The sequence below is a fragment of the Python bivittatus genome, unplaced genomic scaffold (genome assembly GCF_059951505.1).
Source record: "Python bivittatus isolate LINGU-HERP-01145 unplaced genomic scaffold, Pbiv_v1 ctg000020_np1212, whole genome shotgun sequence".
NCBI lineage: Eukaryota > Metazoa > Chordata > Lepidosauria > Squamata > Pythonidae > Python > Python bivittatus.
In genome coordinates, this window is record NW_028277030.1 from 10,393,272 (window position 1) to 10,462,801 (window position 69,530).

A 69,530-nucleotide genomic window follows, 5' to 3' on the forward strand; every position below is an offset into this window, starting at 1 on the left:
TGGCTATCCAAAAAAACAAAAACAAAAACAAAAAAACCCTCCTCTCACCCCTATGGGTGGTACTGTATGTCTTTCTCAATCTTGGGTCTTCTACCAGAGGCCTGGGAATTTGAGGGTTCTGCACAGTATCTTAGCTGTTCCTAGCCCTGCACTCTTCTGGATAGAGAGCTCTGATGTTGTTCCTGGGATCTGTTGGAACCACTCTCCCAGCTTAGTAGTCACAGCCCCGAGTGCTCCTATTATCACTGAGACCACTTTGGCCTTCACTGGTTCCTCCTTCAGGTCCTGGTACTTCTCCAGCTTCCAGCTTCTGGAAGCTTCCAGCTTTTCCACCACTAATTAACTAACTAAATATTATGTGTGTGCGCGTGCGCACCCAGGCACATATATGTACCTATTTTGTCACCCTCAAACTTGAATAAACTTCCTAGTCAAATGGTAAGTCTCAAACCACTGTGAATCATGTTTTTATGTATGAATGGTTTCAGTTGTATGTAAAAGTTCATAAGCAGCTTGCAACCACAAAATGGGAGCATATACATTTTTAAAATAAATAGAAGAAATAAATTTGCTCAGGCAACATACCAAGAAAGAAAGAGAGACAGGGAAGATTTAAATATTTGTAAGATCTTGATATTTTGGTGTCTACATATTAGTACTCAAAACACTTTAAAAGATGTTAAATTGCATGATTTAGAGAAGATTAAAGATTATTTTACAATAAAGGCTACAACTTAAGTTAGCACAGTTCTGAGTCCATTACAACCCAAAAGTTTCAATATATTTAGAACCATGTTAAATTGTAGCTACTGGACTGCATCTAGAGTTAAAATGTTCTTGCATGACAGCAGTCATTAATTTTTCTTCTTAATGTTATTTTAATGTTATTATATAGTTACTGTTTTTTCTTTCTTCTGTCTTAAAAAACAACTCCACTAAAATCATAACAGAACTTTTTTTTAAGGCTGGGTGTTCTTTCCCCATCATTCACATAAGTCAAGAGTTGGGTTTTTTGTTTTTTGTTTTCAAGCCAAGGGTCACATATGACTTTTGAAGAGTGTTCATTTGTTTGTTTGTTTTAAACAGCATCCCAGGCAAGTGAGAGCAATGTTTGAGTATATACAGTGTCCCAGAAATCTCAACATCTTGCTATTTTTTAAAATTTTATTTCCATGTCCCCTCATCTTTTATTTTTCAGTTTGATATTATGCTAATCTTGAAGTTAAATGCTGTCAGTTTTCCTTTCTCTGTGCTATGTCTTTCTGCTGTTGGCTAGAAACTGGAATAGACTCTGGTCCTTTCACAAGAATGTTTTCATGTTGCTGTGTTGCATAAATTACTTCTCTTGTCCAGTTTGTAAATCATTATCTTGAATGCTTGACTTCTGTTGTCTTTCTCAGTGACATGAGTTATTGATGATAATAATAAAAAAATCCTAAAAAGGGGGCTCAAAGGACATATTTACTAGTTGTAAACTACCCACCATTCTCTACTTTGCACTCACTATTGTGAAACTATACTTTGTGAAATAGTTCTTTGAAAATATGTTATTTTCAGCAGCAACGTATTTGATTATCCCCTAACCTGTTTGCACTAACAATCTTAACATTATTTCCCTTTGTTTGCCTCCTCTCTTGAAAAGGTTCCTGCTTGAGGCTGGGCCAGCAAAATGGATGTTCAAATATGTGTTTTTGTGTTGTCCTCTGCTTTGTATTTCTGGCTTTGAATTTACTTGCTTCTGAAAGATATTCTGCTTGTCTTCATCTCCAGCTTATTTCACTTGTCTATCTGTCAAATATATATTCTGTTCTTCCAAAAATACTGGTGAGAAAATAAAGAAATTGCTCCACTAAAATATTTTGCACAGTATACCATTGCATTGTGACCTTCTGAACATAGGGGAGCAAGGCCCATTGAATTCATGTATAAATGTTCTATGGGTTCTATGGCTAGCTAGAAATAAGTCCTGCTCCTGGCCTAGCCCAGCCAATATCAATATCATCCTTCTACTGAGAGAAATCCAAAACTCCACAGTCCAGAACTTCAGGCAAAATAAATTTCATACTCCAAATCAATCAAATGACTGTGATCCTATGCTGCAATATAATGTTCTCATTTAGCCATCTGACTTATACAAGCTAAAAATACTTGCTTATGCCCTAGATTACACAAAGATGCTCTTTGCCTCCAATGAATGGATGTGGTATAAAAGACAGCTTGTTAGAAATGTACAAAGTTTTTCACTAAACACGGTGTCAGGCTTTGGATGTTAATATAATGTCAGATGTTAATACACTCATAAGAATGCTAACTTGACCACAGTGCTTGTTATTCATACAATATTCTCTGGTTATAATTGTCAATAGAGCTCTATATTCATGTCACACCATTTTTTGTATATTTCACAAGGACTCAAATTCCTCAGCATTAAAAAGTTAAAAGCGAAGGAAGAATGGGAGGAAACAGATCATTGAAGGGACATAAAAAGAATACTTCAAGGAAAGATCATGCAAAAAATTCTTCCTGCCTACCTCTTTTTTCCAAAAATGCCTCTTGAACAAGAGGGAACTAAGCAGATAGGGAGAGCTATCTTACAGAGCCACAGTGGGAAAGGGCCAACAACAACAACAACTATAAATGAAAGGAGGAATTTGCAATGCTATTGCAGGCCTGCTAATTTCAATTACTCCCTCTCCTGCTGTAGCTCACTATTCCATTAATTTAGCAGATCCTCACTCCCTTAATGAGTATCTACCAACTTTTTGGAAGGGGGGGGGAGTAGATTCAAGACTCTGCAGGGGAAGAAATTGTTGGCTATCACAAAATATGGTTCTTGATTGCACCAATCTTTTCAGGCTTGAAATTCCCATGAAAATATCAGTTGTTTTTTGGGGGGGGTTGGATTTTTTTCCCCCTTAAGGCTGACATTATCAGTCTATTGAAATTAGAAGGAAATTTGTATAATTAATAGGCTGTGGGCCTAGTTCTCACTAAGGTTTTGACATTAATCATTTGTGGACCTAATTCTCAAGAATTCAGTTTGTGGTAAGGTAATAACAATTGTTTCTGCAGAACAGTGTTAGAATTATTCTGATTAATGTTCTAATTTTTTGATAAGTTTTTGGAAAAAAGAAGAATTCCATCTCTCTATCTAAGATGATGTAGCCTAAAGACATATTCAATGAGAATTAAGCTTTGTGGCTGAAAAACTGCATATATCACAATTTTGTGAGTAATGAATTTGGATTTTAATCCTAAGTATAAGAGTTAGTGCTTATACTCTTAAGAGGGTAGCCCTCTACATGGGGCTACCCTTGAAGCGTATCTGGAAGCTTCAGAGTGCAGCTCCGCGCAAGCAATTTTTAGGGTCCAAAGGACCCATATAACACCTTTGCTCCGTGAGCTGCATTGGGTACCAGTTTGCTTCCAGGTCCAATTCAAGGTGTTGGTTATCACCTTTAAAGCCCTACATGGCATGGGGCCAGGCTACCTGAGGGACTGCCTCGCCCCCACTATGTCAACCCGTCCCACCCGATCTCACAGAGAGGACATGCTCCGGACCCCCTCGGCAAAAGAACTCCGATTAGCGGGGTCCAGAAGGCAGGCCTTCTCTGCTGTAGCCCCTGCCCTTTGGAACATCTTGCCCCTGGAGGTGAGACAGGCCCCCTCACTCCCGGCCTTTCAGAGGGATTTGAAGACTTGGCTCTGCCATCTGGCCTGGGGCGGGGAGGGAGGTTGTCAGAAATGGGGTTGACTAGCCCCCTAGAGGCCTGGTGTGGCTTCCATCAGGCTCTTGGATTTTTTATCTTTTTTCTATCTGTGTAAGTGTGGTTCTCTTTTTATAACTTTTAATTATGTATTTATGGTTTTAATTTGATGTAAACTGCCCAGAGTCCCCCATTGTGGGGAGATGGGCGGGGACAAGTCTACTAAATAAATAAATAAATTAGCAATATATGTGCATGTATGTTTGTGTCTGTATATGTACGTGTGTGTGTGTGTATATATATATGTATGTATATACTGTATGTATGTATGCATATGCATATTTTAACATTCAAAAAATACAGTGGAATTTACTTTCAAATTAATACATTTATTTGTAAACTTGAAACTGAATGTTTATAAGCAGATAAATCGAATCAGTCAGTCAATCTTTATTTTGATCAATGACCAGCATGAAAATAAATCAAATGGTATGTTTAGTAAAGATCTTCTAAATCAATGTACCTTAAGGATAGGTAACCTATATACTGTACTTCAGAAGTTTTACATTACAATTTCTATCATTTCTGTCAATGGACTTGCAAGCTTACATTGAAAGGAATAGCAATTCTAATCATTTGGAAGGCCCACTAGTAGACAAAGCCACCAGGTTATAAAAATATTTGACATTATTTGTAAAGTGCTTTTTATGAGACTCAAAGAACCATTTTTGCATATAGTATTTCAAATTATATAATAAAAAAATTAAAATATTTGCTGTTTTGAAAGTGCAAAATTAAATAGACATGTATAAAACTGCCACAAACAAAAGCTACAGAATACGCACCCAGATATGAACTCATCTCTAATTTCCTCTGTATAAGACCCTTTCCAGTTCAGCTTCCAAGATTTCTCCCCAGGTATCCACATCCATAGGATACATACATTTTTCTGGTAAACCACTGCGTGACTGAATATTGCTATATTTTCCACTCAGCCATTCATACTTTATTTTGCTTTTCCAGTAGTTTCTATGCAGCGTGACCTGATAAAAGCAATTGGGAAAGAATAGGAAAAAGAGAGAGATTTTAATAAAGATGTAATACATAGATTTCTTATGTACAGAAAGTCCTATCTCGCAAGCAATTCCATAATTTAGAGGGAAAAACTCAACTCTCACCTACTTAAAAGCTGGCCTCAAGTCAGCTTATTCCTATTTTTCACATGTGAGATTAAAAATCATGCCAGTTATACTGTATGAAAACTCTGTAAACATACAATAGAAAGTACATATCTATTTCACACCATATAGTTTTCATGTTTGCATTGCAAGTCATTTGAAACTACTATTTTAACCAAGAAAAACTTTTCAGAACAAAAAATTGAATTTAGAATGGACTTCTAATGTATTGCTGCCCACTAGTGATTCGTGGAAATTATTACACTCTCATGGTACAAGATTAAGCACTTAAACTCTTATAACTAAAGTGCTTACTGAAAGTTTTTTTACAAAAAAAGAAAAGGTACTTTGAGAGGAAGTGGATTAGATTAGAGAAGTGGTGAGTGGGAAGAAGAGCTTCACTCTTTCTCTTCCTGATCAAATCACATCACCAGCCAAAATGTATTTTCACATTTTTAAATGTCATTATACATAATTGCTATAACATTTAATTACACCTGTGCAACTTGGACAGTGGACTTTGTTTGGCCTGCAGTCCCGTTTTTGTCACACACACATCCTGAGCCCCGTACAAATGTGCTGTTATATTTTGATGGTAAAATGACAATTTTAGACAATGTCATCTCTGTCACTGTCAATTTAAGATATAAAATAGATATGTTAAATAGGGCTGTATAGGTCTTTGATCTATAGTGGTTGCCAGTTGCTTATTAGACATAATTTAAGGTGTTGATATTCAGCATCATCTGCAACAAAGTATGATGATGCCAAAATGACATGCATGTGGTAATGTCATCATGCAAAGGATGCCATTAGGTACTTGCACCCCAACATCTGAGGCAAATCTGTAAGTTACAGCATTTGTGTGATGATGTCACTAAGCACATTTTATCACTTGTCCCCTCCTGTGGATGCCCATGATGGTATTGATCTTTAATCTATTGATCTCAGTGGCTTAGCACTTGACTGTGCTAAGCTTTATGTCTCTCATTATGAACCTGTCTAGTTGTTAAAACAGCAGAGAAAATCCTTTTGAAAAGCCCCCATAAGACTACTATCCTTCTGGTGGAGAGAAGAGGGCCTTCCATTGCTCCTAGGGTATGAGGAGTTCTCCCTTGGGAGTTGTGTTTAGCCCCCATTTTCTCTGTGATTAGAAAATATATAGAGATTCATGTCTCTTATTAGGCTTTGTATTATTAAGTGAATTTAGGATCTATTTTACTGCTAATTCTAATAAGTGTTTTTAATAAGTAGTACTATTTACTACTAAACACTAAAAATAAGTATTTTAATAAGTACTACTAATTCTAATAAGTAGTAAAGAGGGATTGCAGAGAATACTTCTTGCTAGTTTTTGCTCCAGAATGCAAGAGCAAAAGACTGAAAGCATATACAGTTTTTATTTTGCAACTTATTTCTTGTTGTTGTATGAGAAGAAATAGTATTGTTATCATGAGGCTTCCTCAACTACAAGATTGCTGCACGATAGAAGTTTCTTTAAAATAACCCCCCCTGTAATTGCTTGTTATCCCAGTAAGTAAAGCTTCTCATTAAGTAGAAACTATAATTGAAATTTCTGTTCCTTTCTGAGAAACTGCCGAGGAAAGCAGGCAGAGTACAACTAGATAATCGTACTGTTGAATCAATGCTAAAAGGAACAGCAGCTATGGCCCACTCCATGAACCTCAGGAAGGTACAGAACTTTGGTGGTATCCTTGTTGCCATCTACCTTACAGGATGGGCTCCCTGGACATGACCCAAGAAAGCAAGCTCTCTTGAACTGATCCTAGGTTTTGAGGCTACGGATGCACAATCTGCAGCTCCAAGCACTGGAGGTCAACCCCAGAATCTTATATTGCAGCTTTCCAAACTCTTATTCTGGACTCCCTCTGTCCCCCTGCTGCGAAAGTTTGGTGGCAGTGCAATTTCAAGAATGGAAACATGAAAACTGGTGTAAGCACTAAAAAAGTCTTGTACTTAAAACAAACAAAAAAGAATAATAGCTATCCCAAAACCAGAAAATCCCAGCCCCGTGTGTCCATTTGGAATCCTGCCTCACCCTCTATGGTTCTTGACCTCTCAGAAGTATAGCTCCTAACCAGCAAAAGGTTGCCCATTCCTTCAGCCTAACTTCATAGAATTGGAGTGAGGGGAAGGCAAGCTGATGATTCAGATATTCTGCACAAAAGTTCCTATCTTCTATTTTTAATAGCAATGATAGCTGAGACTTTCAGGAGATGTAGTCCAAAAACATCAGGTGTCTTGAAAGCAATTACTTTCAGGAATAGATTGTCTCCTGTCTTCTTTCTTTCTTTTGCCAAAGTAAGGCAAATAACACTGTCTTATCCTACAGAATATCCTTTCAAATAAATGCCCAAGAGGCTTGACAAATTTCAGCTGTGCCAAAAGGCTTGGTGATACTGTGCACGAGATAGTAGATCTGGATATAAGAGACTATACTGTAATCAAGACTCAGTTAAACTTACCTTCCATGAATAACCTTTTCCTCTGTCACCATCAACTTCTCGCTGACAGACAGTTCTTATATTTAAACAGTGGGGTTTCCATAAATCATCAAAATGCTCAATGGTTTGGTTCCAGCTCTTGCAGGTTATTGCAGCATTGCACAAACTCTGAATGTCAAGTTTGCTAAAAATCTTTAAGCTGACTTCTAGTGGAAACAGCTTCACAAAATCTCCTTGACTATTGTTTTTCTTCTGTTTGGAAGATTTAAAGAACAATTTCTTACAAGTAGTAGTTGCAACGGTCTGCTGTTTTTTTCTGGATGATTTCTGTTTAGACCCTTTCTTCATAGTTTAGACTTTGCTTAAATACCAGTCACCTTTTCTGAAAAAATAAAATTGTCAGAGATGGGAGTATAATCAACTCTGTTTAGAAATATTTGCTGATAGTGTTCTTAAAAAAATTCCTCTCTGGATAAGTATCAGTGCTATGTAAATGTACACAAAAATATATCCCTATATATAATGACTGTGAGCACAATCATTTTAGGAATTTTGTTTTTAATGCTACTTACTGTTTTCCGTGAATCATACCTTTCCTTCATAAGGAATATATTGCATAGATGTGTGTGTGTGTGTGTGTCTCCACACAGGCAAGCATAATTCTTTCCATACAGTTAAAGTGGAGCATCCTGAAATGATACACTAACAGAAAAGTAGCAATTATCCAAAGAGACAAGTTTTCCAATCTGAGCCACAGGAAACAGTTGCTCTCAGATTTTTGCACATACTGTACATGTATCTGCCATATGGAACAATTAAGTTGGCTGTTTTGCTCCAGTGTGAATATGAGCTGGAGAAAGGGCAGTATATAAATCTAATACACATTATTATTTTATTCAGTTCCAACTTGTTGCTTTGAGGGCTGAATAAACATTTCTATGACTGCAACAAAATTGTCATTTTGGCAGCTGGGCCTGAGAAGCTGTCTGCTTGGAGGGAAGCTTCTCCCATGTAGAAGGGAGCAGTCTCACTGGCAGTCAAGAAGGGCTATTTAGATGGTTGGTTTGCATGAGGGTAAAGATACATTCATGGGCTTTCCTAATTCATGTATCTTGATTGATTGGTTGGTTGGTTGGTTGGTTAGATTTATATCCTGTCTTTTCTTCCAGAACTCAAGATGGTTTACATGGTGATCTCCCTTTATTTCTTTCATCACAAGAACCTTGTGAGATAGGCTAGGATGAGACCAACTGGCCCCAAGTCACTGGCAGAGAGTGGATTTACACTTGGGTCTTGCAAGTCCTAGCTTAACATTTTCATCCATAACCACACTGACTCCATTGTAAATCATCTCTCAATGATCCTACAATTATAATGACTGCAGCCATGGCCTGTAAGAAGACAACACATCATGTTCTAGATCAGTGATTCTCAACCTTTTTGAAGCTGCCCCCCCCCCCAGGAGCGGAAAATTTTTCAACGCCCCCCTTTGTGAAAATCCTGTAATTTAGGGTATGGGAAGGGGGGGGAGTTACTGAATTATAAAAGGCAAAAATTTTAAGTAATTTTTTTCAGTAGACTTACACACCAAATTTGTTCGATTTAACTCGATACTTTTGCCCTGGAAGGTAATTGCATTCCTTTTATTAAAATTAAAATGACTAATGCAAAAGATAATGCTTAAAGATTGTGAAAGGTGGAAAACCTGCAGAAGTGTGGAATGTCTGGTGGGGCTGAGATACTGTGTTGTAACCTGGTGTTTCAAAACCAGAAAAAGAAAGCATGAGTACAGGAGCATGGGAAAAGAGGCTGAATTATTCAGTAATAAACTAAGAAATTGCAGGTCTTAGTAAATGTAAATACAGTTCACCAGGTAACACAAAGCTTTGGCAGTTGTTTTGCAGAGTCATCCAAACAAGCAGATCTTTAATATTAAATGCAGTGTGAGAAAGAAAATACTGAAGACGTTAAGGAAGCACTGGCCTACTAATTGCTTCCCTATGATCTAAAATTGGGTGGTTTTAAAACATTTTCTTTTGGGTTCAATGCAAAGCAATTGGGAATGCAAACCTTCCTGGTGGTAACCTTTGCTCAGAGAAAACCAAGCTCAGAGAACCCCAAGGACTCCAGTTCAACCCTGAGCTACACATATTCACCTCTATTGGAATTATGTGACCTTGAACAACATCTTGAGGATTCTTTCTAAATTTTTAAAGCACTGAACCTTACTTAATATTATTAGTCATCATTTTTACATACACTTCAGATAAAAATTCCATGCATTGAATTAGAATAAAAAACACAGTAAAATTAAACACACTGATTAGCTCCATCCTGATATATGTAAGCGCTTTTTTGTATGCACAGTTGGACCTAGAGGCTGAAACAGAATGGGCTATTTGTGGGTGGAAATGCGACAGTTATGGTGAAGCTTAGATGTTATGACAGGGCACCTGTGTGTTTTCCACAGGAGCTCTATATAATTCTACAAAACTGAAAAGAATTCGCCCGATTTGCGCCCGGGAATGTACTTTATCACGTTTCCACAACCTTCTCGAGACGCCTCTGTCCCGAAAGAGTCTGAAAGCAACACCTCGCGCCCCCTATCGCCGCTATTTAGCTGCCCGGCTCCCCAGCTCCGCCCTATTCAGTGATTGGATGAATACGCAATTGCAACGTCACCGAGTAACGCAGGAGGCTCGAGGCTGCTCACCTGGCTCCCGGCCCTTTGTTTCCGCTAACGGTTTTAACGGCTTATCCATTCGAATTTGTTTATTTACTTTTTTCCTTCCCTGTTGCACAGTTACGTAATCAGAGGCTCTCGAAACACCCGCCTTTGCCGACAAGCATTTTGGGAGCTGTAGTTTGATAGCGAGGCAGGAATTTCCGTCCTGGGTTTGTGGCGCAGTTACGTGTGCGTTTCTTTTAAAAGGCGGCGAGCTATTGGCTACATCGGAACGATATATCTCAGTTCAGCAGATAGGAGGGGTACATACAAGAAGAGACAGTACGTTCCTGCTTTTTCTTCCCCCTTGTGGAATCTTGCTACGGGGGGAAGCGCGAGAGGCTTGTTACCATGTCTAGGTTTCAGTTAGTGCCGGTGGACGGGGGGTGCCCTCTGCCGCTGCCGCTCGGGGAGATAGTGATAGGAAGAGGCGCTTTTGTGGGAGTAAGTGCCATGGCGGTGCGCCAAAGGAGTGCCAGTTTGTACAGTATGTGTCTGTAGTTGGCTGAGAGGACGAACGGAGCTGGCCGTGTGTTCGTCCCTTCCGGACAAATGCAGGGGACACAGACTTCCTTTACATTGAATGAGACCGTCCACTCGCGAAATAAGGAAGTTTCCGGTTCCTTCCAGATGACACTATAGCCCAACGCATTTGGAAAGGCGGTATCTTTTGACTGATGGAGGCTTTCCAAGATTTTTTGCCATGCTTTTAAAGTGTCTGTTATCTATCTCCCTTTACCTGGTTGTGCATTCAAAGCAATCTGCTTGACCAATGAGACCCGCCCCACCAGTCTATTAGGGGACTTGTCTTTTGGAAAAGTTTGGTGAAATTAAATCGAGATTTATTACTCTTTTCGCAAGCTAACAAAGGAAAATAACACAAACAGATGAAAAGGCTAAGAGTAGCAATATTGCTTATCTGAGCATCTTAAAAGTATAGTTAGGAAAGCTCTAGATTATTGCATCAGATCTTACATGCATATTGTCATTACATTGTTGATACTAAGCATGCATGTTTTATACCATTGGGTAGGACAATGCTTTTTGAGTTTGTTGTTGTTGTTCAGTCGTTAAGTCGTGTCCGACTCTTCGTGACCCCATGAACCATATTGCGCCAGGCCTTCCTGTCCTTCACTGCCTCCCTGAGTTTGCTCAGTTTCATGCTCATTGCTTCAGTGATGCTATCTAACCATCTCATCCTCTGCCGTCCTCTTCTCCTTTTGCCTTCAATCTTTCCCAGCATCAGGGTTTTTTCCAAAGAGTCCTCTCTTCGCATTAGGTGACCAAAGTATCTGAGCTTGAGCTTCATTATCAATCCTTCCAATGAGCAATCAGGGTTGATTTCCTTTAAGATTGACTGGTTTGACCTCCTAGCAGTCCAGGGGACTCTTAAGAGTCTTCTCCAGCACCACAGTTCAAAGGCATCAATTTTTCGGCGCTCAGCCTTCTTTATGGTCCAGCTCTCACAGCCATACATTACTACTGGAAAAACGATAGCTTTGACTATGCGGATCTTTGTCGGCAAGGTGACGTCTCTGCTTTTTAATAGGCTATCTAGGCTTGCCATAGCTTTCCTCCCAAGGAGCAAGGGTCTTTTAATTTCATGGCTGCAGTTTCCGTCTGCGGTGATCTTGGAGCCCAAATAAATGAAGTCTGTCACTGCTTCCATTTCTACCCCTTCTATTTGCCAGGAATTGATGGGTCCAGATGCCATGATCTTAGTTTTTTTAATGCTGAGTTTCAAGACAGCTTTTGCACTCTCCTTTTTCACCCTCATCAACAGGCTCTTTAGTTCTTCTTCACTTTCTGCCATTAGGGTGGTATCGTCTGCATATCTGAGGTTATTGATGTTTCTCCCTGCAATCTTAATTCCGGCTTGTGATTCTTCCAGCCTGGCATTTCTCATGATGTACTCTGCATATAGGTTAAATAAGCAGGGTGACAGTATACAGCCTTGTCGTACTCCTTTCCCTATTTTGAACCAATCGGTTGTTCCGTGACCGGTTCTAACTGTTGCTTCTTGGCCCGCATACAGATTTCTCAGGAGACAGGTAAGATGGTCTGATACCCCCATCTCTTTAAGAATTTGCCACAGTTTGTTGTGATCCACACAATCAAAGGCTTTTGCATAGTCAATGAAGCAGAAGTAGATGTTTTTCTGGAACTCTCGTGCTTTCTCCATGATCCAGCGAATGTTGGCAATTTGATCTCTAGTTCCTCTGCCTCTTCGAAACCCAGCTTGTACATCCGGTAGTTCTCGGTTCATGTACTGCTGAAGCCTAGCTTGTAGGATTTTGAGCATAACCTTGCTAGCATGTGAAATGAGTGCAATTGTGCGATAATTTGAGCATTCTTTGGCATTGCCCTTCTTTGGAATTGGAACGTAAACTGACCTTTTCCAATCCCGTGGCCACTGTTGCGTTTTCCAAACTTGCTGGCATATTGAGTGCAGCACTTTAACAGCATCATCTTTTAGTATTTTAAATACCTCAGCTGGAATACTGTCATCTCCACTAGCTTTGTTGTTAGTAATGCTTCCTAAGGCCAGCTTGACTTCGCTCTCTAGGATGTCCGGCTCAAGGTCAGTGATCACACCACCGTGGACATCAGGGACATTAAGATCTTTCTTGTATAGGTCTTCTGTGTATTCTTGCCACCTCTTTTTAATCTCTTCTGTTTCTGTTAGGTCCCTGCCTTTTTTGTCCTTTATCATGCCCATCTTTGCACTAAACGTTCCTTTGATATCTCCAATTTTCTTGAAGAGATCTCTAGTCTTCCCCATTCTATTGTTTTCCTCAATTTCTTTCCATTGTTCATTTAAGAAGGCCTTCTTATCTCTCCTTGCTATTCTCTGGAAATCTGCATTCAGTTGCTTATATCTTTCCCTTTCACCCTTGCTTTTCACATTCCTTCTTTCCACAGCTATTTGTAATGCCTCATCAGACAGCCATTTTGCTTTCTTGCATTTCTTTTTCCTTGGGATGGTTTTAGTTGCTGCCTCCTGTACAATGTTACAGACCTCCGTCCATAGTTCTTCAGGCACTGTCTACCAAATCTAATCCTCTAAATCTATTCATCACCTTCACTGTGTACTCACAAGGAATATGATCTAAGTCATACCTGAGTGGTCTAGTGGTTTTCCCTACATTCTTCAATTTAAGCCTAAATTTTGCAGTAAGAAGCTCATGATCTGAGCCACAGTCAGCTCCTGGTCTTGTTTTTGCTGTCTGTATAGAGCTTCTCCATCTTTGGCTGCAAAGTATGTAATCAATCTGGTTTCGGTATTGACCATCTGGTGATGTCCATGTGTAGAGTCGTCTCTTGTGTTGTTGGAAAAGAGTGTTTGCTATGACTAGCTTGTTCTCTTGACAGAACTCTATTAGCCTTTGCCCTGCTTCATTTTGTACTCCAAGGCCAAACTTGCCTGTTATTCCGATTACTCCTTGACTTCCTACTTTAGCATTCCAATCCCCTATGATGAAAAGGACATCTTTTTTTGGTGCTAGTTCTAGAAGGTGTTGTAGATCTTCATAGAACGGGTCAACTTCAGCTTCTTCGGCATCAGTGGTTGGGGCATAGACTTGGATTACTGTGATGTTGAATGGTTTGCCTTGGATACGCACTGAGATCATTCTGTCGTTTTTGAGGTTATACCCCATTACTGCCTTTCCCACTCTCTTATTGACTATGAGTGCAACTCCATTTCTTCTAAGGGTTTCTTGGCCACAGTAGTAGATATAATGGTCACCTGAATTAAATTCACCCATTCCCGTCCATTTCAATTCGCTGATTCCCAAGATGTCAACGTTCAATCTTGTCATCTCATGTTTGACCACATTCCAGGTACCTATACAATATTGTTCTTTACAGCATCGGACCTTCTTTTCACTTCCAGATACATCCACAGCTGTACGTCCTTTCGGCTTTGGCCCAGCCGCTTCACTCTTTCTGGAGCTACTTGGAATTGCCCTCCGCTCTTCCCCAGTAGCATATTGGACACCTTCCGACCTGAGAGGCTCATCTTCCGGCGTCATATCTTTTAGCCTTTTAACATTGTCCATGGGGTTTTCTTGGCAAGGATACTGGAGTGGGTTGCCATTTCCTTCTCCAGTGGACCACATTTTGTCAGAACTCTCTGTCATGACCTGTCCGTCTTGGGTGGCCCTGCACGGTATAGCTCATGGCTTCACTGAGTTACGCAAGCCCCTTTGCCACGACAAGGCAGTGATCCATGAAGGGGTTTTAGAGTTAGAATCTGATAATTTTAGTAACTGCTAGCTTGCACCCTGGCTGGGTAAAGTCTCAGAGCTTCAAGTGCTGTTTGTTTTCTATCTGTCACTCCTCCTTGTAACCTCTCCTACAAGGAATAATGATAGGAATAAATGTAGAACAATATACAGTTTAAGTTGGGTAAGTGTTCTTTTGATCCCAAGCTCCTTCAATCCTGCCACTAACGCAATCCTCTCATATAAATTTGTCATTGGGAAAAAACCAGCTACAGTATTCTACTGTAGATTTTCCCCTTCCAAGACTGGGAGAGGATCTCTCCCTTCTAAGAAGGAAAACTGATAAATTCTGTGGTTTCTGGGACATTGCATCAGATATCATGGGATTGCAGTCTTAACTGATTTTCTATAATGGTGATATGAGGAGCCAGTGTGACATAGCACTTAGTTGCAAAATGCAAAGCCCCACATCAAATCTCAGTTTAGCCATAAAGCTTGCTGGAGATTCACCGACTGGTAGCACCTCTTAGTCTAACTTACTTCACAAAGAAGGGGTGAACCATTTAACTTTAGAAATCCTATGCAAGTATCTTAATAAATGCAAAGAAAACAGATTTAGTCAGTGGGGTCCTGTATCTTTCCTAGCCCTCATTTTCACCATATAAGTAGGTATGTATAGATTTCTTAAATTATACTCATTCCTAACATGCATAATTCAGAACTAGTGCTGGTGTGTTGTTGAATATTCTTCAGTCGTTTGAGGAAAATGTAACAATAGTTTATATAAGAAATACCTTTTTGATAAAAGCAAAGATTTTCTAGCTGAATACAAAAATACTACATACCGGTTTTGTCTCCTTTCAGCCCTAATTTTCACATGTTCATTCTTCTGTTTAGTATAATTTGATCTACTTTCATTCTGGGTACTTTTGTTGGAAATGGATGACTTATGTTTATTTATTTATGCAATTTAGAGGCCATCCAACTCTACAAGACTCCTGGCAGTTTACAATATTTAAAACAGAAAATAGTAAAATGAAAAAGCATTAGCCAGGCAAGAAAGCAAGAACTTAATCAAAATTCCACAGGGGCTTGACACCCACCCTAACCCAAGGTCTGGGGGAACAGCCAAGTTTGCAGAAACTTTCTGAACATACATATTTGTGATATTTTTATTAGAATAAATGCTTGTGTGTGTGTGTGTGTTAACATACATATTGATTATGTGCCATTAAGTCAGTGTCAACCCTTAATAATCACATAGAATTAGGATTAATTTGTTTGATGATCCATTTGTTTGTTTTCTTGGTTGTCCATGGTATTCTTAGTACCAAAGTTTAAAAGCATCAATACTCTTTCTATTCTGGTTCTTCAAAGTCCAGTCTTTGCTTTTGTAGAGTGTTATAGGAAATGCCATTGCTTGCAGTATTTTGATCTTTGTGTATAGACATATCCTGGTATCCAAATATCTTTTCTAAGGCCTTCATGGCCACTCTACTAAGTGCTAGTCTGGGGCATATTTCTTGACTGCTTGTTGCTTTACTTGTGATGGTTGATCTTAAAAGGCAGAAGCTATCTGTCAGTTCAATATCTTCATTTTCAGTTTTAAGGCTGGTTGCTGTACCTGTTGTCATTAGCTTGGTCTTCTTTATATTTAACTGTAGTCCCATTTCTTCACTGTGTTCTTTGAGTTTTATTACTAGAGTTTGCAGAACCTTTGCATTTTCAACTATCAGAGTAGTGTCATCAGCATAGCACAGGCTATTGATGTTTCTTCCTCTAGTTTCAAAACTACACTCAACTTCCTCCAATCCAGTTTTCATTAATATATATTCATAATATTATTAAATATTCATTGATAATAAATAAGGTGAGAGTATACAGCCTTGTCTCATTCCTTTGCCAACTTGAGCTAGTCTGCTTTGCCATGTTCTATCTCTACTGTGGATTCCAGACCTGTATATTGGTTTCAAATGAGGACAATGAGAATTTCTGAAATTCTAAGCACATTCCACAGCATGACATGATCTAAACAATCAAAGGCTTTTCTATAATTAATAAAGCAACATACTGACTTTTTGATATTTTCTTTATTTGATCTTTGTTTTTTATACTAATTTAATTAAAGATTATAATTACAACAGTAAAAACTAATACAAACTAAAAAAAAAGAATAAAAAGTAGAAGGTACGGAAAAGAAAAAAAAGGAAAAATAGAGAAATAAAAAAGTAAGAATATAGTAAAGAAAAAACATATAAAATCTTTAGTTCCCTCTAGTGTCCAATTTTTAAAATCTTATTTTTTAAAAAAAATTAAAACCATTTTCCCATGGAATGGATTTTTCCAAAATCTTATTTCAAATTTATCTGGACCCTTTGTTTGTTTGTAACTTTCTAAAATCAAAGTTTTAATCAACCTTTTGCTGTTTATTCCAGATTTTTTTTTAAGCCCTTAAACTTGTAGTTAAAACTTTCTTTCCCTAAGGATTGAAGGAAACTCACCTGGTACTGTCAGACTTGTCAACCCAGAGGTTTCTAATAGCTGAAAAGCAGTTAACAAGCAATTTCCGAAAGTGATTAGAAAAGGAAGTATGTGAACTTATGTCCTTTCAATGGTGCTGACTGTGGCTTGAGCAAGATGTCTATTCCCTCATCTCCCAGATCTCTAAACCCACTAGAGACTGCTATCTTGCAGTCTCCTTGTGAGCAGCAGCTGTCTGGAGCACTTGTGGGTGATCTTAAGTCCTCTCCTCCGGAGAGGAATTATCAAAAAGCCAGTCTACTCACTGGCTCTTCATTCTGCCATAGTCATCAGCTCCACTTTTCATGGAGCCATCTTCAGTCCTCTGTTTCTTCCTCTGGAAACCTTTGATCTTTGAATCAGTTGCTAAGTGTCTACTGGCATCCTTTAGCATACCAATTCAAGGTTGGAACCTCCTTCTAACTTCAGAAACATACTCATTTATTATAATTGTAAGAAAAAAAGGAAATAAGTAATTCTGATATAAGTAAACATTTAAAAGCATATAAATATATTGTAAGAATGCAAAAAGAAGAACCAGTATAAGCAATAAGATACAGGTGGATAACCATAAAATAACCATCAGATTTTTTTTTTTTAACTACTGGAATAACATGGCAGTTTTCAAGTTGTTTCTGAAAGTTATATATCACATTTTCTTCTTTAAAAAGTTGCTTTGTTCTATTTTTTTATTTCATAAACTTCATTGTGATGGTGCTTTGTAATATGTAGATTGTTTACTTTCAGTAGTTCAAAGAAGACTATGTGTCAACACTACAGTAATAACTTCTTATGCTGTTATGTCTGATTGAGTACGGATACCTTATTGCCCACTAGAGGTCACAATATACAAGTACTGTGAAGGAACTCCTCTCCCACAATTAATTGTACTTCTTGAAGTATAAACAGTATATTACAAACTATAACATAATTTAGCTTTTAATTATGTTCACTTTTTAAAAAAGTTTTATAAGGGTTTTTCCAGCTATTTGGGACTTTTTAAAGCTTCCTAAGATGGAGACAGCAACAAAAGAAGCTACTGCAAGACAATTTATTGTATTTCTTTTGGTGTTCAAGTTTTATGGGTCACTGTTGAAAGCATTTAGCAAGCAGTGTCCTTTCAAGCTTGTATTTTGACCCACTATCCATACTGTCCATGGATGGTTACATACAAAAAAAGGACAAGGCTCCTGTACTTTAATAGGAGTGCAAAAAAGGAATTTTAGTAGATGTAGCTTGCATGATTATACGTTCCTTCTGAAGCTACATTCTATGCTGTTAAGGTGGAAGAGCTCTGTCTTTTGTTGCTTTTCACTGCCTATTTTTTACTGTTTTTTTTTATTTGAAAGCCTAACTTTGAAAGTACCCAGCTGCTAATATATAATTAGATTTCTATTGCAGTGGGATTATTACTAAAACAAAAGAAGAAAAACTAAAATCAGTATTTCTGCTTTAAGGTTGTATGCTAGTTTTATCTGATATTCTAAGCGTTCACCTAGAAATACAGTCAGTTATTGAAAATTGTAGATGTAAATATATGTGTGTGTGTGTTAGCCAAGAGAATAAACAAATAGATCATCAAACCAGTCAACCTAGAGTTCTCACTTGAGGCACAAATGGCCAGGCTCAAATTATCCTACTTTGGACTGCAGAGGCTCTAATGCTGGGAAAGGTGGAAGGAAAGAGAAGAAAAGAACAACAAGCAGCAAGGTGAATGGACTCAGTTATAGTGGCAGTGGGTGCATCATTGGAAGATTTGAAGGAGGAGACTAGGGATAGATCTTCATGGAGATGATCTGTGTGGTTGCTAAGTCAACACCAACTTGATGGCACATAATCAATGAGTTTGTTTAAATAGAGATGCTCTTTTCTTGTTATCCTTTCTCTCTGCCTTAATCTGAATATGTATTTAAATGTAGCCTTTTTAGTTCTTAATTGGGTATCTTAGTCTGTATTTTGTATGACTTGCCTTGCATGTTTTACTGTGTGTAAACAGAATGAACATATTTTCATTTTAAACCAGTTTCTCTTTGAAGAAGATTATAAATAATTTTTCGCATCACATTGACTGTTGAGAAATAATTGCATTGTCTACTTCCAGGTTACAGATAAAAAAGTTTCCAGGAAGCATGCTATTCAGAAAGTAGTTGGTGACCAGCTTAGCATCAAACCGGTGGGTACTGTTTCCTATTTCTCAGTGTAAAGCAAACTGAAAAATTCTAGTTTTGTATTGCTCATTCTAATGTTGAATGTCCCTTTCATTTTTAGCCCCAAGTAGAAATGGAGTTTAAGATGGTACAATTCAAAATTAAGAATTTTGAAGAGTGTTTGAAGAGTGTTTTTGATAATACATTGGATTTTCATTAGACTTCTTACCGTTCTAACTACATATAGATTTGCAGAATTAAGAAAAAAGTAGAGAAATATATTTTCAGAATATACTTTTAAGTCTGGCTTGTATTTAATAACTGAAATACAATCTGACTGTCAAGAGCCCTTGATTTGGTTCACACATTGTTGTAAGCCATAGGTTGTTCAAGACACATGAAACAGGCAGTGATAGGATGCAACCATGTGTTGCTATCCTGTAACTACATCATTTCTGCAAATGTATATTTTCTGAAGTCTGCATTGCAAGCCCTTACCTCCCCCAAAATAAGCTATATTGCTGTATTGCAATGGAATCAGCATCCATTTATAATTAAGCCTATTAATTCCTAGAAGGTCTTCACTGATATCTGTACTAAAAGTCTTCTTCTTAATTGGCAGGTCCATGTGAACCCCTGTTTTTATTGGCCTGTTGAAGATGACCAACTACTTCCTTTGGATAGAGATAAGTGGCATCAGTTGTGTCCAGGTGACAGTTTTTCTCTGTTAGTAGACAAATACATCTTCAAAGTTTTATGTACTCCACTGGAAAAGGAAAACCTGCTAAGGTAATGAGATTTGATCTTGAAAATGCAACAGTGAGTTTCAGTGTCAAATTGCCTCTTTATATATAGTCTGATATGCAGTATGCTAAATGAGGCAAATTATGTTTGAGCCATTATGATAAGTGGTAGCTGAGTAAATTATTTCTTCTATTAATTATCTCAAGTTGCTTTTAATTGCAAGCATTATTATTCCTTTCTCCTCCATAAAAAATTAAGATGAATCATGTAACAATTATATATATGCAGGATGTAATTTAGACATTTTGATACCAATATACAGATATACATATACTAATACTTTAAATATTTGATGCTCCTGTATTGTTAGTTGATTGAAACATCAGTCTTTTTTCAAAAATGACAGAAAGTAATAAAAGTTGTAATGACAATTCAGGGATATAAGAGAACAATGCAGCAAACCTCTGTGTAGGATTTCAAAGCAAAAGAAAATTGTTTTTGTCAAATGTTTAGATATAGAATGAAATAGGTATTAGCTATGCTAAAATAGCATGGAATAAATAATTTAAATGTATAGGGCATTAAATTCAGAGCATTTAATATAACATAAAATGCTTTTTTTTCCTCTTGTCTATGAACAGTGTTATGTTTTGTGCTAAAAAAATAGAAAATATATTGTTTAGACCTAGTGGTATGAGACTTGATGTATACTTGCTAAATAAGATTCAGAACAAGCTAAAGCATACTGTCATGGAGAAACTAACTTTAAACTACCAGGACTTTATATAGCACATTAGATTCTTTAATTTGATTGTACAAGTCCTTTAAAAAAGGTCCTTTGGAACAGGCAGGAGCAGTTATGAAGTATCCTTCAATTGTTATATTTTCCTGGCTTGCACAGCTGTTTTGGAAGCAGCTTTTAGCTGTCCCTCTGTATGTGTGCGTGCAGAACCACTTTGTTTAGCAGCAACAATGGAAGCACTTTCAAAGCAGCGAACAAGCCTGGAAAAAAACACAGCTCCTTTAACATTAAAAAAAAAGCTTCTTGTAGATGCTGCTGTGGGCTCCAAGACACTTATTTTGAAAGATTTGCACAACTCTATTATTTAAGGTATGTTTTTCCAAAATTCATATTAGGACATCACCATTTTTAGGCGACTTCAAAAGAACCAAAATAATAGTCAAGCTTTTAGGCACAAGAAAAAATATAGCCCCCCCCCAAAAAAATGGGAGGAGCATTATAGTGTTTAATGTTTAAGACATGGGTTTATATTCATCTATAATTTTAAGGTAGAATTTGGAATATGCTGCAGGTATTAAAATTAGGCTGTGTCAAGCATTGAAATGGTTTCAGGATGCATCCAGGACTATCCTGTTGTCTGGTGAAATGATTGAATTTATTTATTTCTTCAATGTATATGGGTGACTTTGGGCCAGTCACTTTTTCCCAGCCCTAGGAAGGAGGCAGTGGCAAACCACTTCTGAAATTTTGCTAAGAAAACTGCAGGGACTTGTCCAGGCAGTTGCCAGGAGTCAAAAACTGACTTAGAGGAACAACAATGAAAAAAAGAGGATTAAAAACAAATATAACAGCAGAAGCAACAACAACAAACAATAAAAATAATTCCACTGATATAATTTGGGGCCTAAATCATAATTTTGAGTAGAGTTTTATATTTTTAATTCTACATTTCTTCTACTAACTAATGAGTAGCAACCTGTGTTAATTCATTCCCATTAAGAAGTTTATTACATGCAATAGGGAAAATGGTAATCTTTGGGTAGAAGACATACCAGATCAAATGTCCACAACTCTGCAGTCAACCAAGATGTCTCACAGACAGCCTTCAGGACAATCAACAGTCCCTTCTAGCAAAGACCAACTTCCAGAAGTACATTCATTTATAGAAAAAGCAACCGAAATCCCAGAGAAGGTAACTTTCAGTGTTGGAGTGCTGCAGTTTTATTAATGGAAAAGTTAAGTATAATTTTATTATAGGGATGATTTTTACCTATATCAAGAAGTGTGAGGTTATAGAAAACCTATTTTCAGAGAGGCTGTAGTGGCAGGGCTGGGTAGTAGGCTAAAAGGTAAGTCTCAACCTACTGTCCAGGATGTCCTCAAGTACTACCTCCTTTCTTCTAAGAGATCAACTTCATTAAATAAGAAAATGTAAATATACTTTTAACATTAGGTAGTTACTACAGAAAAAAAATTAATGGTGTTGATGAAATAAGAGAAACAGCATTGATAAAATCACAGCGTCTTAAGGGAATCACCCATAAATAGCTATCAAAGAGAAGCAAATCATGAGACAGATCCAAGGTGAGTAGGATTCCCTGTTCAAAGAGCCCAAAGTATAACAAGCATATAATAACTGAGCTTGCATAAATACAATAAATTCAGATACTGTAGATTCCAGATACAAATAAAGTTTGTAATCAGCATGCACATTAAAGCAAAGTAATGGTCTGACTACAAATTCTTGGCTAAAAATGTTACCTATATCTGAGAGAGAAAGGATCTCTCCAGCAAACAATTCCCTATTTGTTTTTCTTAAATATTTTCCAAGCCTTGTAAATTGTAACCTTAAATCAGAGATTTAGAAGAGCAGTGATCTCTTCTTTCCTTTTCCCTGAAGTAATTGTTGTCTGAAACAGATTTTCCTGACTCAGTTATTTCTGGAACCCCCTGTCCTCCTTCCATTTCCCTGGAGAGATCTCTTTCTGAGGCTTGGATTTAAAATGATTGAAAACTTTTCTGTTTTTCAAAAAAGGGAAGGGGGAGTGTCTTTCAGTATATATATAGCAGAACATGCACTCCCTATGCCTCTGTACAATGTAGATTCAAATCCAGACAAGTGAATGTGAATTCTGTTTGGATTACTAGTGTAAATCTTGTGATTGTGGGTGGCATCCCAAGAGAGGTTGTTGTGAATGAAGTTATTTCTTCTGTCATATAATCTGAGTGTCATTATCCAGTGGAGAGAGGCTGAAAGTATATCCTTTTACTGTGAGTAGTCTTTGTTGAACTCACTGGAGTTAACTTCCCATTAGCAGAAGTCTTTATTTGTTGAGGCTGAAAAGCATGTAACCATAGTCATAGTCATAACACATTCACTCCAGATGCATAAGCTCCTCCACCAAACCATCATGTGTATTTATTTAGATCTAAATATTATGTACTTCACTGCTATGCCAAACAATTTCTAGGTTTGATAAATATGTATTCTCCCCTTGTCTCTAAGTTACATTTTAACAAGGTTATTGGGCTGTGATGTGTGCTGTTGAATACACAGCAGATACTTACATAATCTTTACATAGTTTAAGTATACTGGAATGCATTCATCAGCGTTTAGAGTATGCTGGGTGACATTTTGTTTTCTTCTTTTCTGTGTATGGCTGGAGAATGAAAGGAACATGGATAGAATCAGTATGGTGCTATGAGAGGGGAACTTTCTTCTTAGCTGGGTTATGATTTGCACTTATGAAATCATGCCTAACAAGGGATATTTTATCCATCCATCCATCCAGTTTAGAGGCTGTCTTATACATGACGCTAGGCAGCTTGACTGCTCTGAATCAAGGACAATACTGAAGCACAAACACTAAAAACTGAGAAATAGATCATAGTCATCTAGAATAGAACAGAAACCAAACCAAACCACCACCTGTAGAGGCTCAGCAACTACCCTACCCCAAGGCCTGGGAGAACAGCTAGGTTTCAGGGACTTTCAGGACATCCAACCATGAGTTGACTAGGGCATGATACAGTTGCATAAATATAGTAATATAAGATATTATGACAATTATGGAAAAGGATGATCATTGATCTCATGTGTATTATTGTTCTTATTTTCTAGCCCTTGTGGAACATATATACTAGTATATTAATTTACTTTTTTTCTTTTTTTTTTAGTTTACTCTTCCTAAAAAAGAAGAATCAAGCCCTGCTCAGCGAAAAAGACAGCTTCCAGAATGGATGCTGCCAGCAGATCTAATGGCTTCAACCCAGTTGACCTCAGCCTCTAAAAAAGGTAAGTACGGAGATAGATTTGCTATGGAAATCTTGGCTTTACTAAATTTTCCTTTTGGAGTATGGAATGATAGAATTTCATTTACTTTTGCATGAGATTCCACACTATATGTCAACAGCAGGATTGTGGTGCATAGTTAAGTTACTTACACAGCTTATGCACTAGGATCAGATAACATTAGCATAACCAGGATTTTGTACTACTATTGATTATAAAGTTTTGTTGTTGCTGTTGTTGCTTAATAATACAGGCCCAAATAACTATGTTTCTAATTAAGTAATGAGATGGTAAATTGGACATGAGATTAATGGTGACTCCTGTTAAAGACAATGCACTGTTGTTAGTTGATTTCCTTCATCTGAAAAAGTGTTAGAAAAAATAATGAGCAAAAATCCTTCAATAATTTGTGTTTTCTTTTGCTATACATAGAACAGGACAGATTATATCTAAATTCTAAATGTTAGGGTTATCTTAAGTGTAAAATGCTTTTAAGTATTTCAGAACATCAGAAATTAAAATAATAGTTATGTAAATAGAAGTTGTTTTAACATATTGTGTGCCCTTAAACATGCATATATCTATTAGATTGTACAAAGGGATAATTAATGTTAGTAGATTAACATTAGTCGATTTAGAGCTACAAGCAGACTTATCTTTCTCTTTGTACTTTGGTTTTTATAATCTTTTAATTATGTATTGCCGATTTTAGTTTGTTGTAAGCCGCCCAGAGTCCCCTGTTGTGGGGAGATGGGCGGGACAAGTCAAATTAATAATAATAATAATAATAATAATAATAATAATAATAATAACCCTGTCCTACTTAGAAACGTCTTTTTGAGCCACTCTGTACAACTTCTCCAACCAGCCAGATACCTTAGCCACATAACGATTCTGAAATTTAGAAGGGTTTTATCCTTGGCTAGATTCAGTGCCCTCCCAACAGTTGTTACTGAAGGGAGATACCAAAATATCCCTTTTGAACAGAGATTGTGTCCATGTGATAGAGGAATAATCAAAATGATGGAACATGTTATTTTGTATTGTCCCCTGTACACAGATGCTCGCCAGGAATTATTATCTCCATTATTTACTAAATATCCTGGTCATTCTGACTTGTTTTATCTTAAGTGGTTATTATCAGATCAATCTGATTTTATTTTGTTGACCATAGTTCAGTACTGTTCTACAGTTTGTACAGTATGCCGTAGTATCTCTTCTAATTTTTCTTAGATACTTTAGAATAATTAATTTTTTAATCCTAATTCATTGTGATTCTCTTGTTCTATTTGCTGGTCTATGACCAAATAAAAATTTGATTTGATTTGAATATTAGTAGATTGTTTATATGCAGTAAACCTTACAGAATCCAAACCTTTTGTTTGTCTGCCTAGGTAAAGACCTACTTAGTAATGACTGTCCATATAAATTACATTGAGTAGTTCCCTCTAAATCTTCAAATCTTTTATTTTCTCATTGATCTGATAATCCAAAACTAAAAATGGATATTTTTTTTACCTGCTTTGAATGTAGCCAATATACTTTCCATGTTTTGTAGCTTTATTATAAATTAAGGAGAATGGTTCTGGGGCATTGGTAATAAAAAGGACAGTTAAAATGTGTATGTACCAGTCAGTTTAAATTTTTTTAGAAATAAATCTCTGACTTTATGAAGAGGGCAGGGAGAATTTTGTCACTATGATACAATAAAGTATAATTTATTCATGCTGACATGCTATTTCAGTAACTGTAGACATATTGCTGAAAATGTTATCTATTATAAAGATGAATGCTTTTTTAATACCTGTAAATCGTCAAGGCTTTTGTGGAGTAACATAATCTATACAAAGGGTTTTCCTTTGGTAAAACATAGTTTTGTGCAGATTGAGAAGCATTACAAATTTTTATCACGGATTTAAGTAGAATCTCATTTTAGGAACATTATTCAGTTTTGCATTGTTTTTTGCAAACCAATAGAATTAGTCCTAAATAAGCAGAATTTTGATGCATTGTAGTTGAATTTTTGTTAAAATAAGACAGTGTGAAATCTTTCTAATCTGTGCAGTTATTTATAGCTTAGATGTTAAAATTGTTCTATTCAGTAAGGTTGTTTTTTTTTTTTCAGTGAAAATAGGTAATAATGAAGAAATAAAGCCAGGTCTAAGAAAAAAGCAGAAAATGCTTGAAAGTGAAGATTCTGCTCTTGTAACAGAGGTATTTTTTGCTTTTCTACTTTTTTCAATTAATATTTCATATTGTTAATATACAAGGACAGGATTGCAAAAGATATACTGTGTTTTGCTAATTTGTACATAGAAGTGCAGAATGCTTGTAAGGAAGAACCATGTCAGTAGAGAAGCAGGTATCAAATATCAGGGCTAAGAGGAAGATTTGGTGCACACCCCACATGGTTCATCCTGTTGTCTTCTGAAGCAGATAAGAACCATTCATTTATTTAAAACATGTTCCTACTTTCTTCCATCTGATGTTTTGTGTTAGTTTTTCTCCCATGAAAGGCACTGATTGCCTTTCATGCTATTAGAAAAGTCAAAATGGAGGTGTACATTCAGATACAGGCAGAATCCACTTTTCTGTCCTTAATACTAGTGACCTCAGTGGATAGGACTGGTGGACCGTTGCCCTGGTATCACTGAGAATAGCACCCCATTTTATTTCATATAACTGGCCACTGTATTCTTGCAAATACTGGTCCATAGTGAAGCTGTGAGTTATAGAATGCCATTGATTTCAGGAAGTCAGCTACTCACTGAATTATGTCCAGATTTTGTAGCTCACATGACCCTGTGATGCAGAATATATGTGAGTGGCCAGGTAATTTTTTATTGTTGTTCCTTTGATATCTGAAGGTTAAAATAGTGTCACAGAGTCTGCTTTTATAAAGTATATTACACTTAATAAGATTTATTTCCAAATGGTGCCATTTGTGGGGCAACATCTTTTTAATAACTGGAAACAAGAAAAGTATTTCATTTGAGAAGGGAATTTGGGAACCACAGTGCTCAAAGTGGCAAGTCCACATTAATCTTAATAGTTCTTCAGTGTAGCTAAGAGAGTTTTTATTTAAGGATTGACACATTTTCAATTCTTACTGCTAAACAGTCATGAGAGAGCACTTTGGGTTGTGTGTTTTTTCAGCACATATTACAGAGATGTATACCTAATGTTGGTAACTTTAAATGCCCACACTTTTTTTTGTTAACTAGTGGGAATTATTCTTGGAATTATTTGCATATTGCTAATTAGGCATTTTGCAAATAAGAGTGTAAAGGATAATGTGAAGGTCATCGGTAAGCATATGGTAGGAATCAATGTCATCCAGTCAGTATTTGAAGGATACTTTCTACAAATTCTTTTTTTTTTTAATAACATAAAGAATGTTGATCCAAAATTACTTTCTAATTTGGATCAGTTACAAATTGCACCTGAACACCTTCTCAGTCAGCAACCTGCATCATTGGCTTCCCTTTTCTGTTTGTTCCTTGAGCTAAATTCTATTTAGGACTATTCTCTTCTATCAAAATTCATTTTTTTAAAGTCAATTCAAGATCCTCCTGCCAAAATGACTCTCCTCTCTCAAAGATATCTTGTTTTCTAACATGACACTGCTAATTTCCACATTGCCCATTCTTTTAGCATTCCCCCCCGTATGGAATTGGTGCTAACTTTCATCTTTTAATTCCCACGTTTTTCCTTAATATTGTTATCCTTTATTTCCCATCATTCATTGTCTTCCTAATTGTTCTTCATTGTCTTCATAAGAACCATGAGGCAGAGACCTGTCTAATTTTGTGTTATGTATACTGATGAATTAATCCATCTTAATTAAGCTCTATTTTCACACAAACAGTAACTTAAAATCTGTTCATTGAACAATTTCCTACCAATTTCCACATTATATATAGGGAATGTTTACTAAAGATGTTGCAAAGAATATGCCAAAGAATGGAAGTAAAAAAATATTTCAGAAAGCTGAAAGTTCTATACAGCAATTTAACAATCAGCTGAATAATGAAGACCTGGATCTCAACTCAGATGGACAGGCATGTCAGCCTACTCAAGTAAATACAACAAATAGAGGAAACAAGTTGGAGAGTGTTAGCTCTAAAACTATGCAAGTTTATGAGAAGCCATCACAATTACTTCATCAGGGAGAGACTCAAGAGACTACTCTGAATCAGGCTATTGGAATAGATACTTCAAATTTAATGGAAAGTCAAGAAGCGCAACAGAGTTCTAACATAAACAAATCCCAGAGGACTGCTTGTCAGTATGGGAAAAGCTGCTACAGGTAAAATAAAGTTATTAAATTTCTAAATGGCAACTTGCTGATGCATAACCATATAATCTGTGGACATGGGAGCTCCCTTTGTCGTCTTTGTGCTTAAAAACTTCTTAAACAGTAGACAGACTGTATGTTGCTTATGTTAAATACCTTGCTAGGCTAATGGAAAAATAACTTTATAAGGCACTAACAGTCACATAACTTGGAACTTTGTGCGGTATGCTTCCATTTGTTTCCCTTTGAGTAGTAGAAATGCCGTTTTCCTTCTCACATTTTAAAAACAGAAATCTAAATTCTTTTAATATGTAATTCGAAGATCTGTTACTCAGAATATATCTAAGAGTTGAAATACAGTGAGACACAGCTTATTCATGTTGATGACTATTACAGTTACACAGCATATAGTAGGTGATTTTAGCTGCTGTTATAATTTATCTAAACTACAATAATATTGGAAAAGGATGTCAGTATTTATGAATAGGCAAAATAATATTCAGGAGTTTTGTAAGTATATCTATATTCTATAAGTAATAATGAATACAATCTGTTCAGTGTAGTATGCACAGAGTTTAAACTTGCCTCCACTCTAGAGGTTTAGAGTGGAAGTAAGAAGAAATGGCATGCCAAAAAAAAAAATATTGAAATATGATCGTTCTTTTCTTGGTTTTTTATAAATGGATTGAGTTTCTTTATAAACAAACATATGGGAAGGAGCTGTCTATATAATGAACGGATATTGAAAGGATATAAGAGGAATAGGATGCATCAAATTAATATTGTAGCCATTTTATTTGATTTAATGCACCTATCAAAATAATTTATACTATTGGAGTTATATTATTCTATTGCTAAGAAAGAGATCTCTGAACTGTTAAAATAACTTAAGGTAAATGTGTGTAGTTGTTACTAGTTTGTTTATGGGTACTATACTGTAGTTGCATGTGAAGTTTGTGTTGAGTTCTCTGTCAAAATAATTTGTCTCTTCATAACAATAACATCATTAAAAAGAGTATTTAGTCATACATGGTTGCATCTTAAGTGGTTTCTGTTTGTGAATACTATAGTTCTGTAAAAACACTTCTCTCAAGGTGAAGCTGGTTTTGATTTTTTTTAGAATAAATAGTAGTGAGGAGAAAAGGGCAGAATGCCTCTTAAGAGAATAACTGTTTCTCTTTGCACACTAAAATACATTGAAGCAATTAGAAGGTAGACATTTGACAATTAACTATTTACCCTTGAGCAGAATCAGGTGCTAGGGGAGTTGCATAATATCAAATTGTGTTTTCATTGTTCCTACTTTTAACTTTTTCCCATCACATAGGAGGCACACTGTTCACATACAGGTGAAACTCGAAAAATTAGAATATCGTGCAAATGTTCATTTATGTCAGTAACGCAACTCAAAAGGTGAAACCAATATATGAGATAGACGCATTACATGCAAAGCGAGATATGTCAAGCCTTATTTTGGTATAATTGTGACGATTATGGCGTACAGCTTACGAAAAACCCCAATTCACAATCTCAGAAAATTAGAATATTACATGACATCAATAACACAAGGATTGGAAATAGAACAATATCGGACCTCTGCAAAGTATAAGCATGCATATGTACTCAGTACTTGGTTTGGGCCCCTTTTGTAGCAATGACTGCCGCAATGCGGCGTGGCATGCATGCTATCAGCCTGTGGCATTGCTGAGGTGTTATGGAAGACCAGGATGCTTCAATAGTGGCCTTCAGCTCCGCTGCTTTGTTCAGTCTCATGTCCCTCATCTTTCTCTTGGCAATGCCCCATAGATTCTTTATGGGGTTCAGGTCAGGCGAGTTTGCTGGCCAATCAAGCACAGTAATCCCATGGTCATTGAACCAGGTTTTGGTACTTTTGGCAGTGTGGGCAGGTGCCAAGTCCTGCTGGAAAATGAAGTCAGCATCCCCATAAAGCTTGTCTGCGGAAGGAAGCATGAAGTGCTCCAAAATCTCCAGGTAGACGGCTGCGTTGACCCTGGACTTAATGAAGCACAGTGGATCAACACCAGCAGATGACATGGCTCCCCAAATCAACACAGACTGTGGAAACTTCACACTGGCCTTCAAGCATCATGCATTGTGTGCCTCTCCATTCTTCCTCCAGACTCGGTCCTTGGTTCCCAAATGAGATGCAAAAGTTGCTCTCATCAGAAAAGAGGACTTTGGACCACTGGGCAACAGACCAGTTCTTTTTTTCTGTAGCCCAGGTAAGACGCTTCTGACGTTGTTTGTTGTTCAGGGGCAGCTTGACAAGAGAAATATGACATTTGAAGCCCATGTCCAGGATCCGTCTGTGTGTGGTGCTCTTGATGCACTAACTCCAGCCTCAGTCCACTCCTTGTGAAAGTCCCCAACACTTTTGAATGGCCTTTTCCTGACAATCCTCTCCAGGCTGCGGTCATCCCTGCTGCTTGTGCACCTTTTTCTACCACACTTTTCCCTTCCACATAACCTTCTATTGATGTGCTTTGATACAGCACTTTGGGTACATCCAACTTCTTTTGCAATTACCTTTTGGGGCTTTCCCTCCTTATGGAGGGTGTCAGTGATGGTTTTCTGCACAACTGTCAGGTCAGCAGTCTTTCCCATGCTTGTGATTCCTACTGAACCAGCCTGAGAGACCATTTAAAGGCTCAGGAACCCTTTGCAGGTGTTATGGATTCATTAGCTGATTAGAGTGGGACACTTTGAGCCTAGAATATTGAACCTTTTCACACTATTCTAATTTTGTGAGATTGTGAATTTGGGGTTTTCATAAGCTGTACGCGATAATCATCACAATTATACCAAAGTAAGGCTTAACATATCTCGCTTTGCATGTAATGCGTCTATCTCATATATTGGTTTCACCTTTTGAGTTGCCGTACTGACATAAATGAACATTTGCACGATATTCTAATTTTTCGAGTTTCACCTGTATGTATCTATATGCATGCTTGTAAGAATAGAAGAACATAAACAATGCCCTGTTAGATTGGCAGTATAGTATGTTTGAGTTGTGTCTGAAATGTATAGTTTCATGGGGCATTTTGTTAATATAGTTAAGACAGTGCGGTTTTTAGAACAATTTTGGATGAACCACTTCAAAAACTGGCAGTAACACTAGCTGAAGTTTCTAAGTTATCTTCAAACAATCTCATATATAATATTCCAACTACAATTACCAAGCTTTCATAGTCACAAACTTATATTACATACTGTACTTTGTATAATATAATAGTTTATGTATTTCATAATCCTTTTGGGGCTATTTAGCAATGCCATATTGATTCCTAGGAATTTTGGAAAGTATTTTATGTTTCACTTTCACTTTGTCATATTATCATTACTATTGAATGGTCATTGTTCTTCCCCTCATAAAATAAGGAACTGAAATAGGACTAAATCACCTGCAGTCATCAACTAGTTATAGCTTGAAGCTAGAAAGACTGAAAATAGCAAAGCAAAGTAATAGTTATCCCTATTTTAAATAGATTTACAATAACTGAAGAATATGATTTTGCCCTGGATAACTGAAGAGTAACTGAAGATTCTTACTCCTAAAGTAATATCTTAATTTCAGCTTGTTCTTCTTTTGGAAAGGCTTGTCATTCACTTGAGTTAAAAGTCAGCAGACAGGTTCTCAGCTGGTAAAAGCAGTCTATCCTACCCTTTCAAAATAATGAAAGAGGGGAAGATGCCTGTGTGTTACCATAATCTGTAAGGGGCAGTAAAAAAATAGGGACTTCTTAATGGTGACCTCTGCTCTATGAAATTCTCTCATACTCCATTTAGCTATCCCCAATTGGGGTAGGATTAAAAAAAGAACTGCTTGCTTCCTTTAATTTTAATTGAAACGTTTTTATTATATATGCTCCTGGTTTTTATTGTTTATATTAGCTTGTTTTAACTGTTTCATCCACAATAGTTTAATTGAATTAGTTGTGTTGTATTTCCCCCAGCTGCATACGTTTGAAATACATCTTGATAGTTGATTTAGTATTTCTAAATTTCACAGAAAGAATCCTGTACATTTCCAGCAGTTTAGTCACCCTGGTGATAGCGATTATCATGACACAGAAGCTGTAACTCAGGTTGATGATGATAGGCCTGAATGTCCTTATGGAACTGCTTGTTACAGGTAAGAATTATCATTTGGTGTAATTCTGAAGTTTGGGTGATAAGTATTTCACTTGAAGAGTATGTCATTGTGATATGCCAAACGTACTTTCTACTGATTGACTCAAAAGTAGCATATAAATTTATGGAAATTGTATAGATCCAACTTTTAACCATGAGTAAACATTACATCTGATTATCTAAGTTATTATTAAAGGTTCACCACAACCCCCAAAATAAAATCTAAAATTATGAGATTTCAAACCACAGGAAACAATTATATGTATATCAAAGCAAAAAGCAGCTAAGACATTTCACCCAATCTGTTGCTGGTAGAGATTATAGGACTTGCAGTCAAATACTGCAGGAGTGAATTCAACCAGACACAAGTGAGAGCCTTTGTTAGAGCCTATGTTGTGGTGATAAGGGTGATAAGGATAAAAACAAGTCTTATTTTTATTGCATTCTTCAAGTGTCAGCCAGCGACCCTGTCAGGACAACCCAATTCCTTCTGGGTCAGGAAGGTGGAGCATCTGCAGGGTGGGACATCTGCAGGTTAACTGTGGAGCATTGGTGGAGCATCTGCAGGGTCACTGTGAAGACTGTTCTTGACACCTGGTGGATTAAATAACTTGAGTGAATTGTCGAAGAAGACTTTTGCTATATAGTTCAGTTCTTTTGGTTCCAAGTCCTGTCTTTATTTAGTTTGCAGCAGAAAATTATCTTTTACAAAGAGTCTTGGTGGGCCACACTTTAAAACATATGTTCTATGGAAAACATTTTTTAGCAGCTTGTATTGCAAATGCCAGTTATCCAATACTTTTTTTTTTTTTAAACAGCTTCTCAGGTCCCATTCAAAGCTTTTTAAAACTTTTGATTTTACATTGTGGCTTTGGTATATGACATATCTGGGATGATGCTCTTTTACAGGACAATGATGAAAATCTTTGGAATATTTTAGCTGGAAGCTCACCCTTTAAAGCATGTGCTACTGGGTATGGTTCTTGTCTGTCCCTTCAGTTTTCTTTTGATTGCCACATCAGCAATACCATCTGGATCCTTCACTTTGTTTGCCATTTTTGTCTTCAATATCATGGAGAATTTGTTGATTCTTTTTATCTCTGGAAGGTTAACTTTTTATTGACTTTTCTGCAGAGCAAATTTTGTTGCATTGAGGTGCCTATGGCAATAAGAATGCCTTTCAGAAAGGGGGTCTGCAAGTTGTCTACCACTAATAAGCATTCATTTTGCTTCATTGATTTAGCAGTAAGACTTTTGCTCATTACCGGTAGCTGACTAAACAGGTCAGAAGGAATTATTCCTCTTGTTTCTGAACACTTTTGTAGGCAGTAAAAATCTTATCATGAGTTCTACAACTTTGGATTCCATAATGGTAATTTCAGTACAAAAGCCACCTAACTGACCTTCTATAGTGATCACTCAGAGCAGAGTTGAGTTTAATGGTTCAAGCCTCAGTAGATGCCATTCAACCACCCACACTGGGCAAATCTATTGTTCTTCCTTCAAAGCTGAAGAACAGTATGGCATAACCCCCCCCCCACACACACACACACACGCAAATCCTGTCATATATCTTGCCAGCAAAGGAAAAAATCCCCACTCCTTTGTAAAGCCTCCATTGATGGCAAGAATCAAGGGAGAGCAGTTGCTTTCCTTGCATCTGGGCACACTTACTCTGATTGCACATGCCTAAGAAGACTAACATATTTCATTATTTTTTCCCAAAGTTACACTTCAAGGAGGAATCTTGAACATAGAAGCTTGTGACAGGTGGAGAAAGGCCTGGAACTTTCACTGGACAAGATGTGACAGGCTAAAGCTCCACTCCCCTTGGGACTGAAAATTTCACTTCTAGTTACTGGACTCCAGGAGTTAACCTGACTATTAAACCTGACTATTATTACTCCTGGCCATGTTTACCAAGAGTTTCAGCATACAAACCATTACTGTTCTTAGTCATCACAATACCCATACTCTCCCATGAAATTCCTGTATTCCATTTTCTGTTTTTTAAAAACAGCCAATATTTCTTTATATTGGTTGCTATCAATATTTTTCATTCTTGATAATGGGCTCATTTGCTTTGCCTTTCATTTTTCCTTTCATTCAAAGCTTCAGACTATTAGATGGAAAACTCAGGTTCATTTTCTCTGACTCTTTTTCCTTACAGGAAAAATCCACAGCACAAGTTGGAATACAAACACACAGCTCCTCCAGGTAAAGTGTTTTTATTCTAATGTATATGAAGAACAGATCTTTCTTAATGTAACTGATAAGGAGGCAAGGTGTTAAAGAATGTGCCCAGGTAATACTATGGAAGTGTTGCCTTATGTAGTATGGTGCAGTTCTGCTAGAATGGGAATTGATGTGATTTTGGGAGTTTTGAACATTTCTTGTTGTAGTCCAGGGTAGTTTGATTTTGGTTTTTGACTTTAAATCAATTAAACAATCAGAAACAATGTTACACATTATTAAAGACTATACACTAAAATAATGCATTAAAAACATTTTTAATAAATTAACAGATATTAAAGATTGAACAGAAGCGTAATTTGAACAGAATTTGGTGAGCATTCTGGAGATCTCAGATGACCTGCCAGCTAAGAAAAGAGTTCTCTTCTGAGCTACTGTACATTTGAATTAGTAAAAGCATTTTTAGGTCAGATGATCAAGCCAAACAAAAGGAATGCACAGAAATATTGTTAAATTTTCCATCCAGCAGAATATTAAATCAAGCAGATGTAAGGACTTTCCTATGAGTTGGGCAGAGGATATTAACTAGGTAATTGGCAAAGGAGAAGGGTCTTACAAGCTGGCCTGTTATGATAAAGGTGGAGAGTTGTATTTAAGACATATTGAATACTGTTGTCAAGAGCCTATTGCTTCAGGTCTAACCAAGTTTTCTCAGGGCCAAATGAGGTTAAGTATTGAGAAGATAAACTGTAACATTTTAAATCTACTGTAGATTAGTAACTCCCTTCCATAATGACATAAGCTTATAAGGTCAAAGAACCCAGGGAACTGGGAATGAAAACTAATCTGAGCCAAAATTTCAGGCAGCAAAGCTGCATGCAAGTCTCTACAGAAATTAGACCAGATTCTAATAGTGTAGGATTAGATATGCATCGGGGAATTTGCAACAGGGATTTTAAAAATTAGATTGGACAGCTTTGATATAATTAAATTATGATAGTAACACATTTGCATTCCATATAAAAGATGGCTGATATATTAGCTATATATATTTACACATACAGATTTTTTTTTCTTCAAGATCTCTCAGAACTGGAATAAAACTATCACAGTATCAATATATACAAAAAGGAGATAGGAAGATCGGACAAATGCTTGACCTATCAGCTTGCTGAATATAGTAAGCAAGATACAGGAGCAACTTTGGTAGGCGGGGAAAGGGTATAAAAAAATCAAGATGGTGGGCATGACTATGCGATTAAAGTCCTGCCCCTTTTTAATGTGAGTTGATACATGTAAAGAGGGGTGGGGCTTTGATCATCCAGTCATGGTTGCCATGTTGCCTCTTTTACTAGTCCCACCTGTGTGGATGTCCTTGGCAAGCTATATTCCAGCCATGTCCATAGATAATTAATAGATAGAATATGCTGGTGGAAGAGCAAGATGGATTTGGAGAATTGTGCTTAAAGCTTGATCAGTGTCTTGTTTTTCATGTTCTACTAAAAATTAATTATCTCTCAGTTATCATCCTTTTGCTTTCATTGGCTTAAAAACAGCTTTTGATTTGATCCCCAGAAGAAATCAAACTGGTTGCCTCCTCTTATTGACCAACATGTTTTGCTGCTGGTTGTGAAATAGCTTGAAAGTAATAAAGTATAGATCTGCCATGGCACAGTAGAGTATTTCACATCGTTAATCCCAATTAAAAAAAAACCACACACAGTGTGAAAGAATGATACATCTTGGCCTCTTTCCTTTTTGTTGCAAGTCTTGAGAAAATTTGAGTAACACAGTCCCCTAGTAGTAAGGGGCCAAAAGATCTGTTTTGGTTCTTTCATGCTAACAATACAGCAATCTTCTTTACAACCTAAGTTGGCCTGAGATGGAGTCTTCAAGCTCTTAACCTCTAATGTAGAGAGGAACAACTAGTGATAAAAGCAAAGCAATTGCTTTCTCCAAAAGACCTCTCATCTCCTGTGTCCTGTAAAAATCAGTGGTGTTAGTATCAAATTTAAGTATCTGCATATTTCTTTTCAAGTATGACCAATCAAGAGCTGTTGCCACCCAGGCCAAGAGCTGTCATTACCCCTCATGGTTTGAATGCCATCTTTCAGTGAGCCAATTGCAAAGCAATCACTACATCCCAGCTGCAACTTCTTATTATAGTTACATGTATTTCATATACTTGCATACCTGAAATTTGCCCTTAATGTCAGGAAGTAAAGTTATTACTTAATTTTTCAGGCTTGGTCAAATTAATACACTTTATACAACATAGTATAAATGTGATAGATTACATGTCCAACATATTCTTTCCATGAACAAAGAGTTTATTTTATTTACAGAGATATCAAGATCCAAGTAAAGACTGCTATTGGGAAGAATAGGAAGACTGTTTTCCTTTTTCCTTTAAGCTTCCAAAAATCTCCCACACTGCTTTGGAGAGTCCCCTCCCCTGAGCAGAAACCTTTCAGGTTATAAATGGAAGAAGTGGATGGTAATCCCATTCCCACCATTTGCAAGGTGCCCCAAGAGCAGATTCAACCCAATGCAATTAAAGTGAAAATTTAAACCAAAAGTAAAGATTTAAAAAATTAAATTTGCATCCATACTTCAATTTTAATTTTGTTTGGACTGATGATAAAGTAGCAGTTTTATTATTTACAGTGAAATCCTATGCATACTTACTCTGAAGTAAGTGCGACTGACTAGAAGGGGGTTTGCTTCTTTGTAAAGTGTTTAGAGTGCACACTTGGACCTGTCTGTCATAAGCAAGGGTTCTCCTTTACAATTAACTGCTTTTAAAATTCATGGAATGTCAAACTGACATGGCTATGGTATGAGTCAGGTATAACATTTTCAAGAATGACTGATAACATCTTTCATAAAGATTAAATATCACTGTGGATGTGTATGATGATTGGTTTGCTGGGTAAAAGAAATAAAACTGAAAGAGCCCTGATACAGAATGTGTTTGGTTGTTAAGTGAGGCAAAACAAATATGTAAAGAAGTTATTACTCTTTCTGGAGTTTGGTGGATCTATGAGAATGGATTGAGCTCCTTGCAGGGGGTGCAGATGGATAGGAGAATTGTAACAAGAGTTCCTTCTTCAGTTTTAATAAAATGTCATAGTTGTTTGGGTTGTTTTACTGGTAATAATTTCTTTTTCTTTCTCTAGAATCTGAAAGAAGGCAGATGAGATCAAAAGTTACAAGAAAAGGTGAGAATACTGTACACTTTCAAATAGTACTGTTCTGTAAAAGCATAAACCTCTCCTCTTCTACCAGTATTTCATGTTTTCTGTATACTTAGTCTTTTGAAGCAAAACTAAATATTTGTCTCCATTTTAATGTACAAGATACAGATCACTAGTAAACATAGGGAGATTCAATAATTAGATGACACTGTTCATATAAAGTTTAGAAAGGAAGTTTGTTTTTCTTAATTCATATCCTAACTTTATAGGGATGTGCTGTTTCTGTGTACAACCTTAAAGAAATTCTTTCATAAATGTATCCATTCCCCTCATATGAATAATGAAGTATTTTAATCTGCTTATGTAGATCAACATTTCTGTAAGTGTACTAGTTCCCCTAGAAAAAGAGATTAATTTATTTTAATGTAATGCTTGATTTGGCATGCGGTTTGTATTGCAAGTAGTTTGAGCAATAATAATGTGAAATAGTGGCCTTTTTAATATTTTTTTGTGGCTCTGTAGACTAAGCTGTGGAATCTCTTTTCTTTTTAATTATAGAAGTGATCTCTTGGAACGTATCCTAATATCCAGAATTCTATGTAATTTTTAAAGTAGCTTGCTATTTGGAAGCCAAATCTCCAATAGCATTTTTTATTGCATAAATTTATTGGGAAAGGAAGAAATGGAAATGTTATGAGTATTTCCCCCAAACATGCTTAACATTGATACCACACATGATACCAATTTATAAGATGTCTGTAAATTACTTAAATGGCTGTGGCTGAGGAGAGGGAGAATTAACTTAAAAGTTCTAGGGTAAGGATGAACAAAGTTTTCTAGAAGTGGGACAGACTTTTCAAAAATGTATGTACTCTGAGGGCTGAAAAAGGTGTTGCATTAACATAACCAGATAAATATGCTTTTTCTGCTTCCTAACTTTGTAAACCTGTACCCATCATGGAAAAATCACATAATTTACTTTCAGTGGTATAACTTTTAGAAAGAGAGCTACATACTGTTGTGCTAGAGAAATCATTACCCATAGCAACTTGAATTCTGCAATTTGAATTCAGGTTATGTCACGCCGTAGAACTGACCCCATAAGTAACATATTTTCTATATAAAAAGAACACAAAAAAGTAACTTCAGATCCCTTTGTCCAAAGAATGGAGTGTTCATATAATGTGTTAGGTCTGCAACAGAGATGAAATCAGAGCTTTTCCAGAAAATGAGTTTTATTTATTTATTTTTTTAAATATAATAGCAATTCAATAATTAACTGTTGAAGGTACTTCAAAGAAGGAACAATAAAATAGAGGTAGATAAGCAAAGAGGCAACATTGACTATACAAGATTATTTATTTCACTCTGCAGAGGGGAGGAAAGGGACAATTGCTCTTGAAACTGAAAAGCAAGCAAGTAGAGCAAAACAAATTATGTTTCTTTACATTCAGTTTAAATACTGGTAGAGGAAGCAGCAATCCAGTGGTGAAAAGAGAAGCAGCCAGTCTTATGGAAGGCTAGAGGGGGCAGAAAACTTAAAGTGACTGAAAGAGAAGTTGATTACATTAGAATGCAACGAAGAGGACCTTAAGTTTCATCATTGAGCACACAACATGTTCTCTTTTCCATGATAGTAGAAAATGACAACTGGTTATGTAATCACACTCTGTCCCTGATTGCCTGCTCTTGCCAACTATATCGTTTCAGGCAGAATGATGAATGAAAAATAAAATGGGATTATTGGAGCAAAATTGTGATCAACTCACTCACTTGTCTACTGCTTCCTAGTGCTTTTCTGAAGGTTAAAGCTTGTCAAAAGTTAGGATTGATGTTTTGCATTTCACATAGTCCATTCCAAATATGCTTGGAAGAACTATGTGACCTAGCTAAAATCTCTCTGCAATCCTGCTACAGTAGTTTTGCAATTATATATAGTTGTATAGGAAATTGAAAAGGCTATTCTTAGGAATGCTGCAAAGAGAGTTTTCATTCCAGGATAGCTGACTTTAATGTATCTTTAGAGAAAAAAGTAAGGACATTGGCATCTGGGGAAAATGGAATCATATCTGAATATACTAATTCTTTTTCTTCAGGAGTGCCTTGGGAAAGAAAAAGAAAGTAAACTGATAACAAAACTGAATACAGCTTTGGCTAACCCAAAATAGTATATACATATCTTGGGGCCACTCACCTAAATGAGAGTTTTCTAAATATGTTGGTAATTTGCCATCTGTAACATTGAATGTGTATGGTCCCAATAGCATCAATACAGTGCAAAATTATTCTATTTCAGTAGCTTGCAGGTTTCTGGTTTGTAAAATGGAGGTTGAAACTAAAGACGTTTAGGTTGAAATCGTTATTTAGACTGCCTTTGATACATCTATTTATACTAGCTATGGCTGTGTAGCCCTTTGGATTCAGTCTCTAAACTGTGCTTTGGAGTATGTAGGAATGTGAACACTTGTCTATAACACCTTAAAGCAGCTGTGCCACTTCTGGGAATCACATTGCAGCTGCTGTTCAATTCCCCCCCATATACAGCTGTTTTCAGGTGTTCCAAAGCCCCATTTGGAGATCAAACTTGAAGCACTCCAGAGGTTATAATGGTTTGTTAGTCTTTATACAGTAGTAGGATATAAAATACCAAATAAAATGATGGAGTATATTAAAACTACACTTTGAACCTAGGTAGGTTTTATACCATTTAACTGTCATAATTCTTCATAAGGAAGGTTCCTCCCAAATTCTAGCAAAAAAATTTTCTTACAATTTTAAATCTCTTTGCTGCATTTTTTGTTACTGAAAATCAATAATAGTTGAGAAGGAAGACATAGTGGCATAGATTTTGCCTTATTTGCTAAACTCAAGTGTTCCGAGCATCAATTTCTTTAATAATTAACACCAGATAATGTTGGATACTGATACTCATGCAAAGGTACACTATGAAATTTGCATACCAATAACTGATCTCAGTGCTGTCTGTCAGCTTATCACTGAGAAAAGTTACTCTTATATAAAGAGGCAAGCAGGAGTTTTGGATACTCAGCAGTGAAAGGCAAATTCCCTTTTGGCTTATCCTATAGTTTTGTGTGTGTGTGTGTGCCTTCAAATCAGTGTTGACTCCTAGCGACTGCCTGCACAAATCCCTGCAGTTTTCTTGGCAAGATTTCAGAAGTGGTTTGCCACTGCTTGTTTCTTAGGGCTAAGAGAGAATGATTGGCTCAAAGTCACCCAGCTGGCTTTGTACTTAAGGCAGGACTAGAACTCACAGTCTCCCAGTTTCTAGCCTGATACCTTAACCACTACACCAATCTGGCTGTAGTGACTTTACTTTTTAACTTCCTTTTTCCCAGACTTCCTTGAAAAATTATGTGGAAAAATTGTCTTTTGAGCATTTGCTGAATGTTGACTTCTTTCTTCTAAAAAAAAATATATATGCTAGTAAGATAGTGTACAAGTTTCTTCTTTAAAAATGAATGTTCCAGTTTAGACACATTGGATGTCCAGGACCATATGCTATTATAGGTAGTCCCCAGTTTAAGAACGAATTCCGTTCCCAAGGTCTGTCCTTAAGTCAAATTTGTATGTAAGCTGGAACCATATTTTTGTATAATACTGTATAAGTAGTATTGTGTAATGAACTCAAACCATTGTGTATTTAACTCAAATCATTATGTATCTAACTTGAATTTTGCTACAATAGGTGCTGTTCTTAACTATGTGTCATCTTTAAACCAGGCATTCTTAACCCAGGGACTACCTGTATTCAAGAGTCAAGACATAGGGTTTCCCAGTGGCTAGTGATTTCAGAATCTTTAACTGAATAGATACTAAAGATATCAATCTCCAGATTTTCCAGCATTAATATCTTTACCATGCAAGCTAAGTCTTTAAGACAGTACTACAAGCCCTCCCTACTACCAGATCACTAGTTCTCCGGAAGAGTAAAATTTGTCTATATGCTACTGGATATGCTAGTAAGAAATACTGGCTGGTAGGACTATGTGTGATGGAATGGAATTATGAAGGCCAGACTCGGGGAGAAAAACATTTTCTTTCATCTCCTGAGGCGAGAGGGAGAGATAAGAGGATGAGACTGGCACCTCCCTGAGGAATTCACAATGTTGTGGCTGGCATTACTTGGGAACTGGGGTTTCAGTCTGGGAAGATTCTTGCTAGAGGTTGTAGCTAATAAACATTGCTGGACTGAATTTACATGGTCTCTTGGAGTTCCTTGGGCTAGGCCTGACACTATGTGACTATTTGATTCAGAAAAAAAAAGTTCAGAGGGGTTTTAGTTGATCTAATGAAATCAGTTAAATATTTATTTATTACATTTTATAATACTAGACCACAAGAAATCAGAGAGCAAATTGGTTGCCATCAGTTTGGAATAATGACAATCAATTCAACTGCCTTTTGTGCATACAAAATGGATTTTCAAATTTATTTGGAAATCTGGATAAAATCAAATAAACCTTTTCCAAATCAGAATTTGGGTGATTTGCATTGAAGAGCACTGAGGCTGGAGTGAACCCATTATCAAATAAGATGAGATACCAGTGGAATTGTTTTCTTGTTTCACTAATTAGACTGAAGAGGCAAGGCTCCATCAGTTTATACGTTTTCATACAATTTCTAATAATAACTAGTATTTTGTCTTACTTTTTCAAGCTGTGTTTCTGTATTGTTAGCAAAACCACATTTATTTGGAGATCAAATATGAAATGATATAATTCAGTACATAAGGTGGGGTATATCACTATCATTTTGCATTGAAGCCCAAGATTTTAATTTTTTATTGTTGAAAATTATATAGTAAGAAGTGTTCTTGCGGAGGAGAGTGATGATGATGGTGAACCAAATGAATACAACTTGAGTGACAGTTTTATAGATGATGAAGAGGAGGAAGAATGTGATCCTACTGATGAAGATTCTGACTGGGAACCAGATTTTCAAGACAGTGACAATGAAGATATGGACATGCTTCTCAAAGAAGCACAGAATTTTGTTAAAACTAAGAAGTAACTGTTTCCAAATATTTTGATATAGTTTATGAAACGTCATTCAGCTACATGAAACTCCCTTGAAATTAAGCTAAGTATTGTTAGCTTAGAATTAATATCCGTTATATTTTTAACATTCTCTGGATGAAACCATTTGTGCTCTTTGAAGAAGATGCAGTTTGAAAGATAGTCATAATGGTTGCTGGAGAAAAATTTAGGCTGGTTGTTGTTTTGAAGACAAATTAAGGATTGATCAGTCCAGATGAAATTAAGCCATTTGAATTTCTGTTCAGTTTAATATGGTAAGCTAAAATACCAAACACTTTCCTCACTGAAGTGAGTGGCATAAAATGTGAAGAGATCTGGCTGCCAATATCCCATTAAGTGGTAATTTCACTTCTTGAATAGTGGCTTAAATTGGTTTTACTTCATAAAATTGGGTTATGTATGTACATTTTCAAAATTACAATTGTTCCATAGCTGATAATGTTTGCGAAAAAATCTTAAGTGTTAGGAAGTGCACTTAACATTGCTGGATTAATATCATCTAAGAACTAACTGTTCTAGATATGGCTTCGTGATTTAAAGTGATGAATGCTTTCCTAAACTTTGTATTAACTCAAGAGCATATTCCATTGCACACATGGATAAATAATAACTCCATATTGATAATAGCAGTAATTTGTATTTCAGTTCATTTTTTTATTCTGTCAAGCTGACAACAAAACTGTAAATAGTAACTTTTTTCTTGTAATATGCTGTTTAAGTACTATTATTTCTATTTGAGAAGAAAGTATATAAATTTATTTTGAAAGACAATTATGTTCCAAATCTCTTTCCAATATTTTAGTTCCTCTGAAGCTACATTTAAACTATTACATTCACTTGGCTGAAGCTGAAACAAATCCTAAGTGACTGGCTCTATACTGGAACTTGAGACACAATTCTTTATAAAATGTCTGAATTATAATTTGAATCTGCTGTTTGCAGATAACAAGTGTGAACATCTGATGTTTAAAAAAAAGTTTCCATTTGTCATTCTTCTGAGCAAAAGCAGTCAACTCTGGCAGACACTAGTGTCCGAAGTGCAATACTTTCTTAAGATGCCAGAAGCATGTTGCAAGACCTGCACAGCTATGAATCTTAGCTCTTAAGAGCAAGGGAATCAATAGCTGTTCATGTCTTGTGCTAAACCATAATATGATTTGTATGGTTTTGGCACACCATGTTCTGCAAGTCCAGCAATTCTGGTTTATAAACCATACTTTGTGGTTTAGAGTAATATGGGAACCTAGCCACTGTTTCATGGAGTGTTTCCAAGTCACAGAAAGGATACTGCAGGTCTATTTGATCTCTTTCTTTTCAGAGCTTTTAACAGTGGTTTTAAGGGGCATGGACAGTTCATTTTTATTCTTTAACCCATGGAATAAAATGGGGGTCATTCTCCACCCCCATACCCTTCTAAAACATCATTAGGTGGGGACAGTTCCATTTGTACCACTTGAAAGAATCAAAACACAAAAATAACTTACAGTCGTATGGGAAAGGAGGAAATAAAACATGCAGTGGTCTTGTGTAGGGAGGAAGGTGACAGAAATACTAGATGCAAAGGGGCACAGCTAGGAAGTTAAAATTAGTCTAAAGTTGCATATTAGAGTCTCTCAGCCATTTTAATGGGTTGAGACAAATCAATAATAATTGCCCAGTTTGTATCGGTTTATTGAATATTGTTTAGGACTAAAGGAAATTTGGATTTGAGCAAGATTTTTAATCTCTTGATCTTCCATCATTAGAGAATTCCCTTTTTGTAACAGATTCCAGTAGCATTATGATCTCTTGCCCTCATTACTAACAAATTTCTTCTAATGGATCTATAGGCATTTCAGGAATCATTCAATTTCTCATGAAATATCTCTGATTAAATACAGTATGGTACATAGAACAATAAAGCATTGATAGGTGGAAAACATGTAAATTTAATGAAGTACATTTTTTAAAAAATGGTTCCTAGCTAGGAAGTTACTAGCAAAATCAGAATTCTTAACATAAAAAATGCAGCTCTAAACTTAATAAAAAAACTTTCAATGTCATGTGGCTGGAATAAAGGTCAAACTATAGGGTGTACCCTATTTCTAGAAGTCCCATTCAGCTCAAGTCATTTCAAAATGTTCAGTATGGCTACACCACATGGTTTCTTGAGTTACCACATGTGGTGTTTTCAGCAGAAAGAAAAATGATTCTGTAGTCCCATATTTTCAAATAAATGAGCAGTGTGTGTGTGTGTAAATAAAGAAATAGGCTGAACACGTGGAAAATCTGCTTTTCCCAATTGGCAGTTTTAGTTTACACAGTGAAATATCAAAGGCTACTTCTGCCGAATAAAGTTATGTAATAGGCAATGTATTTAAAATACTGTGAAGGAATAAAAATTGAAGACCTCTTAAAATACACACCAACTTTGAGGTGAATCCCAGCACTTTTATTTTATTTTATTAATCAAATTTATACGCTGCCCATCTCACTGTATAAGTGACTCTAGGCAGCTTACAAGTAAAAAAATTTAACCCAATTACTGAATGGAATTCTAGGCTGTTTAATTTGTGCCAAAAAAATGGAGTTAAGTTCAATTTTTCTCAGTGGAGAACATTTCTGAGGAATTTTCATGCTAAGATAGGGAATCAGAATTCAACCTAAAACTTCTAAATATGTCAAATTATTATTGAGATCATTGGCATTAACTCTGATTTACTTCCATTTATCAAAAAAAGAAAAAGATATCACTTGTCTAATGAAATAGATGAGGCTGGAATTTTCTGGTTTATCTCTAAAACAAGGAAGTATCTGTGTTCAACCAAATCATATCCTCTGCCTAACAAACTCAAATATCATTTATGTTTTCAGAATTTCTAATGATGCAACACTAACAGCATTCCTTTTAAACAGATGTCTCCTCATGGAATAATTTGTCTTAAATTGTGAAATATCTAGGGTGCAGAATGAATGGGCAAGGATTAACTAGGCAGAAAAAAAGGATGAGAGCAAAATCACTGTTGTTTATGTGACAGGATTAGCATGTACAATTTCATTGTGTAAATGTGTTCTAAAATGGTTGCCAGTAATTCAGAGTTTGATCAAAGTTGACTGTATCAGGTTATTAGAGCAAGGGTTTTCAAACATTTTCAGGCTGCAGAAGCTGTTTATTAAAACAAAAATTCTCAGAATCCCTGATCAAGAAAGGTGGGCTTCTGAAAGTCAGCTAAAAAGCCCTGCCCTTTCCACTATACGTACCTTAGTGACTAAAAGGGGAAAAAAAGTCTCTGCAAGGGACTAAGCCTTTGTCCCTTGTGGAAAGATTATTTTTTCTCTTAGTTCCTTGAGTAGTGTCTCACGCCCCCCCCCCCCAGTCCCATGGAACTCATTCAACACCTTGTGGAACCCTAGGATTAATGGAACCTAGTGTGAAAAACCTCATATTGGAAGACCGTGTCATACGCCCTGGAAACATGTAGCTAGTTATACTATTGGAAAGATACCCTGAACTTCAGAAGTATGGTGAGAATTAACTTTATTGTCAGAAGTGTTCCACCAATTTGATTTATTTTGCAGTTTCAGCATCCTTTGCAGTAGGACATTGTCCAATTCAACAGCTTCATACTGAGAGTATCAGTCTGGATGTTAGGAAAGGATTCTATGTGAAAGAAAGGGGCATTTTCATCCTCAGATAAACAGGTCATGGACTATGTTTATCTACTCTTCCTTGCTTGCTTTGTTTTATATAATTAAGCAAAAGTATTCTAAGACAAAGAATATATACTAATATTCTTACAAATAACAATACTACCTATAAGCTGTTAAATTACAATGCTAGTCTATTGTATTGTGGGAACTACAATGCTTTTGCAATTAAGCCTGAAGCTTTTTTTTTTTTTTTAGATTTTTTAATCCCGCCTTTATTATTATTTATTATGAACAAATCTAGCACTCCTTCCTCCTCCTATTTTCCCCACCACAACAGCCCTGTGAGGTGAGTTGGGCTGAGAGAGAGGGACTGGCCCAAAGTCACTCAGCCAGCTTTCATGCCTAAGGTGGGACTAGAACTCCTGGTTCCTAGCCTGGTGCCTTCACCACTAGACCAAACTGGCTTGACTTTATACCTAATGTAACATACAAATTTTAATTTTCCTTCCCATCTTCTGCCCCAAGGCATTTGTCATTTATTAAGGGATGTTGGTTTTCAGTTGCACTTTTTGTTTGGGTCCCTTTGCAGGAAGGCATGATTTCTTTTATTAAGGGCAGAAGAGACAATTACTTCCCAACAGAGCACATTTTCTCTTTCCCCAGATAAGAGCAAGTCTGGCTTTGCAATATTGATTTCTCTGGTCTCCTTCTGACTTTCATTAATGCTGATAGCAGCTGAACTTCTTGATGCTTACAAGCATGTCCCCATGTGCTCTTTTTCCTCTCGTGCTTCTCCGTGAATTTCTATAGCGTGCAACAAAGTGACCAACAGAACTGCTGTGACCAATTTCCATATTTGATGATGGTCAGTTCTACTGAAACAAATCACAACTACAAATTTGTTATTGGATAGGGTGGTCCTTCAAGATGCCTTCAGCTAATTAGTGTACTTTTTTTTAAAAAAAAATCTCTTTCCTGCTAGATTCACAGTTCGGAGGGAATAAGGGAGCTGAAGCAACCATAGTATGTGTGCAATGTCCTAAAACTACATATGTTTTAATCTTTTTACTTGCTTTTCCTTCTTTTTCTACTTTTGTCTCATTTTGCCTTTGTTGTACAACATAGCAGAAAAATGTTGCTTCGGAGGCATCATGTTACATTTTGGTCACCTCCCCCTTCTCCTTTGCACTCATGATTCTGAACTTGGGTGTTTAAATTGTTCTGCTGATCACGATCTCCGAGTTTGCCTACAATTAACTCCACCATTTGTTTCTCCAGGCTCTTCCTGCAGTTTCTGCCTTCCAACATGGGAGGTTCTACTGTTTTTTATCAACTGTTTTCCAAGCTAAAAACCAACTTGTAAGAATCTGGGTTGGTTGGTTTGTTTTTTGTGGTTGTTTATCCCAATCATTTAAAGTCTGAGAAGCAGTGCTGTTTGGAAGCATGGCTTGTTGCAAAATTCAAAGCATGCCTAAAACAGGACAGAAATGAAAATGATCCAGCAGAAATATAATTAAAGAATTCCAGGGGTTATAAGAATAATATTAATATTTTCACATTTAGATCTACAGCTGGATACTTTCAAGCCATATCTAAATCTAATGAAAAAGATATTAGCATGTATTGGATGTAAATCACTGGTGAAAAATGTTTTTAAGTTTTATCTTGGATGTTTATTAAAAGATGAGCTGTCTTTAATTGATTTCATTGCTCTCCACAGTGGAAAAATAATTCAGGGAGTCATATTTGCCTCCATACAGTTCTGCTTCTATAAAATCAATAATTATCCAATTGTACAAACAAATATAGAAGCTGAGGGGATTCTTTTAATCCTTGAGAAAATGCCTTTAATGAGATATATGGCGTATTATGTATTAGTTTACTATACAGGTTCTTAAGTTTTAGCTTGATCCTGGGTATAAGCATCATAAAGTCACAGCTCCCTGTTCTCTCATAACACCTGCTAAACAGATCAGGAATGAAACGTTAAAACGATGGGAGGGACAGGCTTGGGTGAAGAAGAAGCCTTATTTAGCAAACTAAGATCCTGATTTGTGAAAGGTGCCATAGATAGGAAATTGCAGCCTGATCCCTTTTATTAAACTATTTTGTTAATGTGATTTGTTGCCATTATCAACAGATTTATCTTCCTCAGTGGAATTTGACTTCAGAACATTCAAAAGCATAGGTTGCCAAGAGTTTAAAGCAAAGCTTGTCAAAATGTGAATCTCCCCCCCCCCCCCCCCCCGATTTTATCAGTTTAATGGTAACTGCTAAAAATAAACTATAGAACAACCTTAGAAAGTTACTTGTAGCAAAACAAAGGTTTGGCTGGTGAGTGAAGGAGAGAGATACACTGTATCATTTTGAATACCAGTAGCTGTCGAACTGCATGGAAAAGGCAAGGTTTATGGGTGATCTACAAAAGTATGCTTTTAGACCTACCTTTTTCACATCCAGCAGCTGAACAATACATACCCCATGCTCTATAAAGCAATTTCGTGTCATGAGGTCTGCACATTTTAAAAATACAAGGGTTGAATGAAAAGTAATGCCTCCACCTCCATAACTTTAGGTAGAGATATGTTAATAAATGAAACAATAATTCTTGAAATGAACTTTTCTGTTACCTGTATTTCCTTCTCCACATAATCACCATTCTCTATACACTTCTGCTGATGATGGACAAGCTTCTTAAAGCTGTCACAAAAGAACCCCACATTTTGTTTCTTCAACCAGGTCCTGACAATAATTTTCACCTCTTCATTTGAGTCAAACAGATTCCCCACAAAGATGTTCCTTCAATTTTGGGGAAAAGTGTAAATTACATGATGCCAAGCCTGAACTATATAGCAGAGGGGTAAGACAGTGAGATCCAACTTGGCTGGGCTCATGAGGTATGAGGCTTAGCATTGTCATGTTGCAGCAAAATTTCCTTCTGCTTCCAAACTCTGCTTAATCATTGTTTCAGAGTTTTGAGTGTTGCAATGTAGCACTCTTGAGTTGATAGTGATACCAAGTTAAAGGAAATCCATGTGAATAACAACATCTGTGTCTCAAAAAAACTAACAATTTTCCTGCTGAAACCTGGGTTTTGACTCCCTCCTTTCCTGATGCTTTGTGATGATATTCTATAGACTGATACTTCCTTTCTAGCTCATAATGATGAACTCATGTTTCACCTACTGTCATGATTCTTCACCTTCATTCTTGTAGCATGACAACAATTGCTGGCAAATTACAGCTTTTGAAGATTTCATCCCTGCTGTCAGCATGCAAAGAACTCATCTTGCACAAACCTTCTGATATTGAAGAGCATCAATAATGTGACCCACACATTTCTGTGAAATGCCAAGCTTGACAGCAATTTCCCTTTGAGTGATGTTCCAATTGTCTTTAATCAGTTCATCAACACTTCTCATGTGAAACTCTGGTTGCTGTCACAGATTGTCTACTTGGCTCTTAATCATACAAATCAGCGCTTCCCAATTCAAATTCTTTGCATTTTTTGGCCCAGCAACACACAGTACTCTATTATTTTCTACTTTTCAAGACAGAGAAGATCACAGGAAATGCAAGTAACAGCTAATCTATGAATATATAAATGAAAGAGGTAAGTAGAAGAAATATGGACATGCAAGGGAAAAGTTTTAGAAATGAATGGGATAAAAAATAAAATCTTGACCAGAGCAAAATGGAACTGACTTTTCTCAGCTAGAGCCAGGGATAGGCAAAGGTGACTCTTTCGATGTTACTGGTTTAGAACTCCCATCATCCCTACCTAATGAGGCCAATTATAAAGGAAAATGGTAGGGGCAGTGTGACACTATCTGATGTCCATGAAGAATGAACTGGCTGGTAAAACTTTGTGGAATTCTGCTTGCCCTAAAGGAAGGAGAAGGGAGGTAAAATTTATAATATATCCTTCCATCTGCAATTCCCTGTGCCTTTTGAACAGATGCAGTACATGAAGCCATATAGGGCAAACCAATGTGTCTTCTTTACACTTCCTCATTCCATTAGGAAATTTCCATTGACGCCATATGTCTTTGGTGAGTGGAATGGCTTTTCCATTCATGAAACGAGCAAGCTGAATCTACCATTCTGCAGTCCATATCCTTAAGGAGTATTAATTGCCACATTTTAGATGGACAGATATATGCCCATTTGAAATCTTTGCAGATTGTTCTCCAGAGAGAATTTCATTTGAAGTCCTGGGAAGCAGAATATTTCTAAAGAATTAAATACACCATTACTTTTCCAGCAACAGCTGGTCCACATGCATTCACCCTACTGAGTGCACAATTACATTGTGAAAAATAAATTGTTCACCAGACAAAACAAGATTAGAACTGCAGTTAACTTTGGGGTGAGGTCAGCAGAATTATAACTACAGAACAATGACCTTCAGCCGTCCTTTTCTGAAACCAGTAGAGAAAGTGTAATAGTCAACAATCCTGAGGATTGTTTCAAACAACTGAACATATAAAAGATGAGCTCTTGCGATATGGTGAATTTAATGTATGTTGCTATACCTCACACGGCCACCATGTTTTGGAGTTATGTAAACCAATAGCCTCTTGTCTCATTTTTTGATCATAATAAAGTGAATGCTTTTGCATACCTTCTAATGAATAGAACAATAGCTAGCTGTTACATGCTGTTACACTCCTGCTTTAAAAATGGCACTTATATTGCACAGATATATGGTTACATAATTGGAGCTTATTTTTACCATACGATTTGCCTTTTGTAACTTTTTTTTTTAAAAACTTGTAGGATTTACTTTATGGTCCAGCAAGTGGAGCCAGGAGCAAACTTGTTGCAGACGTGAGATTATTATCATTTTTTATTTACAAATGCATATATTACACAAATGGACACAGACACGTACAGCACACATATATATAGCAGCATAAAATCACTAAAAACTCTGAAAACCCTAGGTAAGGAAATGGGTTTGAATCTGTTCTAAACTATAACAGATATATGAGTATATATAATAGTTAATACAATATACAGTATTCTACTGAAGTACTGCTTGTGTTCTGACATATTTAGTAATATCATTTTTGTAAAGTCTTACAGTGAGTTCCTTATTTTAGATCTCTTCAGATGATTAATGCTGGCACTTAAACTGATTAATAATCAAGGCTCCCCTTGAGAGGGATTGAAAGGATTCTGCCTCAATTCCTGTTATTATGTCCTCTTCATTTACAGATATTTTAAAAATGAAACTGATTAACTCTTTTGTTCTATGACTGCCAATGAGCCAACTACTGTACAACACATGCATGTTTGTTACTGGCAACGCTGAAAAGTAATCCTGCGCTTACCAACACATCAGGTAACAATCAGCCTAGCCAGGGGGGAAAAGCTGCTTTGGAGGGGCCAGAAAAGCTTATCAAACTTGTTGACTTGGAAGTCTGCTTTCTAGAACCTGCAGAACTCAAGGATGGAGGAGAGAAAGGGACTGTCTTTTGCAATCTGAATAAAAGACAAGCAATCAGTTTTGAACTTTGAAACAGTTGTGGAAAAGGTATGCGAGCCCCATTCTTTCAGTGCCAGTGGGAACCTTTTAAAAATGCCAAATGGAGCGTGGGATGGAAAACCATCAGCCACCTCCTGTTTTTCATCTTCTCTCCAGCTATTACAGCATCTACACGACTGCCATCATCATCCCTTAGGACTGGCCAACAAACAAATTGTAGGGGTTTTTTTTAATAACTTTATTAATTTTTTTAAAAAACAGTAAAAACTAACAAGAACTAATACTGAAAAAGAAAAATGGAAAGAAAAAGAAAGATTAGAAGAGAGAAATAGTCAAGGTTAAAAGGCAAGAAAACAAAAGCCCAAACAACAAGCTGCACAAATTGTAGGTTATTTGACTTTCCAAAAAACCATGGAAGAAGTTGGTTGGAGTCAAGCAACCTTTGTTTTTCTTGATTAGACCCTACCCTAATTCTATAGGGATAGCTATTTTTAAAACAGAGGGCTATTCAGAAAAGATGGATACACCATGGGAAAAACTGTTTAAAATGAAAACACAATTACAAAACATCTGTAGATAACATTCCCATTAATAAAGTCACTGAAGATTTCTACTAATATGATAGTATTGTGAACTGTCAGTTACAGATGTATTCCAACTCCAGCTCACCAAAATATTGGGCTGATTCATATAATATTCTAAATAGTCTAATTGTCTGTGGTGGGGGTGGGAGTGGGGGTGGATAGTGAATTGTGAAAACATCCAAAAAGGTTAAACATGGCTCTTTACAGACACAGTTAAGCAGAAAGACCCTCTTGGCATACCAAGTCATAGGATCATAGAACGTAAGAGTTGGAAGGGACTGTAGAGATCATCTAGTCCAACTTCTTCCCAATGCATGAATCAACTTCTAAAGCAATGTTTCTTAACCTTGGCAACTTGAAGATGTGTGGACTTTAACTCCCAGAATTCCCCAACCACTGGGAATGCTGCTCTACAGCATCCTCAAGAGACGGCCTCCAGCCTTTCTTTAAATACTTCCAGCAAAGAGAATCCACCATCTCCTGAGGCATAGTTCTGAAACTTGTTAGAAAATGTTTTTTGGTGTCAAACTGAAATCTACATTATTATAATGTAAACCCATTGTTTCTTGCCCTGTGCTATGGAACAACTCTGAACGCTAATGTTTACCCTAAAATGCAGTGCCCAGAACTGGATGAAATATTCTAGATGTGGTCTAACTAATACATCATGGAGAGGAATGGTAACTTCTCTTGATCTTCCTTCCTTCCTTCCTTCCTTCCTTCCTTCCTTCCTTCCTTCCTTCCTTCCTTCCTTCCTTCCTTCCTTCCTTCCTTCCTTGCTGTTTTTCTCATCCACCAAGGCATTTAAACTATTTTCATATGTATTGCTTTCTACTATGGTTCCTGCTCCTGTTGAAATTAATCTTGTTGGTTTCTGCCAATAGTTCCAACTTGTCAAGGTCCTTCCCAATACTGCCTTTTAAGGTGTTTTTCTCATTTGCAAATTTGAGAATCTTAATTAAATCTCTCATCTGAGTTATTTATATATTGAACAGCACAGAGCCTAGAACCAAACCCCATGGTACACCACTCAACACTTGTCTTGACATTGAGCCATTGAGACACACTGGTTGTTTAACCAGCTCTGCATCCATCTAATGGTAGCATAGTCCAGCCTCAGTTTACCATCTTCTCTACAGTATATTTATTTATACTTCAGATTTGTCACCACCCATCTCACTGTATCTCATTGGAGAATTTGTGATTGCAGAAAAAGCATCTGTCTCCATCACAGAACTTACAGCCGAGCTAGGCAACAGAGAATATACATGCCTCCAGTGACTGACTGCAAATTCAGTTCATCATTACAACCTCCAGCCTCAGGTCACATTTCTTAAAAGGATCTAAGCAGAAGGTTCTCACATTTTGGGCATTCACATTTCCTTAGTATGTTGATCAGCTTCATGTTGAAGTTCATATTTGAATAGAGAGTTAGGGAAGGATTTCTTCATTACAAACATTCAGATACTTTGCCAAAACTTTACAATTAAAAAACTTTATGAGATGCAATAAGTAGACATTATGCTAAGTGGAAAGCCATTACATTTAAATATTTCCTGTTATTTGAAGCTTTTATCTTCTTTCATAAAAGAAGAGTAGCAGTGATCTCTCTGCTGTGGACAACTCTTACTAGCCAGTTTTTATTAATTTAAATAGAAATGGGAAACCTTAGTCCTTGCAGATTCAAAATTACATCAATGGGTATTGGATGCAAGAAGCTTAACAGATAGGTCAGCCCTACAAGGTAGATCAGACTAAGAAACCAATGCCATGTAGGTCAGTACTACTTTTATTGTAACAGCTGTAGTAGCAGATCTTGCAAGTCTGAATGTGCTACACGACTCCCTGCCTATATTTTTATGTAAACTAGGGAGGGACTGGTCTGAGATGTTTTCTCAAGTTATTTTCATGACCCAGGCTCAGCCCCCTTTTTAACTGACAGTTGCTTCGATAGCTGCTCTTCCTCCTGTCCTTCAAGGCCATTCCCTCTTCCCTCTACATAGTACAAACTGGGTGACAAAGGTTGCTGAGTACCACTGTTGGATGAGTTAATATTTCTTTTAGGTTCTTTTAAAGCACATGCACAATTGATACTTTCAAAATCATAGACTTGCCTTTCCAGATAATGGGTGTTCCTGTTTTATTAAAACATATTCAGGAGTGATTGTCAGCTTAAGTCTCAGGTCAGATCCTGTTTCTGTGCTTGGAAGAACAAGTGTTTTGTGACCACCTGACCACAATTTACAAGTGTCCCTAATCCACAGATCCAAACATAATTTGGAAAGGAACGCAAAACAAAATTGGAACAAAGAAATTTTCTTATTTCTTATATGCATACAGTGATCCCATCCCATCTGTGCAATCCCATGAGTCATGAAGAAATATGTTGATTGTGAAATTACATCTTCCACATTCTTGAAATTTCATCATGGTCCATACTAGGCCTTTTCTATAATGTTTTACTCTTTTTGTTTAACAACCATCCTAACCATATCTTATATAAGTTACTGAAAAGTTATAATATTTTGGTTGGCTGTAGCAATCCAAAGATACCTCCCTAAGTGCATGCAAAAATGCTGTATGATACCTGGGATTATTTTATTTGTGGACATCATGGAGTGCTTCAGACTGAAGTTCTGGTCTCCAGCCACTTGCTATAGTTCATTCTGGATGCTATACAGGCTCAGAGGAACTCTTTGGAAGTAAAGTTGGTTGGTGGCTGAAGGGCAGGTTACTTTACTATATATTTTCTTTACCAAAAAGATAGAAAATGTAAAGGACAACATCATTAATTATTTGTGGGACAAATGTTTAAATAGATCAATAAGGCAAGTGGGGAGAGCAAGAAACAACCTGATGGTAGAGAAGATGAGGAAATATAGGGATTGGGTGGAAAAGATGATGGGTGGCCCAGTGGTGGGGCAGGAAGAACTGTTGGAGGATCAATGTTGAGAAAAACATGCCTCAGAAAAATATAATGCTTTGGGCTACCACTGCAGGTTAGTGTCATTAACCCAGTTCCCAAGAAAGGATCTACCTCACCTGTAGTCTATCAAAGCACTACTTAGTGGAATACTCATTTTCACTCCTGTGTTGTGCTGCATATGGTTCTCTGGATGCAAATGCTTCAGAACCCAGGTTAAATTTGGCATGCTCAATAACCTTCCTTAATGTGGTGCACTCCAGACAATTTAGATTATGCAACTAGCTGGGGTTTATGGGAGTTACAGTATCACACATCTGAAAGGCAAAGGGATGGAAAGGGTAGCATTTCATAAATCTTAGCAGGGATTTTCTATTTCTAGCTCCAGTAGGCTGTATAATTTTACTGTATGAGAAACAGCCAAACTGTATCTAATGAAGTCCATTTCCCACCAATAGGGTTACATCTATTAATAGGATTTAGTTAGCTCTTTCTCCTTCTAATTGCCAGCCAATAATTGTGAGGTTTGCCCCGTTCGACAGAGAAACTCTCGTGACACGTGTGGTTCACAAAGAAGGTTTACTCATGCGTAACGTAGTAGTCACAAGCAAAGCCAGGACTGGCTTGGTACAATTGCATCACTTGTTATATTCCCCCCTTCCCGCGCTTTTTTCCCGCCCCGCAATCACGTTGCTGCTGCGGATTATTGGCCCCCCAATAATCCCCCTTGATTGTCCATGATGGCAGGTTCGGTCAGGGTCCATTGTCCTTGATGGGCAGTCCCCCCCGGCTTGGGTTGGTCCCTCCCCGTTACGTGCAAGCCCGAGGGTTCTGTGCTGCGCGCGATCTTGTTTCGCTGCCTGCGGCCCCGTTCATTGTTGGCTCGCGCCGTTATCAGTCTATAGTTAAAGCTTCCGCTGCGGTTTTCCTGTTTGGCTGGGCGCAGGTGGCCCGTTAATTAGCGGCGCTTTCAGTTCCTCTTTCCCTCGCTAGCTGCCGCCGGTGGAGTTCGCTGGCTACGAGCTTCCCCGAAGCCCCGTGCTGACCGAACCTGACAATAATGGTGCAATTGGGAGCAGTCAGATAAAGCTGCTTTTCACAATTTGATGATACTATAAAGAACACTGCAGCCAGAAATATTGATTCTTTGCAACATATGGCAACTGCCATTACTGGTGGTAGCAAATTTTGCTTGCTTTGCTCTTCCAACACCTTGGTAAATGTATTTATTGCCTCCAAGCTTAAAGGTATGCATTAGATGTTTGGTTGACTCATAGGAACAGGTGGGTAAAGTATTGTGCAAATCTAACATTTTCAGCCCGTTGTTTTTCCCCCCTTGTATTTTGAGAGATTGTAAGGGGCAAAAGGGGTGCCTTCTATTTTGTGGAGACATATTTATTGATGTATAAATCAAAATTCTAGGCCACCCCACTCATAGCAACTCTGGGCTGCTTACAAGTAAAAAGCAAGAAGAAGTTGATAACTGGGGATTAAAATACCAAACACGTTAATAAAAATTCCTGACAGCAGCACACACTTCCTAACCTAGCACCTGGGGAAAAAGCCAAGTCTTCAAAGCCCATTTAAAGGACAGCAGGATTGGAGCAGCCAAAACCTCCATGTCATGTATGCTATTGCACATTATACTATCATCCTCCCAAGGAGAGGGGTTTTTTGCATCTGGGGAGTGGATGGGATGCCCATTTTGTCTCTTAACACACCCCTGCTCATCAACCAGGCTAAAAATATCATCTCTTTTTTATATGTGTATGTATGCATGTGTGTGTGTAATTTCTATTAACAGCTTTTACTTGAATAAAAGACAAATACAGAAATATATAAAGAAAAGAAGAGAAAAGAGAAAGAGAAAAGAAAAAGTGCAGAAAACAATACAGTTAAAGAAAGGAAAAAGATAATTAAAGAAGACTTCTGCCCTTCTTTACAGCAGTTAGAAACAAATTAATTATCCTTCCTCTCTCCTTAACAATACAACAATCCCTTCAGCCCCTTATTCAATCCTTTTTCAGTCCCCAAATCCAGAAATCACCATTTCACTTTTTTCCATTTTCAGCAAAAAGTCCATAAAAGGTTTCCAGTGTTTTATAAAAGTACTTATTGTTTTATCCCTGACCAAACAGGTCAGTTTTGCCATCTCTGCTAATTCAGCCATCTTCACCATCCATTCCTCCATTGTGGGTATTTCTATATTTCTCCATCTTTGTGCGTATAATAATCTTGCTGCAGTAAAAATGTCATTTCTGACCATTCAGGTGATATAGTGACACTGCCAACAATCTTCATGCTGGGCAAAATGACAAAGTGCAGGGCCCAGGCTGAAAATAATATAAATACATAAGATATATTTAATATAATTCTTTCCTTACTGTGTGGTGAGCTCTTCTCTCATGGATGCAAGTAAAGGCTGAGGTATCTCCTGAATGGTATAGATGCATCTTGCATGGTGGATCTTGCTTTGAGCAGACAGTTCTGTTAGGCAGGCAGCCTTCAACACTTTTTCCATCTCTGTGATTCAACCCCCAACCCAGGATGTATAGTCAACTTTTTTTATTTTAAAGAATATTTGCTAGCATTCACTATAACATTTCCCTATGCATTCCCTATATAATCAACTGTTTCTGCTCTGGAGACATGACATTGTGAATATACAAAAAAATAAACAAGAAGAAGCATCAAGAATGGCAGATGTTGTAGGGACCAACCTGGCACATAAGCCATATTTTATGACAATTTGCAACAACACATTTCAGAATGATTTGTGTCTTTTTCTTGACACTGTTAACAAATGGTGGGGTGTCTGAGCATAATGATTTCCCAGGCTGTCATATTTATGTTGGCCATATTCTATTATTTTAAACCATAAATGCATTATTTATTTCTTAGCGGGTATATGATTTTCCCTCTTGGCACTACATACAACTGGGCTGTAGAAGGGCAATATGATGCAGCTCAGGACTAGGGCAAAAATCCTAACCATAACATATTTTAGTTTCTTAGGCACAGCTTTAAAAATGTTACAAGCTTCTTTGGGGAGTGGTATATGCAGTATTTTATCAGTAAGTATTTTTTTTATCTCAAATATATTGTGAATGGCATGTAATTTATCCTTTAAGTACTACAGGCTGGAAGTTGAGTCTCAATATGTGTGTTCCTTTGGAATGCATCTCAGAAGCATCACTGTTTGTATGACTGAAAAGGAGATCACTCAGAAATGGTATTTTATTGAAATGCAATGATTATTTGGATATTTGGGGGGGGGGAAACACATTTCTTGACTCTCTTTTTGTCCTTCAAACTATAATGAACTTGAAATGAACTTGATTACAATTTCTTTGTGATGTTGGTTGTAAGCAAAAAATCCACACCCTGCCGTTTACAGATTCTCTCTCCTTCAACAAAATGGAAATCGAAAAAGTTTTCACACAAACAGCCATTTATCCTCAGGAGGTGGCAGCAGCTAGCTGACCTTGGCTGATCTTGAAAAACTAAACAGGATCAGAAATGATGCTACTTAGATGGGAGACCACCTAAAATGTCCTGAGGCTGAGCAGTAGACTGGGAGGTTGAAACATGACCTTGGGGGGGGAAAAAAACAATAGAAAACATGCTTGCTGCAGTTGCCAAGAAACTACACAGATGTGTCCATGAAGTTACCAGGAACTGAGCACAGTTCAAAAGCAGCTTTGTCTTTTTAATAACCAGTTATACTAGGTAAAGAGGAAGAAAATTAAAAACATTTAGAATTTGTTGTCTGTTTCTGCAATTCTTGCAAAAAAACAAAAACAGCCTGAGTCATCAGGTACATAGTACAGTAATGTCAACATGCCCAGTATTGAGTTCTGAATTACTGCAAAGAAAATAATCAAGAAAAATGGCAACTGAAGAATCTGTCTTTCTTTTAGAAGATGTATTACTATTTTTCAAGACAAGATATTTCTAAAGCAGCTTATATCAAAACAGTTTCTTTATATCTTTATACACATTGGAGTGTATTTTCTTACATCTGACTTGATAAGCTTGGTAATGTTTATGGTAGAAAGAGTGCTTTGAATTTCAAAATATTGATGCATTCAAGTTTTTGCTCTTTTTGCAATCAAATATTTTGCAAGGCAGCTTACAAGCAACTGGTGGTAATTATACAACACAAGCCCAAATGCATATTCATGTTCTTGCTCTCTTTGTCTCTCACATATTCATTCAGCAATCTTTTATTAATAAGCAGCTTCTTCCTAGTAAAAGCTACCAAATGCTACTTTTGGCTGATGTTTGAACACTCTCATGCTACAATAGCAGACAAAATTTCTTTCTGCAGTGAATAACCTGCTGGGAACAGGTTGGCTAATTATGAGGAAATGAATATTCCCTTTGAAGGGAGATGTTTTATGAATCATCCCAAATTGCATTAGTCAACAGAACTGGAAGATGATGCAGGAGTGATATTCAAAGGGAAAAAAATGCTTTATTAAGGTCTGTTCAATGCACAATGGTGATCATATACCCTTGCACTCTTTATGGATCCCAAAGTACGCTGCGAAATGCTCATAATGGGCAACTGCATTGGAATGTCAATCCTGGTTTTGCCTATAGCCACATTCTTCATAATACAGGCAGACGTTGTAAAACAAGAAGGAAAATATCATGGTTTATCCAGATATCTAGGTATCTGTCAGGCATTTGCTAGGTATGCATTGCTTTTCCTAAGGGTTACTGTGCAGATAGGCCATTTTTGGGCTACAAAAATAATGTACCAACCAGCCTTGCTTTTCTGTTCAAACCTGAAGTTCAGGACAGGCTTTGCAAATGGTGATGGGAATGGAACAAATCAGGGGGAAGCAAATCAGATTAATGTCCCTACCCATTGTTTCTCCACTAGACATCCTTCTCTTCAGGAGCACATAGAAAACTGTTTTTCATGAAGTAAATATCTTGAAGAACATGATTTAGAAAGGAAAGTGCTTGAGTAAAGAATTAAACATACAGAGGTTTAAATGGTTATTGTTTCAATTGAAGAAATACCCACTAGATTAGAGGGACAAAATGAGAGTGTTACACCCTACAGTATACTTCACCAACACAAAGGCTACAGAACTTGTAGCTTCCACAAGTTGCCGAACATCAATTCCCATCTGTCCCACCCAGGGAGGATGAAAATTGTAGACCACAACATCTGACGGGGATAGGTTTGTCACTCTTGGCCTGCAGAACTAGGATTTCTTCCAATTACCCAGATTTCTATAATAACTAGTACTATGCTGAAATTTGCAATTTTCCTCTGCATTTATTTATTTTTTACTGCCCCTCTGCCATTAGAAAAGGAATAACTTCCCTCCCCACAAGAACAAGGACAAGAATGAGAAGAAAAAATTGATGACATTCTTTGGGAGGGGGGCAGATGACTTGCATCTATTTGTGTGAGAAGGAGTGAGTGTTGGGTCTTTCCCTGTGCACTTAGTCTTCAGCAGTTTGCAGCCTCCTTGGCTTTTCATGTTTCAAAGAAAAAAATAATCCCAGGCAGGAAGAGAAACATGATTGAAAATAGCAGCAACACCACCTGTGTAATTTCATTCAGCACCACCATTTCAGAAGTGCTGGAGAAATGTTTCCACCCCACAAAGAATGAGGTAGAACTGCAGAAGGCTCTTTTACAAGAGAAGGAAATGGTTGGGAATCCTGGAAGCTTGTATGGGTACTTACTTCCCTTTGAATCTGTTGATGTTGTCGAAGAACCAGTATCAGCTGCCTAAGGTGAGACACAACTCACTCTAATACACGGGCGTCTGTCTTGGCACTTCTGGCTATGAAGCTTATCTTATCTTTTTCTTTTTTCTGTTTGGTGCCTTTGAGTCAGTTTTTGATTCCTGGCAACTGCCCGGACAAGTCCTTGCAGCTTTCTTGGCAAGATTTTTCAGAAGTGGTTTGCCATTGCCTACTCCCTAGGGCTGAGAGAGAGGGACTGGCCCAAGGTCACCCAGCTGGCTTTGTGCCTAAGGTGGGACTAGAGCTCACTGTCTTCCTGATTCTAGCCTGGTGCCTTGACCACTGCACCAAACTGGCTCTCTTGAAGCTTCTGCCTAATTCTAAATGAACCACAAAGACCTTTTCTTCTTTATTTTCTCCAGCCTTCCTTTAAGACTGCTTGAAAAACTGCAGGCATGTGACAGGAATTTCACAGAAACACAAAAGCAGTCAGCACTTGCTGTAGATTACATTAAAGTCTATCCAGTCTCCCTTGGAATATGTTTACTCTAGTTGCATTCTGGGACACAAACTCCCTGCAGTCTTATGTAAGGGAATATACATCCATCCATTTGACTTCACATGGAATCAAGTGGAAAATGTCTTGTTTTTATTTTTATTTATTTATTTTTGAGGTGATTTCTTTGACTGCTGCAACCAGGCACATTTCCAAAGGGAAGAAATTGACTGTAAATTGGCTAAATTCATTTTGATGGTATATATGTAGGCAAAGTAAGCAGTAGGCAGCCTGTGCAAATTGCATTTACTGGATAATTCAATTCAAATCATCAGTCCGAAAATAAAATCAGTCTCATTCAGTTTAGATGTCCAAATCAATCTGAATCAAATTGTCTGAAATGGGCTGAATTGATTAGAACTTATTTGGATGCTAAAAAGGCATGTGTTAATGCACAAAAGACACCTGAATCAGAGTTGTTTGGAGGTATCCTTTGAATTGAATTTCTAGATCAAAACTATGTGCAGCCATTGTAACCAGGTGAGCAGATGATGACCAGGTATTGACGGGAGATGGCTGACCAGACACATGGATTCAGTGCTTTACTGACTGTTACAATCCTTAGTGAGTCAACCAAGCTTTACAAATTTGTTCTCAAAGTACAGGGCAAGATCTTTGGCTAGCATGAGGCATTTGGAGAAAGGTTCCGGTAATACTTCTTTAAAAATTAATAATCTAGATTTCTGTTTATGAAGCAATATAACTTTTTCATTGCAGGCTTCCAGCATGCCTATAAATTGGAATCTACCCCTTCCTCCAGATTTGGAAAGAGCGCACTGCAAATGTTTCCCAGCAGTGTTTTTTTACATCAGTCTTCCTGGGCTACTGAAAAAGAGTTCATGGATTATCTGTGACACTGTAGCCATCAGCAAGAAACCCATAGTCCATGGCCTACATATGACACCCAAGTCCCTTTTTGAAGCTCAGAACTTCCAAAGATTGCATTGCGAAAATTTGATAAAGTGCAAATTCTTGCCAGTTGTAAGAAGAACACCAAATCTCCTTTCCAAAGTGTGTAAACTTTCAAGCTAGGTTTCACATTTAAAGTTGTTTTTTTTAAAAAAAAAAAAAAGCCCCCCCCCTCCTAAAACCTTGACTATACCAACTTGTCATTACCCACCCTCTTCAAGTATGAATCTTCCTCTCCAAAGGAATTAAAAAGTGTCAAAAGATTGTCCATCCCTGGATTACTGATTTAAACATGGGGATTTTTCCCTATGGAAAGTTGTCATCTATTGAACACAATGGCTGATTCTTTTTCAACCAAGTTTAAGTGTTATCTTTAAGCTTGTCTAATATTTATTTACATAGTAAGTTTGTTTTTCTTAAAATATTTGCTATTTTTTTCTCATCATCTCTTGCACCTCTCAAATCTCAATAGAGCTATTAGAGAATTTAATTTGTAATCTAGGATTTATTTCTACATTTTTGACAATTTTTCAAATTATGTAGCCAATCACACTTTAACATTACATGCTTTCCTGAAGAGGTGGCAGACTGGGAAATTAGTCTGAAAATGAACCTGAGATCCTGGGGTTCCTTTCCTAACTAACAAAAACATGCATGTATGAACATACCAGACTAATTATTTATTTGTATCCCACCTTTTCTGTAAGAAATTCAGAAGTTTATCTTGGGCTCCCAAAGACTACATGATTTACCTAACCAATCTCCCAGCATTAAGGGAACAGATGAATAGAAATTTGAATTGCCTTTCCCACATTTACACTAATTATCTCAGAACTTGAAGGTGATAGAGAAAATACCCCTAATTTCAAAGCTGCCTCTTATGGAGGGAAAATATTCAGAAGCACGTAGTGAGAAAGCTAGTAGCAGATATACTCAGTTTTTTTTTCACAGTTCTCCATTTCCAACCAAGAACTGAGTAGGAGGCACAGCAAGCTTATTGGATCCGCCCACTGGAGTTCTTGAAAGAGATTTAATTGCATATGCTTCATTTATCCCAAAATGGCAACATTCCAAAACCAGGTATAAGAACACTTGGGTCTCCCAGGGTGTTCTATTGCTTACCTAAACAACAATTGAATTTCAAAGAATGTTTTAACATGGATAACTTGGATATATCAGTAAGTTTGGTTGAAGTTTCAAAACTTGGATGTGCCATCGAGCTTGGGGATCCCGAGGAAGTGTGGAGCCTATTAAATGGTTATATGGTATATAAGTGTTAGACTGAACTCTCCCCTGTCTTTTTGTTATCGTATTCTTTTAACTGTAGCTTTTAACTGTTTTTCAGTTGGTTTTAATGGTGGAAGGCTGGGATTGTTAGTTGTGTTTTAATTGTGTATGCTGCCCAGGATCACATGCAAGTGAGATGGGCAGCCATATTAATTAATTAATTAAATAAATAAATAAATAAATAAATAAATAAATAAATAGTCATAGAATTGGAAAGGGCTATTTAAAGTATCAAGCCCACTCTCCCACTTTCGGGGCCAATCAAAAATTCACCTTAAAGCATCTATGGCTAGATGCCTCTGGATGTAGGGACCTGCTGTATGATTTACTTTCTGATGAGCATCACATTTTTTTGCATATTCACCTTTGGTTTCTTCTTATGAAGCTATACATGCTCAGTCTCCCAACTGACTCTGTTGTAGGTCAAACTGATGCAGTCCTGTGATGTTGCTTTGTATTTGTCTCCTATTTCCAGCTAAATGTCCTGCTATTTCTGTTAGAAGCTTCTGTGCTTTTTTTCAGTTGTGCTTATTAGCTCTTTGTTCCTTACCTTTTGGTCTCCTGTGATCTTTTCTTCCTTGCAATTTTAAATATGTCTGTTTTATCTACTCATCTTGGGGTACTTTGATTTAAGTTTAAGAATCTCTAAAACTTTTGTTTTACTTTGCCCCTTGTGAGTGGACCCCACAAGCTTGATGATGAAGGTATCAATGCCCACAAGTTTTTGTGGTGAAGGCTTGTGTCTACTATACTGGCTTTGGTGGTTAAGAGTAGGAAGCACAATGCTGTGGTGGTTCTTCTCCTTCCTTCGGGGCTGGCTCCAGTTGATATTGGCAGGGGAAGAGATCTGGCTCGAGACCTGATTTCTGCAGGTTCCTCTCTCAGCTCTAATTTAACTTCTGTGTAAAACCTCTGGTATGATCAGTATGAGATCAGGTATCATCAATTTACTGATTTATACATCTCTTCCCTAGGCCAACCAAGTGATGTCGTCAAAGTTCTTTCTCAGTGCCTGGAGGCTGCAAGGGTTAGGATGGGGAAGAATAGGCTTTGTCTTAACCCAAGCAAAACAGAGTGGTTGTGGGTTTTGGGGTTGCCTGAGTCTGGGAACTCAGGGAGGCAGTGAAGGACAGGAAGGCCTGGCGCAATATGGTTCATGGGGTCACGAAGAGTCGGACACGACTTAACAACTAAACAACAACAACAACGAGTCTGGGGACTCTCCATCTTTAGTTCTGGATGGGGTTAAACTCCCGCAGACAAAATTGATGCACAATTTGGTAGTTCTCTTGGACTCTTGGCTCTTGTTGAAAGAGCAAGTGGAAGCCATGGCCATGAGGGCCTTTCCACAAAACTCTTATGCACTAATTGCACCAGTTCATAGGTCAGGAAGTCCTGCCCATGGTTACTCATGCCTTGGTGACCTCCTGTTTGGACTATTGTAATACACTTTACATGGGGCTGCCCTTGAAGACCATTCAGAAGCTGCAGTTAATCCAGAATGCAGTTGTGTGGGTAGTTATGGATACACCATGGTATACCTAAGTAACATCTCTACTATGCGTGTGCGTGTGTGTGTGTGCATGCTATGCATGACAGAAAGGAGAAGGCTGCAACTCAGAGATGCTCTTATCAGTACATGTTTTATGTGCTATTGGGAGATGTATTTTGGGTGAGGTATTGATAGGTCTCCAGGGCTTATTACACCTGGTCTGAGGATGACTGGAGGAATCATTTCAATATCTGTATGTTTTTTTATCTGTTTCTAACAAGGGAATGTATCATCATGCATGAAGCATAAGACCTTAGCTTAAGCATATATTTTGCTATATTGTTCATCATTATAGTTTTAATGAAGGGATTTGTACTGTTTATCTGTGTTTGTGTATGTCATGTTCAGTACATCAACATTCAAAATACACATACAGCACTCACAGTTAATTCCTAAATTGGGGATTCTGGGCAAGACCACAGATGATGGGTAATAAGGAAGAATAAGTGCTTAAATTAACCCCTGCACTATGATGGATGCTATCCAGCTTCTACTTGAGCACATCTAAACCCTCTCTTCTCTGAGTAATTAGTTCCATGGTTGAACCATTAATTAAATAGATTTTAATTGGGCCATTGTTTCTATTATCTCTCCCACTGCTAAATAAATCCAGTAAAGCTAGAAAGTTAGTGTTATCATTACTCTTAACTATTTTTAAGGATGGTCACTTTCATAGGCATCTGCAGCAAGCCATGATGATGGGAAAAGGATATATACCCGATCCTTGAGTCCTGACATCTAATGCAAGTATGTAAGTTATGGTATTTGCGTTATGATGCTGTGGTGCAGGTTTTGTCACCAGTTTTCCTTACCCTCCCTTGTAGACACCTATAATTATTGTGTTTAAGTTCTATATATTTCTTGTCATAGAATATGTTTGGAATACTGTGTCCAGTTCTGGTCACCACAACACAAAAAGAGAAAGAGTGCAGAGAAGAGCAACAAAGATGATACGGGGCCTTGAGGCTAAATCCTATGAAGAACAGTTAAAGGAACTAGGCATGTTTAGCTTAACAAAGAGAAGACTGGGGGGAGACATGATAGCAGTCTCCCAATACTTGAAGGGCTGCCACAGGGAAGAGGGTGTAGATTTATTCTCCATAGCACCTCAGGGTAGGACAAGAAGCAATGGGTGGAAGCTTGCCAGAGGGAGATCCAATCTGGAAATAAGGAGGAATTTCCTGACAGTGAGAACTATTAAGCAGTGGAACAGATTGCCTTCCAGAGTTGTGGGTGCTCCATCGCTGGAGGTTTTCAAGAAAAGATTGGACAACCATTTGTCTGAGATGGTATGAACACTCCTGCCTTGGGCAGGGTGTTGGACTAGAAGACATCCAAGGTCCCTTCCAACCCTATGATTCTATTACACACAGACACACACACACACATACATGCACGTACTCTCATACACATACACATGCATAATCTTGAGGACAGTACTTTGTGCATTGAATGATACAGCTTCTCATAATAAAGCCACAATAAATCTGAAACCTAGCACAAGACTACTACCATTTAAGATACCACAAGGCTTTTTTCTGCTGCCAAATAATGTAGCTACTCTTCTGAAAAGTAGGATTGCAATGGAATGTGAAGACGGAAGCTCCAATAGAGCTGATAGATAATTTTTCCGATATTCCCCAGGGTGGGTTTTTAGGAAAGAGATCAGAAGGAAATTATTCCTTTTCCAGTGTGATTGAGACAACCAGCAGCTTGCACATTACTAGAAGAAAGGGGCTATATGAAGTTGAGAATAAGCAAACATTTTTGTTGGTCTACTCATAGAACCAAGTAGAGCTGACTTACTCCCCCTCCCCCCATGAGATATAAAATTAGAATTGAGGGGGACCAACTTAATCTAGAGACTGTTATTACCACTAGTTCTGGGTAAAAGAGATGGGGAAAAGGTGGCAAACACATGTATTTGAGATAAATCCCTTTCAAATAAGCCTTAAAAACTGTTGATAGGCATGCAGCATCTTGCAGGTTGTCAAATCTTAACATTTTATTGAGCATTGTGAACCTTCTCTCCCATATTGATTCATAGGTAGACAGGACCAAGGTACAAAAGCTCCACTTGACATCAAAACTAGCTTTACAAAATAACCAATGTTTGTAGCAGTACAATATGAAATCCTTGAATCACAAAAAATGAAGCCAACTATCCTGATTTGCATTCAGGCCCTCATTGATTGCTATCGTCTGTTTCAACAATGCAGATTCTTCAAGAATTAATCACAAAGGAGTGTGATGAACATAATGGCACTGGTTTTCTGGAAGTTTATGTAGAGTTTATCAGTGTGGGTTGCACAACAGAATTGTTAAAGCATATAATAAACAGCCAGTGGAGTCTACAGTCACTCCTACTTTATTTTGGAGTAAGTCCAAGTAGGTTTGATGGGATAATTTTGAGTAAACCTGCATATGTTTAGCTACAAAGGACAAGATTATCACACTAACAAAAATCATAATCCAGAACTGACCATCTCTTCTCACACTCCAAGTGGGATGATGGTATTTGGAGGGAATAGTAGGAATGTTAAAATGATTAGAGCGACCCAAATATTCAGCTACAAACCTGATTCTTTCCAGGGCATCCAAGGTTGCTGGCTCTTTCACATAAGCTTCTTAACTGAAGATACTTTTAATGACTTATAAAATATCCTGGAGAAATCTCTGAATAGGTAGTCTGGCATAAATAATTCAGCATTCCTCTGCCCAAGTTGGGGTAACTCTCCTTCCTGTTGCAGCCACTGGGGGTGGAGCCCAGAACTCTTTTGCCCAATCTGGGGCTTCCTCCAAATGGGTAGAATTTCAACTCCCAGAATGCTCAGCAATTGCCATGCTAAATGTCTAGCTATCTGTTCCTAATCAAAATGATGAAATGAGCATTGTGACATTATAATGCAAGCTTTGCCTTATGGTACATACATCATGCAAAAGTACATAGTGGGCAGAAAGTATTTGCCATTTGTCACCTTGCACCCATGCAGACACTTAAGGCTGGCTGGGGGAATTCTGGGAGTTGAAGTCCACACATCAGCAGGTTGTTCAGATTCAGCAAGGCTGGTTCACAATATTTGGTAGGTTCTCTGACTTTCTTGAGTGCATTATTTTGGTGGAGGGGGAGGACATTTCGGTTTCAGGAGAGAAGAGAACATTGTTTATCAGACAACACTTGTTCTGTGTTTCAGATTATTTGCATTTTTCAAGTCATGGTTAAATATTTGTAATAAAGTACAAATGAATACATGCACCTTACATAAAATGCACAGTGCCTGGGCTTCTTCTACCTCTCAGCTTTCCCAGTTTATTCTATGAATTATATCTGTCCAGGAATATATTTTCAGTTCTCCAAATTATGTATATGTGTGTTAACTGATCTCTATTGCTTTTTCTTCTATCTGAGTACCACAAGTATAATTTCGACAGCCTTCTACTCAGCACTTGAATTACCTCACCTCTTAATGGTATCTTTTGAACCAAGCCACCAGCTTCAGGTTTTAGAAGGCTCTAAGACAGTGTTTCTCAACCTTGGCAACTTTAAGATGTGTGGACTTCAACTCCCAGAATTCCCCAGCCAACATCCTGGCTGAGGAATCTTGGGAGTTGAAGTCCACACATCTTAAAGTTGCCAAGGTTGAGAAACACTGCTCTGAGAGAATGGGAATGGAGGGGGCATCTCAAAATACTATGGTTCAGAGGGTACTATGAAGTCGCAAGGGCATTATATTTTAAAGTACTTTCAAGACCAAATGGATCCTCATATACCTATGTAGCTTGTTGTTAACCAGCTTTAAACAATAGGCAATCCCATCGGAGTCATAATAGAGTTGGGCAGCCTATAGATTTAATTAAATAAATAAATAAAAGTAAAAAGGTGACCTAATAATGAAAATTAAATCTACATCCATTAGATTTGAGAAATGGAAGAAGCCGACTGAGAGAAAATATAGCAGCTCTAACTATCAAGCCTGCAGTAGGAATAAAAACACGTCATTCATACATCTATAAAAGACTGGCATCAATAGGCAACAAGATTTCTGCAGTAAAAGGATACTACTGAGCAGAGGAACAATATTACAAAGAGCAGAACAGAAGTTTTACAGAAATTTCGACTAATTCCAGCCATTCTAGTGTCCATCTTAAGGGAGGTCCTTGGGTAGGTTCTGATAATATAAGAAGCATTTTGAAGCCCATTGATCCATAACAAAGCAGCTGGTTAATCATAAAAGGC

General features: G+C 37.2%; 2 protein-coding genes across 3 annotated transcripts; one reads left to right on the forward strand and one right to left on the reverse strand.

Moving 5' to 3' along the window:
- Positions 1-3,951: 3,951 nt before the first annotated feature.
- On the reverse strand, positions 3,952-10,320 carry FBXO48 (F-box protein 48). The gene is made up of 3 exons (XM_007423172.4): positions 10,064-10,320; positions 7,372-7,732; positions 3,952-4,750 (listed from the first exon to the last, which is right to left on the reverse strand). The coding sequence occupies exons 2-3, from the start codon at positions 7,696-7,698 to the stop codon at positions 4,571-4,573; spliced, it is 507 nt and encodes a 168-aa protein (XP_007423234.1). The 5' UTR covers positions 7,699-7,732; positions 10,064-10,320; the 3' UTR covers positions 3,952-4,570.
- An 83-nt stretch (positions 10,321-10,403) lies between these two features.
- APLF (aprataxin and PNKP like factor) lies at positions 10,404-42,623 on the forward strand. Of its 2 annotated transcripts, none has more exons than XM_088134331.1 (11): positions 10,404-10,519; positions 18,923-18,994; positions 19,591-19,757; positions 21,475-21,646; positions 23,633-23,750; positions 25,873-25,961; positions 27,671-28,056; positions 32,078-32,200; positions 34,370-34,416; positions 37,572-37,613; positions 42,412-42,623. In XM_088134331.1, exons 1-11 carry the CDS (start codon positions 10,427-10,429, stop codon positions 42,618-42,620), a joined length of 1,518 nt encoding a protein of 505 aa, XP_087990457.1. In that variant the 5' UTR covers positions 10,404-10,426; the 3' UTR covers positions 42,621-42,623. The 2 variants fall into 2 exon arrangements, with proteins under 2 accessions (XP_087990457.1, XP_087990461.1); XM_088134335.1 differs by lacking the exon at positions 10,404-10,519 and adding an exon at positions 13,859-13,918.
- Positions 42,624-69,530: the final 26,907 nt, after the last annotated feature.

What these genes read in the sequence shown, in the direction of transcription:
- FBXO48 (XM_007423172.4), bottom strand. Translation starts at nt 7,698, where the DNA reads ATGAAGAAAGGGTCTAAACAGAAATCATCCAGAAAAAAACAGCAGACC. An exon ending in GAAAAGGTTATTCATGGAAG is followed by an intron (nt 4,751 to 7,371) that starts GTAAGTTTAACT and finishes TGCTTTTATCAG; the next exon opens with GTCACGCTGCATAGAAACTA.
- APLF (XM_088134331.1), top strand. Translation starts at nt 10,427, where the DNA reads ATGTCTAGGTTTCAGTTAGTGCCGGTGGACGGGGGGTGCCCTCTGCCG. An exon ending in GAAAAGGAAAACCTGCTAAG is followed by an intron (nt 19,758 to 21,474) that starts GTAATGAGATTT and finishes TACATGCAATAG; the next exon opens with GGAAAATGGTAATCTTTGGG. An exon ending in CAAACACACAGCTCCTCCAG is followed by an intron (nt 34,417 to 37,571) that starts GTAAAGTGTTTT and finishes TTCTTTCTCTAG; the next exon opens with AATCTGAAAGAAGGCAGATG.